The sequence below is a fragment of the Uloborus diversus genome, chromosome 5 (genome assembly GCF_026930045.1).
Source record: "Uloborus diversus isolate 005 chromosome 5, Udiv.v.3.1, whole genome shotgun sequence".
Lineage (NCBI taxonomy): Eukaryota > Metazoa > Arthropoda > Arachnida > Araneae > Uloboridae > Uloborus > Uloborus diversus.
Window position 1 is genome coordinate 162083829 of NC_072735.1, and position 72089 is coordinate 162155917.

At 35.1% G+C, this 72089-nt stretch overlaps 1 protein-coding gene across 1 annotated transcript; it reads left to right on the forward strand.

Moving 5' to 3' along the window:
- The first annotated feature begins 46730 nt into the window (after window positions 1-46730).
- LOC129222645 (glutathione-specific gamma-glutamylcyclotransferase 1-like) lies at window positions 46731-55958 on the forward strand. The gene is made up of 2 exons (XM_054857176.1): window positions 46731-46988; window positions 55324-55958. The coding sequence occupies exons 1-2, from the start codon at window positions 46854-46856 to the stop codon at window positions 55897-55899; spliced, it is 711 nt and encodes a 236-aa protein (XP_054713151.1). The 5' UTR covers window positions 46731-46853; the 3' UTR covers window positions 55900-55958.
- The last annotated feature ends 16131 nt before the right edge of the window (window positions 55959-72089 follow it).

Consider the following 72089-nt stretch of genomic DNA (forward strand, 5'->3'; position numbering starts at 1 on the left):
TTCCTAATTTTACTGTTAGGAAAAAAAGAAGAAGAAACGAGACGAGGAAGCGATAATGATTCTCTTCAACTGCACAATAAAGTTTTAACGGTGAGCCAACAATTCAATTCTTTCATTTGATGCTGTTGAAAATTTCCAACATCTCTTTTCGCATACCCCAAATAGCCCTAGCGTAAGGCATGGCACCCCAAAGTACCCCGCACCTACCGTTTGCACGGTTCATCGGTTTTAGATATCGGGGGTTCCCTCGATAAATGAGACTTCAGGCACTGGCAACTAGCGCAGGGGTGCCCATTCTCGCCAAGATCAATAGCGCCCCCCTCCCAAACACAACGAAGACACCTCCAAGAACGAAAACACCTCTTAAAAGAAAAAAATACTCCTGAACCCCCCTCCCCCCCACCAAAAAAAAAAACAAAAAAAAAAACAATAATTAAATTAAACAAAATTCAAGGAAAAAAAACAGCAACAACAACAAACTCAATGGGAGGTGCAGGTACCAGAAGTTTTGTTCCCACAGTTTCATAGAGTCAGGTGGCATTACGTCATTTTCCCCCAAAACTTAAGGCGACATTTTAACGTGAATAATCTCTTTGGTAACCGAAGCTTCAATTGCATTAGGAAATATTTATACCCATTCGAAGCATCAAGAAAGTTAGGATGAGATTAGAAAGAATCCATAGAAATGGTTAAAAAAAACATGTGAAGTTCAGAACACGTGTCTCAGAAAAGAATCGTTTCCTGATTCATTGCTCTAAAATGGGTGAATAGATTTGCCCCATAAGGTTCGGTAAGCATAGAATTTTTTTCCTGCTATTTTTTTTGTGAGTGTGCAGGCTCGTCATTTAGTGAGTCAATTGCTCTCCCATGTTTTTTGAAAGAATTTTCTCATATATAAGTGGTCGTGATTTTTGATGTTTTCCGATGAAATTTGCATTGAGTATACACCTTCCCAGGGGCGGCAAATAGGGGGAGCGAGAAGGGGCAGTTGCACCCCCAAATTTTTGGCTCCGAATGATTAGAAACGGGCAAATGTAATTCATGTAAATCGGAAATCACTGATCATATGCAAAAGGAAATTACAACAAAAAAAGAAAAAACGCCAGCTGATTCTCCATAATAGTTGATCAATCTTGAAACATTTCCGGACACAAGCAAGTATTATTCACTACTAGCCGCCTTCGGCGACCAGCTGGTTCGCCTTCTTACGCCATTCGCCTTTCTGCGCAAGCAGCCACCTACGGCGGCTGTTAGGCTAACTTGTCATTTACCTTTTTACTTCACGTTTGCCGCCTTCGGCGGCTGTTTAAATAATTTTGGCAGCAGTATTAATCAATCCATCTCTATCTTTTTTTTGAGCCATTCACATTTTTACGGCGGCTATCTACCTTTACGATCTATCTCTAAATTTTCTTATGCATCTCTATTTATTTTAACCTTCCCGTCCATTTCCTAATAGAAACAAAGATCACTCAAAAAAACACTTTTTTTTACTTAAGGGGGTCCGGGACACATTTTGAAAAATTTTTTATTATGTACTTTAGAGTTTTGAAATTTTTTGAACTGATTCATCATTTATTTAATAAGCAAAATCATAACATAAATATGAAAAAAAATTATTTTCTTATTTAAATTTAATTAGTTTTTTTCAAAAAAATGGGGTTGCTTTAAATTGCTATAACTCAAAATATTGTTGGTCAATTTTCAATTTTTTTTCAAAAAAGTATGCACAAATATCTAAGCTTTAATTTTTATTCGGCGATTTTAAAAATATTGATTCAATAAAAAATAAAAAATATTTGAAGAAAAATTTCGAAAAATTCGAAGATACTTTTTTTTAAAAAAATCATAATTTTTGCAGTAAACGTTTCTTTCAAATTCGCCGAATAAAAATTAAAGTAAATTGCTTGAAAAAGATATGCTCCAAGTTTCATTACTTTATCTCTATCGGTTCCTGACTTATAAGAGTTTGAATGCAGGAAATCGGGAAAAATTGCATCATGGAGAAAAACGCGCTTAAAGTTTTAAAGTTATGTACACATTCGTTAGATGCATGCAACAAAAATAACTATAACTTTCGTTCTATTTAAGGTAGAAACAAGATTCAAACGTCCTCTTAAGCAGAAAAAAACGGAGCAATTTTTCAAATTATAAAAAAAATTTGCAAAATTTGAGGATTTTTGTGTCCCGGACCCCCTTAAGTAGAGCAAAAAAAAAAAAAAAAAAACTCAATTTCCCGTTAGTGTGCAAAAAGTAGCGTTTGACAAAGATAAAAAAAAATCTCGCAGTTTTTATTGAATTAAATGCGCACAACTATGAAATGTAACGTAATATAGATACAGCAAAAGGTCCAGTTTGGGGGGGGGGGAGAAATAAATGCAATCCCTAAATAAAACAAAAAAAAAAAAAAAGAAAGAAAAAAAAAGCAAACGCTGCCGGAAAAACACGTTTTAATCACGTCATAAAATGTAGAAGTAAGCTATATAGTAAAAAAAAAAAAAAGATTAACATTGCTTGCGATTAAGATTCAAGTAGTGACGTCACAGGCATAAAAGATTGAAGAACGTTTTTTTCGACCGATGCGTGAAAAGACATGATGTGTTCAGCATTAAAAAAAATGTAAAAAAAAAACTATTGCGTATTTTTAAGAACTTTTTTCTTTTGAAGAGGACGAAATGTTTTTACTATTACCAACTTAAATTTTAGAAATGAGGCTTTGATACCTCTCGCATGATGATATTAGAAAAAAATAAAACCCTGGAAAAAATGCAAATTAAAGGTTTTTTCAAAAATTCATAAAAAATACAAAAACTGCTCTATTTTCAAAATTTTTTCATTCATCATATTTAAAATTGAATTTCCTGCACTATAAAAAAAAATATTTGTGTGGTGCAATTGGTTCGGGGTCTGTGAGGTAAAACGTACTAAAAAGTGCAGAAAACCACGTAAAACATTAAATAACTTTTTTTCTAATTAAAATTTCAAAACTCGAAGTCCGAGGTGCACATCTTCGGCAAAAACTGCAACTGTATACCAAATTTCATCTTTCTAGGCCTTACCGTTTTCTCGGGAAGCGCGCCACACACACACACACAAACATCTTATTTTATTATATGTATAGATTTGAATGATAACTTGGAAAATCTTGAATCATTTGTAGTCATTTTCGAAAAACTGGTGGAGGATCCAAGTTTTTTTCAACTAAAGAGGTACTCTCCTCATGCAGGCAGAATATTTCATACTTGTGTGCCCAGTGCTATGATAACGCATCCAGAGAGGGCTGCACGATTTTACTGGAATTTTGCATAAGTTGTTACGTTCATATTTCGAATGTATGTCAAGTTAGTGAGTGAACACCAATTTCTTCTATTAGAAACACATTTCACCAACTCAATACATTGTATACTTTCATAGAAAACTCTTTCAAAAGACATGCTTTTTTTGAAAAAAGTCGCACATCAACAAATTCATTTTCTGGGTGCTCTTTAACTTGGTCATCTCTGAGTGACACAAGATGGTCTCTAGAGTTAAAGCTGTAAAAGCCCTCCTTGTTATATCTGAACATTTAAAAGCGGTTCTTTCAATGGTGGTAAACCTGATGCCCTTTTAGATGTATATGCATGACTTTGTTTGAGTTTTTATTCGATTTGTTTGTACTGTGAAGATTTTTTGAAAAATGCTTTACTCTATCAAAACATCTTTAATCCTCTAGCCTGAATTTTCGGACTGTCCAAGCAATTTGGAATTTTTGCGCTGATGTATATTTTAACCAAAAGTGAAATGAAAAAAAAATCTTACTGCGGCCCAATCTTTAAAAAAAATCCAAATGAATTTAGATGAGGTGTCAAAAATCTACATGATGATATAAAGTCATAAAAGTGAATTAATATCTTAATATATAAAAATCAATGTCCTGAGATAACATATATATATACATATATACATATATATATATATCAACGCACAGCCGAAACCGCTGATACCTCAGACTTGAAATTTGGCAGGCATGTCCGCATGATTACGAAAGTAACCACTAAGAAAGGATTTTTCGAAATCTCAATTAGTTCGGGAGAAATTAATTAAAACCCCTTAATTTCTGCGAAATTAAAACCTGTCATTGAAATTTAAATCCCTTATTTTCGAAGGCTTTCCTCCATTCAAATCATTATTCAGTACTTCATCTCAACTTTTGGTCGATAGTGAATTTTAAATTTGATATTGGTTTTGTTTCTCACGTGGTTCGAGGCTTTTCTCAAGTCAAATAATAATGTTTCTGGCTTTTGCTTTCATTTTTTCAAAACTAGAAACGAAATTTTTAAGAACATCATCACAGGCGGACTATCCTTTTGAAATTAGAAGAGTGCAGTTTCCTGTAAAAGTTTGCTTTGCAATAACCGTTAATAAGTCACAAGAGGACAGACATTAAAAATAGCAGGGATCGATTTAAGAGAAGACTTTTTTTCACACGGCCAATTTTATGTAGCTTGCTCCAAAGTCAGTTAATCAAGCAGCTTAATAATTTTAGCACTAGAATAAAAAAAATAAATAAAAATGTTCTGTACAAAGAAGTTTTTGCTTAAACATAGGTATAACAATAAAATGTGGATGGCCTGTGTTTGCAAACATAATCAATACTTTATTAGGATCGTTAATGACAGTTAAAGATCGGTTAAGGACAAGGGCATATATAAGGAGTCCAGGGGCCCCGGGATCCTCCCAAAATTAGAAAAAGATATAGGTAATAAGTAATTCTTATAGGGGATTTTCGAAACCAGGTGCACCAAGCATTGTTAACACCTGCTAATTCCATTACCCGAGCAATGCCGGGTACGGGAATGCTAGTTTTGTATAAGATAATAGATTCAGTTTCTGACGAAATTAAAACAAGATCTTATGATAAATTTTATATCTGTGTTGCTGTCCAATAAGTTCAATATTTATATTGATATTTTATTGAAAAAGAGAAATAAAATATTACAATTATAAGTAAAAGTTATAGCACAAAAGCAAGAGGAATTGTTTTGCAAATAGCGACTATACTATTCAATGATGAAAAACGAAGACTAGCATAATTTTCAAAGTGGCTGGCGTTGTTTTAAGGAGAAAAATCTTGGCGATGTGTTTTCTATCATAACTTTGTTGCTTGAACTGTGCTTGAACTTGTTTTTTGTGTGTTAGGAGGTTAGAAAATTACCTTCCGAGCACAATGGAATAAAAAAAACTTTCATCTTCAATTGTATGGGCAAAAAAGTACCACACTGCACATTAATGGAATCAAGTAACAAGATTTCCAGATTCTGAAAACCATACATTATAACTTTCTCAAAGGTAAAAACTCTAGTATTAAAATATTTTGTGATATAATTTATTACAAAATAAGTTAAAACTGTAGTAATTTAAATTTGAATTCTTTGAATAACCTTCTATTTTATCCTGTACACCAATATGCATTTTATTTCATTCTCAAGGGAACTCAGATTCAAAAAAACTCGACCCCCCAAATGAAATGTTGAAATGCCGCCCCTGCACCTTCCTCCCCCCCCCCCTCTCTGGCCCTCTAAACATAGAAAAATCGAAATGACGGTACAGATAATGGATTGATGCAAGGCCCGATTAACTGAAAGTGAGGTCCTAGGCCCACATTAATTAGGAGGCCCCCTGAAGACTCTGTAGTTGTTGATTTACAGGTATAGGGCCCGTCGGAATGCACTTTTGGATTTCTCTTTGTCTGTCACAGAACAAAGTATAAATCATTTATCATGTGCATTTATGAATCCCCTTTGAGGCCCCCCATAATTGTGACAAAGTATATTCGTTACTGGCAGAATGAATAAAAATTCCCCTTTAAGGAATTTTTTTTTTCCAGTTAACAAGTCATCATTTTTATTTATTTTTTTAAACATGTATTTTTATATGGTTGTATTGCTATGCATATAGTTCTTGAAGTAATTTGGGGCTCCTTAGGAAAATGGGGCCCCAGGTCCAGGCCTAGTAGGCTTGTGCGATAATCAGGCTCTGGATTGATGTATTAACATATAACCCCCTTCGCCCTAAATTAGTAGCTACATTTGAATACTTTTGTACTGATTTTTAAACTCAGGGCCGGATTTAGGGGAGGGCAGGCGGGGATACTGTCCCAGGGCCTCCACAACAAAGGGGCCCCCACAGTAAAATTTATACAAAATATCCTAAATAAAAAATAAATAGCAGTAACTTCAGGATGTATTTGCTATTAAAGTGTTGATCGAAAATATCGGATATATACATATATATCAAAATATTCGGATACATATCAAAGTATCGGATATTTTCGAAAATATGATGATCTTTTCGAATCCTGATTAGGGGCCTCCACTCCTTCGTTGCCCCGGGGCCTCCACACTTCCAAATCCGACCCTGTTTAAACTGATGATTTTGTGACTTTGAACATTTTTTAGAGAGTTCAGACAGAGGGGCACTCCGAAGTTAAGTTTTTAGTTCTGGAGGAAATTCTCAATTTTACGAATGGACTTTTGCCGAATGGAACTCCAATTTCAGCAGAATGACGATAATTTTGCCGAATAAGGAACTTTTTGGAAGGTTACAATGACCTCCCGTCGGGCGCCCCTGAATTCAGGGTGTTATGCTATCATCATCATTTACTGACCAAGCATTCCCTTTTACCTCAGGACCGAAGAATGGCCATGTCAGCCTCCCTAGTCAGAAAGACAACCGGAATCGATAAGTTTTATTCAGAGGGGGGACTCGGTGGACCAAACTGACAAGGGCCCGCCTTGGCTCTCGGCAGCCCTGATGTATCCTCCTTAAATCAGTTCCAAGTTAATTTTAAAAAATCTAGGGCACAGCTTTAAACCATGCCCTATTTTGTATGGACACTACCACCAGTAATCGCTTAAAAGTAATAATCTTTACTAATAATAAAGCTGAAAGTCTCTCTGTCCGGAGGATGTCTGGATGTCTGGATGTCTGTAGGATGTCTGTAGGATATCTGTAGGATGTCTGTGACGCGCATATCGCCTACACCGCTCGGCCGATTTTCATGAAATTTGGCACAAAGTTAGTATGTAGCATGGGGGTGTGCACCTCGAAGCGATTTTTCGAAAATTCGATGTGGTTCTTTTTCTATTCCAATTTTAAGAAAAAAAAATATCATAAGATGGACGAGTAAATTACGAAATTATCATAACGTGGAACCGTAACATGGGCACAAGCGAATTGGCGAGATACGAAATTATCACAACGTGGAACCGTAAGATGGGTACAAGCCAACTGGCGAGAAAATTCACCATACATTATTTGTAAATATACAGGTGAACCAAAAGACCTTTTGATTTTACTATTACAGGCAAAGCCGTGCGGGTATCACTAGTAACTAATAAAAACCGAGTATCAAATGTAACTTTAAAAACGGACTAAAGAGATGACAGAACGTAGCATAAAAGTAGCTAAGAAACAGATTAAATCCTGAAGACATAGCTGAAACAATGACAGCTTGACCACAGAGAGCTGGCGCGTGAACTGGAAGCGGAAACGGACCACTTCATGTCGTAATAGGTAGGATCAGCGAGATCGCGTAAGTATAATAAAAACTTCACTTCGTTCTTGCTGATCCTATGTATTACGAAATAAAAAGTTCTGTTTCCTCTTTTAGTTCATCTGCCAGCATTATGAAGGCTACGCAGATCCTAATCACAACAATACGACGCTGCCAAGTTAGTTTTGCCCCAACTACAGATATTTCATTTTCTTTTTATATTTTCAAATTTAGATAAGTCAACGTTCTTTAAAATTTATCTTTTACACCTGGAAAAAAGAAGGAAAAAAAAGTTCAAAGATATCAAAAAACTCGATATGCATTTTTAATTGATAATGGAATGACGTTATGCGACTTAAACATCTGTCACGTTGCTTTTGTAAAAGATAATTTACTTCTTTTTTTCAGATGTGTGTTTTAATAGAACAAAATATCTTTCTTAAATCAATGCTGAGCGCACTAAACGAAAATGAAAGGGGGGAAAATCATGTGATAAGGACAGTGAAGTTAATGAAAGTGTCTCTTTTCGTTTACTGGTTATGCCACGGGTGCCCCCCTTAAGAGCAAGGGCGCACCCCCTAAATATCGTGAAACGCCCTAAAGCAAAAGCCCCCCCCCCAAAAAAAAAGAAAAAAAAATACCCGTCAAAACAATTCCCCCTAAAAATTTTAATGGCAGGGCCCGACTAACTAAAAGTGAGGCCCTAAGCCCACAATAATTTCGAGGCCCCCTGAAGACTCTACAGCCGATCAGAATGCATTTTTGGGGGCTACTTTATCTATTACAGAACTATGTAAATCATTTGTCATGTACATTCATGAATCACCCTTTGGGGCACCTCATAATTGTGACATGGTAAATTCACTACTGGCAGAATTAATAAAAATTCTCTTTTAAGAAAATTCTTTTCCATCTAAAAAGTCATTATTTTTAAAAGAAATAACTTTAAAAATACATGCATTTTTCGTATAGTTGTATCACAGTTCTTTAAGTAAGTTGAGGACCCTTAGGAAGATTGGGCCCCAAGCCCAGGCCTAGTTGGCCTGTGCAATAATTAGGTCCTGTTCAATGGCGCAATCTGCGCCATCACCCCCCCTCCCCCCAGGAGGGCACCCCTGGTTTTGCAGTACTTTTCTGTTGACCAAAAACAAAACCAGGGAAAGTGGGAGGAGGGTTACGATTCATAATTATCAATCCAAATACTATGTTTATACTATTTAACAAGGGTTCCTGAAGGTGGTCTCTCGGCAGCCTAGGCAGGCCAGTCATTTAGGGGGGTTAGGAAGGGCAGGCCCGGCTCCTGGGGTAAGTGGCCTGTGCCCCCGCCAAGGGTGGCAGATTTTAGGGGCGGCAAATTTCATGATGGCAAAATGTAAGGAGGCAAGGGGAAAAAAAATAAGAATTCATATTTGTTCCTTTGTTTTTTTTCTTCGCAGCTTAAATTGTAGCAATACGTGAGAGTAATGCTCTATGATTAAGAAAAGATATATATATATTATAAAGACCAGGGCAGGGTTGGGTTTTGGACTGTCCAAAACCAATTTTGGACAAGACAGGTGGTTTTTACCGTTTAAAACTGTATAAAACTGTCCAAAAGTGTCCGAAACTGTCTTAAACTGTCCAAAACTAATGATAAAGTTAAAGGGGTGTAATCTAATCAAGTCGTATTGACTGCAATATTCGTAATGCATAAATATAGATATAACCGAGGTTTAATTAAAGAGTTTTTTTATAATATTTTTTTCCTTAAATGCTATTTTAAAAAATATTTTACTTGAAAAAATTGGCAATAACTACTACATAAAAACTTCCTTATATAACAGTTGGTAAAGTTATGAGAGGAAATTCACAACACTACCAAGACAACCAATTTCAGTTCCATTTATAATTGAAAGGAATGTTATTAAATGTGTGCAATATTTAAGTGAAAAAAAAAAGCTAATTTTTTTAAAGGATTTTTGCAAATAAGTTTTACATGATGTTTTAACTAAAATTATTTTTTAAATCTTAGATTAAAGAACAAGAAATTGATGATTAAACACTTATATTGTAAAACTTGAGTTATTCCCTTTTTTAGTTCATATTTTTTAATACATTCTGACACGACAAAAAATTGTAACTTATTGCATTTAAGTCAATTATTGCACTGTATTTTGAACACTTTCTTTTGCACACATGCATACATGTGAAAAATTTGGTTTATGGAAGAAAAAAAAAAAAAACTCCTGCATACAAATTGAAATTTTTAATGAAGAATTTAATTTCTACATAATTAGATTAAAGTCAGCTGCATAAATAAACTACATATATATTTATACTTGAATGTTCACATTGAATAAATATATTAAATAGTCAAAAAAAAATTTTTTTTGACGCATTTTGTTTTCTGTTTTTGATATTTTCTCATAAAACATAGTTTCTCAAGAAATAAGTTTTGGACACTTTCGGACACAAGGGCATTGAACAGAATGATAAAAAACTTGCCAACCCTGCTTTAATTTGCACACATGCATAAACATAGGGAAATTTGGTTGCTATTATCAAAAAAAAAAAAAAAAAAAAAACGATGAGAAGAAATTGAAATTTTGATCAAGAATTCAACTTCTATGCAACTAGATTCAAATCAGCTGCATAAATAAGTTGAATGTTCTCTATTGAGTAAATGTTCAATGTAAAAAATAGTTCGATACATTTTATTCTGTTTTTGATGCTTTCTCACAGAATGCAATTTTTCTGAAAATATAGTTTTGGACACTTTCGGACAGTTTTGGACACAAGGGTTTTGGACAGGACGGTAAAAACCAGGGTTTTTACCCTGGTTTTTACCGTAGTGTCCAAAACCTTGCCAACCCTGGACCAGGGGCAGCAAAACTACTAGAGCCGACCCTGAAAGAGGTTCAATCAAGAATGGATCAAGGAATCCTTCAAGGGAAGGGCAAAATTGCGTTTTTAGAACTTCAATTTTGGAAAAATTGCCAAGTTTCCATACCATCTACCCTAACATAATGCATAATCCAATATCATTTAAAATTGTATTTTTGGAACTGCAGTTTTGAAAAATTACCGGTAGAAAGAGAGCTTGAACCTCATTCCTTCCTCTAACGTTACCAAAGATGGTTTAAAACCGCATTTTTAAGACCTTGAAATATTCCGAAACTTTTCCGGTTGAGAGGTCCCTTAAATTATTTTCAGATTGACTGAAAAATGTTTTCGGAACTTTAATGTCGAAAAATTGCCTGAAGAGTCCCTTCGATATTAATTTTACAAGTCAATGTTTCAAATGACAAAGTAATTTTCCTAAACAAACTTTCACAGTTAATTATTTTAAGACTTTTGGTTACCTGTTATCAAATTTATCTTTTACCGGAATGTGAAGTAAACCGGTCGGGACACTGGGATTTTATTTGAAATCCGGTACTGTCTCGGTCAAACCGGGACGTCTCGCAAGCAAGATTAGGGATGAATATTGTTACAAATTCTGTAAATAGTAATTATTTTTATGATTAATTTGTTGTAATTTGGCTAAATTTGGCGTTTTTTGCGATTACCTTTCACCTAAAATTATCTTAGTAATGTAACCTGTAAATAGTTTCTTGTAATGAATATACAACCCCCTTACATTCGAATAAGGTATATGGTCCCTCCATTTCTGAATGATAGGATTTGTGAATGAATAAAAAGGAAAGGAAACTTCGGAAACCACCTGGAATATTTGAGAGCTCTCTTTTGAGGTTTATAAATAGCCATGCCGCGTGTTCAAAGTCAGACTGGTTTGAGCCGTAGGCTGGAAAGTGTGTAGTGTGTATTTGCCTTAGCGCTGTGTTTTTGCGTATTTCGATGTAAATACGTGTGTGACCGTTGAGTTTACGGTGTTAATTGATATTTGCCTAATTGCTGTGGTTAATTTAGCAGTAGCCAACGATATTTCTTGTACATAAGTGTAAATAAATCTGTTTTCTCAGGAACTGTGTTGTCATTTAAGAATTTCTTGAAGTGGCTGGACTCGTAACAATATTGAGATTTTTCAAAGTTTCACTAAGAATGGGGCAACGACACGCAAAGAAAACAAGATATGTATTTTTTTCACGAGTGAGCAGTTCTCATCAAACATATATGATTTAGCAGCGAAGGTTAAATTCAAAAATTAACAAAATATCGCTGAAAACGAAACTACGAAATCTGATTGAAATCTCAATGAAAACAGTAGTTTCTGATTCCCAGGCAATAAATCACAAGTTTAAAGCCTATTGTCTCAGCAAAATTGACGCGAAATATTGGATTTTAGCAAAGCAAGTGTTTCAGCAGAATATCCTTAACAAGAAAGTCGGTTGTTAAGTTGATTTCTTTTTTCCTTTTTTTTAAATCTTTCAATTTCTAAATGTTTTCTTCATTTTCTGACTCCCAAAAGTCAAATATATCTCAGAATATTAATAAACGTCATAAATCGGGGCTACCTTTCAATTTGTTTCTTGACTTGGTGGCATTAAAAAAGGAAATTAATTTTCGTTATGTTTTGGCGTCTGTGAGCAAAAGAGTTAAAAATATAAATAAATAAATAAAAATTAATATTCATTTTCACATTAATGGAGATTATTTCAGAATTTAGTTATTTATTTACACAGAAGATAAGAAAATTGCGCATGGGTGCGCATATGTGTAATTTTTGAGGGGGGTTAAAAAATTTTTAGTGTTTTATTAATTGAAAAAAAAAACTTTTTTCAATATCCTCTAATAACCTGCTTATAAAATATAAAAAACAATGTTATTTTTTTCAATTTTTGGACATAATGGCTTGTAACCTGAACTAAGGGGATTCACATTCTTGTTTTTTTTAGAAAAAAGTGGAAATCTGTCACCTAAAATGCATTGTCATAATTTATTCTGAAAGTAAATTTAATGCAAATTAAAATCATTAATAGCTTTTAAAGAGCAGAAATTTCAGATAAGTTATTTATTTATGGCTTGTGTTTAAATATTTGATATTTATGCTCAATTTATTATTATGTTGTTTCTTTTGTCCCTTGGAGCACCCAAGATGATGAATGACGAAGGCGCTAATCCGTTTTTGAGGCTAATATAAACGGCTTCCGTTTGACTGAGCCCCATTTAGGTGGAAGTCCGATTTTTGCTTTGACACATAAGACAGCACAATTCAGATTTATTACAACACAGGGAAATCAGAAGAACACTCAGGGCAGTAGACGGGAATCGAACCCGCGCCTCTCTGCTTGCAAGAAGTTGCTGAGCAATACCGGTGGCCACCAAGACCCTTTATTTATTCATTTATTATATTATTATTATTACTATTACTATTATCACTATTATTATTATTTTTATTATTATTATTATTATTATTATAACTACTACTATTGTTATTATTATTATTATTACTATTACTACTATTAACTACTACTACTTCTACTATTATTATTATTATTGCTATTATTATTATTATTACTATTACTATTACTACTGTTATTATTACTATTATTATTACTATTATTACTATTACTACTACTATTGTTATTATTACTATTATTACTATTACTACTACAACTATTATTATTATCATCATCATCATCCTCGTCGTCATCATCATCATCATCATCATCATCATTATTACTGAAGTGCTAATGCCTAGAGGGGGCTCGACCCCACCCCCCTGGCCTCTTTAATGGGTGCCCATAGGACTGCGTACAAAGCGTCATGCCTCCGGGCACACACAGAAAAGATTTACAACACAAGAGATGCATCACTAGAACATAAGTTTAATAGCACTAAACATAACTTTATTTTGAGCACATTATTATTAGGACACATGGAATCAAAGAACTAAATGCAAACTAATTTAAGATAAGTAACGAATTAATACCTTTGTGCATGAAAATTAAATGAATGAATTACCACGTTTAAAAGCACAAAAAATGCAATGTTGGTAATTCATTCATTTAATCTAAGTTAAGCCAGGATCTAAGTGAGGTTGGTATGTTTTGCCAGTCAGTTTCACGACATCAATGGTAGAGCTGACCAGTCTTTAACAAGTTTTTGAATATGAAATGGTAATAATGGGGTTGTTTCCTTTCGTCAAAAGTAGTACTTTTAGTCCCTGAAATTGATAGAATAAGCAAAAAAAAAAAAAAAAAAAAAAAACATTGACCCAGAAAATACTTTCATTTTCCCAACAGTTATTTTTTAATTAATTTTTTTAAAATGTCCAATTTTTCAAACAAAGCGCGGTCTTGATGACGTCACAAATGATGTTATTTGGCGCATCTTTCTAACGCGTTTCCACGTTATGATGATCAAGAAGCGAATTATTGCGCTCTACGCTTGCTATCGACCATATTTCATCATTTGTGATGTCATCGGCAGAAACATAAACATTGAAAGCGCGCCGATTTAAGTATTTTTTAAAAAATATTAAACTTAAACAATTTATTTAAAAAATGGTCAGATCCTATGTTTTTAAGCTTGCTCTTTCAGAAAAAAATACTTTTAAAATTTTGGAAACGACCCCATTGTGAGAAGGGGCACATCAGTCACTTTCAGTGCCTTACTCGGTATTTTGATTATGTATTAACGTTTTAGATGTTATTTATAGGCTAATGCTGAAAATACAGATTCACAGTGATAAGTGAACGAAAACTGCACTTAAAACCACAAAAAGAAAAGAAAGAAAGAAAAGAAAAAAAAATTTAAAAATTAATTTGAATTTTGACATCTTGAATTCAAATTATGTTTTTCGCAATCACGAGTGTGTGGGGGGGGGGATATGTGTGTATGGGATATGTGTGTGTAGGCATGTGTGTTTGTGTCTGTGTGCAGGCATGAAAGTGTGGGTAGTTTTGTGTGTGTGTGTGTAGGTTTTTGTGTGTGTATATGTGTAAGTGTCTGTATGTATGTAAATGTGTGTGTGTGTGTGTGTGTGTGTGTAGTTGTGTATGTCGTGAGGAGCCCGCCTGTCCACGGTGATGGTGCAGAGGGTGGCGGTGGGAAAAATCAAAGGACCTCAAGAACAGTCAAATGAAAGCAATAAGCAATCGTGATTGCTCAAAAAAGCGTAAAGGGAAAATAACGCCGAAAATATTCGCGTATGCGGTTATAAAATTGAGCTAATTATAATTAATTTTACTTTTTTGCTATTTATTATCTTTTTTCAACATTCATGATTCAACTCCCCACCCTCCTCCCACCTAACAGGGGGCACGATTACCAGGCGAATAACAGTTGATTTTAATTTTTTTTACAAGTTCCGCCAACTGCCTTAAAAAATACAAGACAATATAATTGATGTTACACACAAACTCCCATATGGGGAGGGAGAAGCGGGTCTCAACCCCCCCCCCCTTCCTTAGAAAGTTAGAGCTTTGATGCTTTTAGTACGTTTTCTACGCAAAAAGGCAAAACCATTTCTTCTCCAGCCGTTAATGAAGAAGTTATTAAAAATGTCAAATATCAATAACTCCAATCTGTACTGAAATCGGTTTCCATGGGGAAAATATCCAGTGTTGCCAGATGGTCAAACCCAGATTTCCCCAATTCCCTTTCAATTTTTCCCCAAAAAGTGATGTTTTCTACCAAAATTCAAAAATTATTTTTCCACTAATATTTTCAGAAAATGAATCGACTTCCTCTAATATTTTTGTCTCTTGAAAAAATTTTTTTCCCCAAATAGCTAAATTTTCTTTAAAAATTCCCTAACTTTTTTTTTCTCCCCATTTTCGCCCCCCCCCTTTTTTTTTTGTCTTCTTTATCAATATCTTTCTTTATCTGTACTAATAATAAAGCTGAAAGTCTCTCAGTCTGTCAGGATCTCTGTTACGCGCATAGCACCTAGATCGTTCGGCTGATTTTCATGAAATTTGGCAAAGAATTAGTTTGTAGCATGGGGGTGTGCATCTTTAGGCGATTTTTCGAAAATCCAATTTAGCTCTTTTTCTATTCCAATTTAAAGAAAATTTTCCCGAACAAAATTATCATAAGATGGACGAGTAAATCACCAAGCTATCATAACGTGGAACCGTAACGTGGGCAAGCCAATTGGCGAGAAATTCATCATGCATTATTTGTAAATATACAGGGGAACCAAAAGACCTTTTAATTTTCTACTATGGGCAAAACCATGCGGGTGCCACAAGTCATAAATACAAGCACCTGACCGAGAGATAAGAAATAGCCAAATGTTTTTTTTTCTACTAGCATTTACTAGTCTGCTTCTGTATGTACATTTAAACTATGATTTTTATATATATTTATCCAAGAACATTCTTCATCACACTTATTTTTACCCGTTTCACGTATCAACTAGTTACTCACGCAGAACATTAATGCGAATTCTGTAGCATAATATTCCACATAATGCGAAATGCGAATTCAGTAGCATAATATTCCACATAATGCGAAATACGAATTCCATAAAGTTCAGTAAAGCTAAACCAACGCTGTTTGATACAATGTAACTACTACTTCCTGACGCGAATCTAAATACGAAAAAAAATTCTTTTTTTCTTGAGGGTTTTTTTCCCCAGGTTTTCCCCCAAGAAAAAAATTTTTCCCCAAAGAATTCCCCTCAAAACCCATTTCCCCAAAATTTCCCCAGAGAGCACCAGATTTCCCCAAAATGGGGAAATTTCCCCCAATCTGGCAATACTGAAAATATCGTGCTAAACCATGGGGAAAATATCTGAACCCCCCTTAAAATTTTGTATATGGGCGCCCACGATGCTACAAATAGAAAACATTTTTAAACAGATTATTTTTCTGATACTCTAAATAGCTGGTAGTTAAAAGAGTTTCGTGAAGAAAAGCCCCAATTTTTTCTACCATATTTTCGCGTTAAACACAGTGAATAGTAAACAAATACGAAAGCAAAAATAAATATTGCGTCAGTGTTGTTGTAAGTTAGCGAGCTTTCCTGCATCTAGGTTTGGCGATTTCTCGCTTTTTTAATGTTTCAAACAACCACCTGTATATTCTCCCACAAATATCTCTTCGAATTACATGCTGCCTCCTACGCTATCTTTGCTGACGTTTGAATCCAATTTATCGTTACCTTACTTGGAAAAAAACTATACAAGGGGGGGGGGAGAGATAAGACTAGGAAAAAACGTCAAGAAAATTATGATTGTACGGCAAAGAAAAAAAAAAACGATGAAGACAATTGGAAGTAAAGAGTTGCAATAAGTAAGCAAGGGCGCTCATATGCAAAATTGTTGGAGGGGGGGGGGGGGGTTAGATATTTTCCCCATGGTTTAGCAGGATATTTTCCCCGTGGAAATTGATTTCAGTGCAGATTAGAGTTCTTAAAATTTGACATTTTTAATAATTTATTAATTAATAGCTGGAGAAGAAATATTTTTACATTTTTGCAAAGAAAAAGTACTAAAAACAAGGAAGTTCGAATTTCAAAGGGTGGGGGAGTTGAGTCCCCATGCCCCCCCCCATATGGGGGCCTTTGTAAGTAAGTAATATAATGTAACACATTTCTGAATGAATTTATTTATTTCTGGGCTTAAAAATTAATAAGAAAATAAATAACGAAGCGAAAAAAAAAATGAATGTTGGGGGGGGGGGGGGGGGTTGTAGGAAAGTCTTACTAGTAAAGGAATATTTTTAACCAGTCAAGACTACACGATTTTTAATCGATGATCTGAAAAATCCTCATATATATATAATAGCCGATGATCGAGTAACGCACGTGTTTCAACAATGAAACTCGCGCCACGACATGATAATTTGATAATATGATTTGGTAATGTTTAACATGCAGGGAAAGGCTTTATCGTGACAAGGCTGAACTCGATCCGGTAACTTAACTGTTTTGATGGTAAGACTGTCATTTCAGGGGAATGAAGAAACAAAAAAATGGTCAACAATGAACGCTACCTACTGGAGTTAGGGTTAAAATTTCAACTCTCAAAATAGTATCACCAAACACGCAATGGCTTCGTTTAAATGTAGAAGCAATTTTCACGCGTCATACGTTCTTTTCCAGTAAATAAATAAATTGAAACTTGGCACTGGAACCCATATGTTGATGGCTTAAAAATCAGTGCAAATGCCCAAAGCAAAGAATGCTTTTAAAAATAAAAATAAAAATGAAGTCGGGGAAAAAAAGTTAAAAAAGGGGAAAAAACCCTTATTGTTAAACAAATATAATAATCAAAACGTTATTAATTCCAAAACTCGTTTAAAGTAGGTATATTGAGAGAAATTTAGATGTAATTAATATTAAAATTTAAAATGCTCAAGTTGAATTTTATAAATGTAAAAATATTAGAAAAGTCTCCTATAAAAAGACCTAACATCGAATAAATCCCAAAATGTAAAATAAATCTTTACTAATAATAAAGCTGAAAGTCTCTCTGTCGGGAGGATGTCTGTAGGATGTCTGGATCTCTGTGACACGCATAGCGCCTAGACCATTCGGCCGCTTTTCATGAAATTTGGCACAAAGTTAGTTTGTAGCATGGGGGTGTGCACCTCGAAGCGATTTTTCGAAAATTCGATTTTGTTCTTTTTCTATTCCAATTTTAAGCTCATTTTTCAAAGAAATTTAATAAAATGCGAAAGAATTTGTTCTGAAAATTATCTTTCTTTATCTTTCTTTTCTTTACTTCTTTATATTTCTTCTTTTCTTTTCTTTTCTTTTTAAATAACAAACCTGAAAGTCTCTCTGTATGGATGTTTGGATCTCTGTGACGTGCATAGCGCCTAGACCGTTCAGCCGATTTTCATGAAATTTGACACACAATTAGTTTGAAGCATGTGGGTGTGCACCTCGAAGCGATTTTTCGAAAATTCGATTTTATTAATTTTCTATTAAAATTTTAAGCCCTTTTTCACATAATCTTTACTAATAATAAAGCTGAAAGTCTCTCTATCCGGAGGATGTCTGTAGGATGTCTGGATCTCTGTGACGCGCATAGCGTCTAGACTGTTCGGCCGATTTTCATGAAATTTGGCACAAAGTTAGTTTGTATCATGGGGGTGTGCACCTCAAAGCGATTTTTCGAAAATTCGATGTGGTTCTTTTTCTATTGCGATTTTAAGAACAAAATTACCATAAGATGGACGAGTAAATTACGAAATTACCATAACGTGGAACCATAACAGGGGCATAAGCCAATTGGCGATAAAATTCACCATACATTATTTGTAAATATACAGGCGAACCAAAAAACCTTTTAATTTTCTATTACGGGCGAAGCCGTGCGGGTACCACTAGTAAATGAATATAGTAAAAGCGCTCTAAAATGCAAGAAAAAAAATTGCTTTAAAATGGGGGAGGGGAGTCCAAAACCTCAAAATCTGGTCTGAGAGAGAAAAATTACTCAAGCCTGAAAATCAGAGCTACACGCTTTGTAGAGTACTTACGTTTTTATTGAGTACTTATGAAATGAAATTTTTAGGTTTTCGAATTAAAAACGTCAATAGTTTTTCTTCTGTTGAGTGTAACTTATTTATATTGTTTTCCTTTATTTATTATCTTTGTTTAAACACCGCTGTTCATGCCCGTTATTTATTTTTTTTGTGGGGGGGGGGGTCAGTCGCCTCCCCCCAGCATGGCTTTGAAAAATTAATGTTTTTACATAAAGTAGACTTGAGTTTTGTTCATTTCCTATGAAATTTGCATAAAGTACACACCCTTTGACACTTTTCAGGAAATATTCGAAATGACGAGCCTATCTATGCTAAATATATGCAAAAAAAAGAAAAGAAAAAACCTGATAAACTTAAAACACGCTCGCCAGTGCTATTCCGTAACCTTGGTAACGTATCGTTTCTTCCGAAACGTACACTTTATGTTGTTGTTGTTGCTTCTAATCCTCTGATTGTCTGACGAAATGATGTTGCTTATCTTGCTTATTTGTAAATATCACTCGAGGATATTAAAAATAAAATGTTATAATGTTTAACGGAACATTCTGGCAACGATCAACATTCCTGACACTTCATGATGACAAAATTAACGTTAAGACAATTAGTTGTATAAAAATACGAAATTGTGGTGAGCAATCGCCACAGAAATTATTAGAAAAACGTGGTTCGGGAAATGAAGAATGGCCGGAAATTCAATAGAAAAGCCGCATACAGTTTGATTGGAAAAGTATGAATCGCAAAATGAGTTCATATATATAAAAAAAGGAGAAAAGTGAGAAAGAAAACCCGCAGGTTACCAATACCAATGCTAAGAAAAAAGAGCATATAATACTACAGTGGTCGCCGCTTATATGAATCACGTTTGTTCTAAACAGTTTTGATTCCATTTCTAAAGCAGCTAATGGGGTAGTTTCCTAAAATTTAAAAGTATTTTTTGCTGAAAGAGCATGTTTAAAAACGTAGGATCTGACCATTTTTAACACGCTTTTATTAGCTTAACCTGTATGTATGTATGTATCTTGTAACGGAATCTTGCAGCTCAAATTTCGCCCACTTCCTGCGATCGGATTCTTTTGAAATTTGGCACGCGACCTCCCGATGAATATGCAATATTCTATAGTCAAATTAATTAATTAACTCTTTTAATTGTTAGTTTCCTCTAATTTTAATCAATATTTTTGGCATAAATCCAACAATGTGAAAAAGGAAAAATTAAAAAAAAAATACATTAAAAAATGCTCGCAAAAATTATTTAAAAATACCTATAAAAACCTTTAATTTTTCTGCATCAGACAAAATTTGTTCCAATGTTCCAAGGTAATTAGAACATGAAATATAATTTTTTTTAACTAATTTCATGCCAAAATTTAGGTGAGCCTTCAATTGGAAATTCATTGCTGATCAGACCATTCTTGAACAAAACCTTTATTCAAATGCATCTCAAATTTTCAAAGTAATGTAGATATGATTTCCGCAAACATACATCGATATTTTTTCGTAAAACAAGTTTAAACTAAAAAGGACAAAATAAAATAATCGTTAAAAAAACTAAAAAAACACGCTTTCGTAACAAAATGAACTAAAAAGTGAAAAATAATCTTTGGATGATAGTAATTGACCAATCACTTAATTTTAATGTAATACAAAAAAGCGTGGGAGGCTTCTTATCAGTTGTCTTGAATTTCTTAGATTTGTTGTCCAAGCAAAAATGTAAATAGACAGCACCCCACGGTTTTTTGTATTACATTAAAATTAAGTGATTGGTCAACTACTATCACCCAAAGATTATTTTTCACTTTTTAGTTCATTTTGCTACGAAAGCGTGTTTTTTTAGTTTTTTAAACGATTATTTTACACTGGTGTGCAAAAATTAAGGACGAGACGGTTTTTTCAATATAACTTTGTACAAAAGCTTTCCAAATCAGCACATTTAATACCGTAAGATCTCCAATACGTAAGGACATGTGTAATGTAAGCAACACTTACTAAAAGAGAAATCAGAGGGATAAAAAGAAGCTTTATTGAAAAAATAGCATGGAGCGCAATGCGACTGAAGGCCGAAACATCCCTGTGATGGGTGTCCAGCAAGAAACATCTGGTCTTTAGTTGGGGATAGGATCTCCTCGACTGCTAGGCAGGTTTCACAGTGTCTGCCCATGCTGAGAATGAGGGTCTCAATGATTTGTTGAGGCATTGCTGCCCATTCGTCTTGCAGCGCCAATCAAAGCTCCCGAATCGTTACTGGTGGTAAGGTACGAGCTGCCAAGCGTCTGCCTAGAAAATCCCATACATGCTCGATGGGATTGAGATCCGGAAATCGTGCCGGCCAATCCATACGTTCAATATCCTCACTCTCTAAGAGTTGTTCGGCAGCTACTGTGCGATGACACGGTGCATTGTCGTCCATGAAAAGGAACTGCGGACCCATAGTGCCTCTAAAAAGACTTACATATGGAAGAAGAATCTCGTTACAATAACGAGACCCGTTGACTGAACCTGCGTAGAAGATATGAAGGTCTGTACGACTACCAAGCATGATGCATCCCCAAACGAGAACACCGCGACCTCCATACCTGCCCCTTTCAATGATGTTCGAGGGATGATTGCGGCTTCCCCGCTCTCTCCAGATGAGTTTGCGATGATAATCGCTACTCAGACTGAATCTGCTCTCATCTGTAAAGAGTACTCGTCCCCATTCATTGTCTCTCCAATTCCGATGTTCCCTGCACCACAGAGAACGCCTTCTCCGATGGGCAGGCGTTAGAGGTACACACCGTATAGGGCGTCGTGCAAACAGACCACTACCGTGCAGTCTTCTGGCCACGGTAAAACGCGATATCGGTCGTCCAGTCGCCTGTGTCGTGTGTCTAGCGATTTCTCCCGCTGTCTGCCGCCTGTTTCTTCTGGCCTGTAAGACAATATACCGGTCATCTGCGGGTGTGGTTCCTCGTGGACGACCACTATTGAACCCCCGGATAGGTGTTCCTGTAGTTTGAAATTGTCTCCAAAGTCTTGAAACGATGCTGTGAGCAATTCCGAACTCTGCAGCCACACTTGTCACACTGCGGCCTTCCTCCAACTTCCCAATGATTTGACCTCGGATAAAAGCATCCAGATGTCGTCTAACAGATCGATTATTCGCCATTTCTCGCTGAGGCAGCAACTCGGTGTGATTTTAACTGCTATACGGCGTGCAATCTCTTTGCCAGAAATACTGATCTTACACCGACAACATGCTTTATACTACTCAGACACTCCCCCATTACGTCTGCCTGCATATCTGCGCATGTGCTACCGTACATCACCTTACTTAATCTCCTGATTGGTCTTTCTGTCCGCTCTGCCTCTTCTTTCAGCTGATATGCTAATTTTTTTGACTTCGTCCTTAATTTTTGCACACCAGTGTATTTAAATAATTTGCTTAAGTTTAATATTTTTTAAAAAATACTTAAATCGGTGCGTTTTCATTGTTTTTATTTCTGCCGATGATTGACAGACGATTCGACCAATGAAGAGCGAGTGTTATTCACATGTCCAAATTCGAGTACCGTATGCTTAAATGCAGCGGGGCCCTGTGCAGGCACAGTTAGCACATTAGGGTTGTGAAGTCGAAGTAGATTTGATTTTGGGGTAAAGGAGACGAAGTCGGAGTAGGTAAAGCCCTGGATATTAGAGACGGATCGAGGGCTTTAGGAGTAGGGAGTCGAAGCAGTCGAATGACGGGATATCGAGTGATTCTAACGCTCAAAGGATCAGCAATTGGATAATTCTGTCAAATGAGTTGATCAAGTGATTCTTTCACATGATTAGTGCTTTGTAACTAGTATCTCTTTCTCATATTTATCAGAATTTTTTTTTTTTTACTAACTGAACAAAATTAATCAAAAATTCAAAGATTTTGAGAAAAGTCTTCAGATTTGTAGATGTATCTTGAACAGTTTTATTTGCGGAATTCAAAAACTTCCATACTGTATAACACAGTGCTTCTCAACCTTTTTTACTTTGCGGCACACCTGAGAAATTTTTAGATTAACGGAGCACACTGAACTTAATTTCGCAAGGTTAATATAGAAATGTTTATCATTCTTTGGTAAAAAGACGGGAAGGGGGGGGGGGGACTTTTTGCGTATGAATAAAACAATTATAACTAACGTAATGTATTTAAATTTATTTAGAAATTAGAAATATTTCGAATGTTTGAGGTTGATAATGAACAACAAAACTACCTATATCAGACATTACAACAAGAAGTTCCGTGTAGAAGTAAACGAGCCTACTTTCCCGTATATCCATACTACTTTCTAGTACCTCATCAATATTCTCAAAAATAGCTAAAATCGCAAAAAACATATTTTTTAAATATTTTAAGCTGATTTCTAGGAATAAAATATTCCTTACTCTTCAAAAAAATTAGATGTGTAAAAAAAATAAATAAATCAATAACGAACAAATAAAATAGCAACACTTTTTTAAGCAAAGCAGCTAATACACTTTTTTCCATTAAAAAAAATCTTTAACAGCTTTCAAAACGAAAAAATAATAATTAAAATTAATAAGCTCATTAAAATAAAGAAATCATATAAAAAAATCGCTTCTTTTTAACCTCTTTCCAAAAATAATATTTTAAATGAATTGATGCACTTACCAAAATAAATAAAAACAACAAAATGTCAACTTAAAGAAATACGTTTCATTGCCAAAAAAAAAAAAAAAAAAAAAAAAAAATCGCTGCGCATATCTTTATGTAGAATCATAGATTACTTCGAGTTTATCCGCCGAAAACTGAATACCTAAATTAAAACTTTAGTGTGAAAATAAAAACAAGTCATATTGTAACGGATTCGGTGCGACTTCCACTTTCTTGAAATGAAAACACAGTTCTTGATAAAAACACAGGAAATTTATTTACACTATGTACAGGAAAGATCGCCAACAACTGCTAAATTATTCATCAGCAATAAATCAATTATCACACAACACCGTAAACTCAACGTTTACACACGTATTTACTTCCAAATACGAAAACAACACAGCGAAATGCCTCGCTATAAACAGAGCTAACAGTTCGAAATCTGAATCGAAACTGACTGTTTATCCATCGCTAACGGCTTAAATACACCGAAAAGAAATTTCTCAAATATTCCACACGCTTCTGTAAAGTAGTAGACCGTTATCAATGAAAAGAAAGAAAATAGGGGTCGTATACTTTAGCCGAATGAAAAAGGGGTTGTATATTCATTACGGGAAACTATTTACAGGTTACGTTCCTACAATAATTACTATTTACAGAATTTGTAACATTGCCCCCTTCCTAAGGACTGCACGTCCCGGGCAGTACAATCCCCAGAAAGGGTGCCAAACTTCTATCACAAGTTCACAATTACACACATTAAATAATAACCAATAGTGCAAAGGAAACACAATAATAACAAGAAATATTACTAAACATTAAAAGCAAAAATTAATTATCTGCAACTTTTATGTTATCAACCATGGTTGTTTACGTAATACTCATGAACTATGGCCATAGTATGGGGCTAACCGATCATAATGTACAACCCTAGGTTTTGCATTAGGTGATTTTTGGATCCTCACTACGACGTCATTCAGTCGGTTAAGGACTTTGTAGGGTCCATCCCAATGCGACTGCAATTTGGGTGAAAGACCTTTCCGTCGGATGGGATTCCATAACCAAACCTTGTCGCCTTCGTTGAATTCATGTCCAGTAGATCTTGTGTCGTATCGGGTCTTCATCTTCTCCGCCGCGATGTTGATTCGCTCTCGTGCGAAGTTATGAACGTCTTCCAACCGGGCCTGGAGATCCTGGATGTACTCCTCAGGCGATGAAGGCGCATCCGGAGGACGACCGAAGACGAGATCACAAGGTAGCCGAAGCTCTCGTCCGAAGAGCATCTGAGATGGGGCGTATCCGGTAGTCTCGTGGACAGCACTGCGGTAGGCCAGCAGGAACAAAGGTAGCTTCTTGTCCCAATCCTGTTGATTTCTGGATACCATAAGCGAGAGATTATTCAGGATTGTCTCTCAGGATAAATCTCTCCACCATGCCGTCCGATTGTGGGTGTAGTGGTGTTGTCCTAGTTTTCTCAATTCCGAAAATTTGACATAGGCCCTTAAACACAGCAGAGATGAAATTCCTCCCTTGATCGGAATGAATCTGCAAAGGGGTTCCATATCTCGAGATCCAATGTTGGACTAGAGTCTCTGCTACGGTGGTAGCCTCTTGATCTGGAATGGGAAATGCTTCCGGCCATTTGGTGAAGTAGTCGATGGAAACAAGAATGTATTTGTTCCCATCAGCAGTTCTTGGTAGAGGACCCAGGATGTCGATCCCAATTCGTTCGAAAGGAGCTCCAACGTTGTACAGATGTAGCTTCCCTCTGCTTCTCTTCTTCGGTCCTTTACGAGCAGCACAGGCGTCACAAGAATGGCACCACTTCTCCACGTCATCCTTCGCCTTGCTCCAGAAGAAGCGCTCCCGAACTTTATTGAGGGTTTTCAAGACACCAAAATGTCCTCCAGTTGCACTACTATGTATTTCTTTCAGAACATCTGAAATCCTTGATCGGGGAAGTAGTAACTGCCACCTAGATGTTTTGCCGTCGTCAGATTCCCATTTTCGGTGTAGCACGCCGTTCCGTAAATGGAGCGAGTTCCATAAAGCCCAGTATCTTTTTGTTGCAAGACTGAAGATGGAAACGTCCTGCCAGCTAGGTCGCAGACTGTCACTTTCCATGAACTCCAAAATTGGTTTTATGTCGGGGTCTTCAAGTTGATCTTTTCGAACTTATCGTCACTCCATGGATCAGGTTCTGATGATATTGGAGTCACTGTCACCTGATAGGCGGTAGGGCTAGTCGTTCCATACTGTTTCTCGATTCGGGAACAATAGTGGCAGTTCTCAGGACAGGGTCTCCTTGATAAAGCGTCAGCATTACCGTGAGATAACCCTTTTCGATGCTTGATCTCCATGTCATATTCCTGGAGCCGCTGTATCCATCTGGCTATCTGGCCTTCTGGATTCTTGAAGTTCAAAAGCCAAGTTAACGAGGCATGATCTGTCCGAAGCAGAAATTTTCGGCCGTAGAGGTAATGATGGAAGTGTTCTACAGCTTTCACTATGGCCAGTAACTCCTTTCTGGTGACGCAGTAATTTCGCTCCGACTTTGATAAGCATTTGCTCCAGTAAGCGATGACATGTTCATTTCCGTCAATTTCTTGGGATAAAACAGCTCCAATTCCCTCGTTGCTCGCATCAGTGTCCAGGATGAAGGATTTTTCAGGCTGAGGATAGGTGAGGATAGGCGTTGATGTTAAAGCCTCCTTCAGTCGTAGAAATGCATCTTCGCATTCTTTGGACCATTCAAACTTTTGCTTGCTCTCCGTCAGCTTATGCAAAGGTCGTGCAATGTTGGAAAAACCCTTCACAAACTTCCTGTAGTACGTGCAGAGCCCCAGGAAACTTCGCAACTGATGGATGTTGTCGGGACGACTCCAACTCTTGACAGCAGACACCTTTTCTGGATCGGTTTGTACACCTTCAGAAGAGATGATGTGACCAAGGTAGTTCACTTCCCGGCGGAACAAATTACATTTGGACGGGCTTAACTTCAGATTGGCTTCCTTAAGCCTTTGCAGCACCTTCCTAAGATTTGCCAGATGTTCTTCAAAGCTGCGTCCCACGATGATGATATCGTCTAAGTAGACCAGACAGGATTCGTAAGAGAGTCCTTTTAACACTGTCTCCATAAGACGCTCGAACGTAGCTGGTGCATTGCAGAGGCCGAAGGGCATCACTTTAAACTGCCATAAGCCTTGTCCAGTTGTAAACGCTGTCTTCTCTCGGTCATCAGGGTGTATCTCAACCTGCCAGTAGCCGCTCTTCAAGTCCAGGGTCGAAAACCACTTGTGTCCGGAAAGAGTGTCCAAGGTGTCGTCTATCCGTGGAAGAGGGTAACTGTCTTTCTTGGTGATTTCATTCAGCCGTCGGTAATCGACACAAAATCTGGTGGAGCCATCTTTCTTTCGGACTAAGACGATGGGAGAAGCCCAAGGACTGGATGACGGTTCGATAACATCATTCTCCTTCATCTCTTTCAGGAGGGTCTCAACCTCTTCCTTCTTGGCGAACGGTAGTCGTCTTGGATGCTGTTTAACAGGGGGGTGTTCTCCAGTGTAGATCCTATGCTGCGTTAAATTCGTACGGCCAACATCCTCCGATGTAGATGAAAACAGATGCTTGAAGTCATCCACCAATTGTTCCGCAGCAGTTCTTTGATCTTTCGATAAGGGTGCACTCCCAATTAACTTCGATGTCAAGGACTCAGAAGACACAGTCTCGGGGGAATTGATTCTTCTAATGATGCAGTTTACTGGAGTACAAGTTGCTAACACTTCACCTTTCCGGATATTCCTTGGCCTTTCACTCACGTTGGCGACTCTCACAGGAATTACATCCTTAGAAAGGTCCACAAGCGTAGATGCTACCAGCACTCCTTTTAGGCTATTGCTTAGGTTAGGGTATTCAATGAGTCCAAATCGAAAACTATTGGTTTCTTCAATGGAGCCAGGTATTAATGATTCTGACCTTGAGGGAATCGATAAATCTGTTTGGGCTATTATTTGATGAGCGGATTTTACATCACTTTCTGCAGGGAAAACGGCTATGTCTTCTCTCATCGAGTGCAGCTCATTAGTCTTGAAGTCGAGAGTGAAGTCATATTTCTTCAAAAAGTCCAATCCGAGAATGAAGGGGTCTGTGATAGCAGCAACGAATGCCGTATGATGGTAAGTGGCATTTCCAAACACAATTTCTAAGTTTACTTTACCTTCAATCTCGATCTTGTCACCTGTCACAGTTTGGAGGGTAACACAGGGCGGCGTCCATAGAATGTTGAGTCCAAATTGACGAGCCACATCTGTTCTAATGATTGTAACATTGGCTCCAGTGTCAATAATCAGTTCGCAGGGAAACCCGTTTACATAAGCGTAAACAAACAGTCCATTACTGCCGCCACTCGTCGATGAAATCTGGAAAACTTTAAGATGGGGCTCATTCCAATTTGGCGATCTCCGCCCCGCGAGATTGCCACGGCTTAGTTTTCCTGGACCTGCGAGGGAGAGGTGCTCTTCCCTCTGGTTTCTTGGCGAGCTTCACAATTTCTTCGTAAGTGACCCTCGCCGCCACATTTCCAGCACTTAAGTGATTGTCCATTTTGGTACTTGGGAGCCGAAGTCCTTTTGAGGATTCCTGCAATTTCTTTTATTTGCTTTTCCAGTTCAGCAAAGCGTGACGAAACCGGATCAGGCTCATCAGTTTTCACGCCGCGGATTGAATGGCGATCCTTGCGGGTTGCTTGCTGGGCGGCCTCCAACTTCATCGCATACACAACAGCAGAACTCAGGTCTTTGACATCCGCCATCCGTAGAGCTTTCTGGATTTCCGGATCTCGAACCCCGTCGATGTAGTAGTTGAGTGCCAGGTTGTCTCGAACATCCGCAGGACAGTCGCAAAAAGCAAGATGAGACAGTCTCTCGACGTCCGCCGCTAGCTCTTGCAGGGTTTCCCCGGTTTTCTGGAAACGGGACTTCAACTGGAGTCGGCTGAAATCTTTCTGGCACTTCTCACCGAAGCGAAGCTCCAACGCAGATGTGAGGGCGGCGAAATCCAGGCGCTGGCTGTCCGGAAGGGTCTGGAGAATGTCCGCTGCGTCACCTCTCAGGGATGCTGCAAGATGGCAGGCCTTGGTAGCAGAGTCCCATCCGTTCGCTTCCGCCACTATCATGAATTGGGTTTTGTACACCTGCCACGAACTTTTCCCATCAAATGTGGCCAGTTTAATGGACGGTCGAGCAACAGATGTGGGAGCGCAAAACTGTACAGAGCTGCTTTCCGCGGTCGCCAGTCTCCTTTCCATGTCTTTAATTTTCTCATCCACATGATTCTCAACTGTTGCGATACGGTTTTCTACTGTTTCAAATTTTTCATCAAAAGCATCAACTCGATGCTCTATCTCATTAAATTTATTTTCCATCACAGTCTTTACCGAAGTAAGGTCGTTTTTAATTTCCTCTTGGTTAGAAGCTAAATCCTTTTTCAGCACCATTAAATCACTTTTCCATTGTTTTTGACTAGCCGCCATATCATTTTTTAATTGTTCTTGATTAGCCGCCATATCATTTTTTAATTGTTCTTGATTAGCCGCCATATCATTTTTTAATTGTTCTTGATTAGCCGCCATATCACTCTTCACAGAGTTGATTGCATCAAGCAGTTGTTTTAATTGTTCATCCATTGCGCGAGTAATCACCATAAAATTAAAGTCCAAATTTAAAAAGTCTTTATGAAAAAATGTCCAAAGTCACACTTACTGCAAGAAAGTCCTGAAGTAGCCCCACGTTGGGCGCCAAATTGTAACGGATTCGGTGCGACTTCCACTTTCTTGAAATGAAAACACAGTTCTTGATAAAAACACAGGAAATTTATTTACACTATGTACAGGAAAGATCGCCAACAACTGCTAAATTATTCATCAGCAATAAATCAATTATCACACAACACCGTAAACTCAACGTTTACACACGTATTTACTTCCAAATACGAAAACAACACAGCGAAATGCCTCGCTATAAACAGAGCTAACAGTTCGAAATCTGAATCGAAACTGACTGTTTATCCATTGCTAACGGCTTAAATACACCGAAAAGAAATTTCTCAAATATTCCACACGCTTCTGTAAAGTAGTAGACCGTTATCAATGAAAAGAAAGAAAATAGGGGTCGTATACTTTAGCCGAATGAAAAAGGGGTTGTATATTCATTACGGGAAACTATTTACAGGTTACGTTCCTACAATAATTACTATTTACAGAATTTGTAACAATATCAACAATAATTATTTCACAGTTAAAACCATAGCAGCGGAATGGGAGTCGGAGTCAATATCATTTTGGGATAAAGGAGGCGGAGTCGAATATTCAAGAATCGGAGTCAGTCATTTGTCCTCCGTGTATAAAGTTTTGCCAAAGCTACCAAATCAGAGTCAGATTAATTGTCGGGCACAGGAGTAGGAGTCGGAATCAGGTGCCCCTAAATTCTCGGAGTCTGGAGTTTGGAGTCAAGAGCTATTCCCAACAAAACTTGTTTGAAGTAAATCCGCTTTCAAGTACGGAATCTGCATCGACTTTCAGTTTCCCCCTTAGGCGCTAACGTTAAGGGATTTGAATTGTTCAAAATTGAACGGAAAATTGTTCAAATCAAAAAGATATTATATATACAAATTTTTCAGCAAAAGCTTTTTCCTACAAAGTTTGAAGAAAATACGTGTAACAGTTCGGAATGGCCTTGTATTTCCCCGTAGGCGCTAATGTTAAGTTTTTTTGAACTGTTCAAAATTGACCAAAAAATAGTTCAAATCAAAAAATGAAATAATGTTCGAATCGGACTATTCACTCAAAAGTTATTAGGGGGAGGGGGAGACAGACCGACAGACATTTTTCCCCATCTCAATACTCTACTTTCCAATTTTAATTTTTTCAATATTTATTTAAGTATTATTTTTATTTTTGACTTTTTTTTATTGTTTTTTGTAATATTTTCAAGATGCATTAAGCCTTCTTTCTCTGACTTTTACTGGGAAAGTAGGCTAAAAAATTATACTTGATATGTCCTCCGTTTGCGAAATATTTAGAAAAAATTCTCTATAATTAGTTGACTTCGTGGAAATCAGAATGCGTTTTCGTAACCTGAAAGTAATAGGATCACAAGAAGTTTAAAAGAGGTGAGGCAGCAAATCCCGCCTCTCCCCTTGTTGGGTATGTCTTATTCACATGATCAACAGGTTGAATTGAGAAGTTACAGAACTAGACAAAGGCAATTCAATCGTAACTTTAAAATAAAATAAATCTAGTCCCTTTTATATATATATATAATTACGAAACTACTGCGGCACACCGGATTCCTTGTCACGGCGCACCAGTGTGCCCCGGCACACCGGTTGCGAAGCCCTGAACATACCATCAGATTTATTACTGCTTCAAGTTGATTTATCTCATCATAGAATGATTTTGACTCACAAGCAAGTTCACTTTTATTTTAAGTTTTATTTATATACAGTAGACCCTCGTTTTACGCGGTTTCGATTATACGCGGTTTAATATTTGGCACCTTTATTTTATTTTACGCGGATGAGTTTCGGTTTTACGTGGCTGCGGCAAAGATCCAGAGAAAATTTTCCCCTTTTTCGAAATTCAAACTCCTAAAGATTTCAATTTACGCGTAATCAACTGCATTTTGTCGAGCTAATAATTGAGCTTGGGACACTGGAATACTAATATTACAAAAAAGAGGACTTTCCCTGGAATTTTTTTCCGAATCGTAGTCTTAAAAACACAATTGGGGCGCATTTACTGACACTTAAGTGATATAGGGATCGAAACTTTGTACAGGAAGTGTTTCGAAATTCCAAAAGCTCAAATTTTAGAAGATCTTAGATGACATTAGAGGAAGTTCGAGGGAATCTCCCCTGGAAAGTTTTTTTGATTTGAAGTCCCAGAAAAGAAAAAAAAAAAAGGCAATTATAGGACACCGATGACGTTTAGGTAAAAGAAGGGATTCACTCCTCCGGAATTTCGTAAAAATAGAAGTTCCAAAAAAAAAAAACTGAGCTTGAGACAATCTTCCATGATGTTAGGAGGCGGAGGTTTGGAAATTTGCAAAAGGGTAAGTACAGTGAAACCTGTGTAAGTTGACCACTTGCAGTGCACCACTTTAGTGGTCAACTTAAGCAGGTGGTCAACTTATAGAGGTTGAATTATATGATAAGATCTGATTCTGTGCCTGAAAATAGCGGTCAACTTAAACAGGTGGTCAACTTACAAGGGTAGTCAACTTTACAGGTTTTACTGGTATCTAAAATACATTGCCCCCTCCTTGAATACTTTCTGGATCCGTCCTTGCGTCGTACTTCAATGACGTTTTAATGTGAATTCGCAAAAATACAAATTTTCCAACATTTACAGAAAAAAAGGGGGGAGGGAGTTTTAATTTGCCTCCTCAAAATTTCCGGGAATTTTACATCTCCAGTTATGATACACTTAAAAGAGAAATTCCACAAAGTCATTGTATTGGAAGAACTGTAAAATGTGTTTGGAAAAGGACACGCTTTCTACCTTTAACAAAAAAGTTTATGGATAGCTTCGTTATTTAGAAACACTTTTAGTGTGTGAACAGCTTTTGAGTACCATAATAAATCACATCAAATCACAGTTGAGAACACGAATTACTGACGTTCATTTGGAAAACTTTGCGTGTAGCGACAGACTCAGTCAAAATCAATATTGATGCACGAAGTTTTTTTTTTAAAAAAGTTAGACGCCTCCCTAGACTTAGACAAGCGCATTTGATTCTCAGTTGTGTTAAGTTTTCTTCAAAAAGTAAATTCACCAATTCTTGCTTTCTTCTGTATTTGATCAGGCAAAAAAGATTGGATCACGATCTCACCGCTGCATACATACATACATACATACATACATACATACATACATACATACCGTATTACCCCGCATTATCCGGCAGGACGCAAAATTCGGGGATCACCAGATTTTTTCATAACCCTTACCTGGTCCTTTTCGGCATGCTGGAAAAATCGAAGTTAGGAAAACAAAACAATTAATACTGTAAAAAATATATGTTCAGCTTAAAAATGAATATATAAGTTCTATACATCTTAATAGTATTAATAAACATTTTAATTTTGTAAAAATATTGACCAGCAATGCCATTTGTTATTTTAACAAGAAAAATATTGTTCAACAACGAATAATTTTGTAAAAATTAAACTAAAACTAAATAAACAAACATTTAAGCAGTAAGTTACCGCTCCTAAACTAGTGCTGAAGAATTTACCATAGCTGTCCAATAAATAAAAATTAAACTTACCTCTCTAAAAGGAATCTAAATAATTTATTAAAAATAATTATGAACAAATCGCAGTAACGGTGGTTGTTCCTGAATTGATTACTTTATTGGCATATAATTAAATCCATTAATAATGACCAACCATAAATAAAAAGCAAATATTATATGCAATACATATTTTATTTCTTTTTTTAATATTTCGGGATTTATTTAGTTTTTTCCGAACAGTGATTTACTTTCTGGTTGGAACGAGGTTGTTTCCTTCAGTTAAAAGTAGTACTTTTTGTCACGGAAATTGATAGAATAAGCAAGAAAAAAAAAAAAAAAACGTGGACCCAGAAAATACTTTTATTTTCCCAACAGTTATTTTTCAATTAATTTTTTAAACTGTCCGATTTTTCAAACAAGGCGTGGTCTTGATGACGTCCCAAATGATGCTCTTTGACGCATCTTTCTATCACGAACCCACGTTATGATAATCAAGAAGCGAATTAAAATTGCGCTCTACGTTTGCTATCAACCGTATCGTTGCCAATACACGTGAGTAAAGATGCGAATTAAATATTTTGTTTTGTGAATGGCAACACTGAATGGCATTTCATCATTTGTGATGTCATCGGCAGAAGCATAAAGAATGAAAGCGCACCGAATAAAGTAATTTTTTAAAAATATTAAACTTAAATAAATTATTTAAAAAATGGTCAGATCCTATGTTTTTAATCATGCTCTTTCAGAAAAAAATACTTTTTAAATTTTAGAAATGATCCCACTGAATGGGGAAATTTACTTTTGTTTTGTTGCAAAATAAACCTCAAATTATCCGGCATGCCGGAAAATTCGAATTTTTCAGTATTTTAAAATATCTGACAAACGTATTTGATTCCTAGTTGTGTTAAATTTTCTTCAAAAAGTAAATTCGCCAATTCCTGCTTTCTTCTGTATTTGATCAGGCAAAAAAGATTGGACCACGATTTCACCGCTGCATACATGCATACATACATACATACCGCTTTAAACTAGAATTTTTCAGGCTCGTTAAAATAGAACTCACTCCTACACCCTTAAGAAGATAAAAAAAATTAGTTAAGAAAATTAATTTCAAAAAATAAATAAATAAATGAATTAAATAAAACTTAAGGTATCTTTTCTGACGAATTTCATGTTAATTTCTCTTAATTTTTTTTTTTGGGGGGGGGGGAATAGTTTTTTTTTTTCAATGATTTCATGTTGTACATAACTTGTAACTCATATTTTACTCAAAAGCATGAAATGGTGTTGTTTCCTTCAGTCAAAAGTAGTACTTTTAGTCACTGAAGATAAAATAAGCAAAAAAAATAACATGGACCCAGAAAATTCTTTTATTTTCCCAACAAATATTTTTTGATTAATTTTTTAAAATGTCCGATTTTTCAAAAAAGGCGTAGTCTAGATGACGTCACAAAATATGCTTTTCGGCGCATTTTTGTACCGCGTTTCCACGTTATGATGATCAAGAAGCGAATTAAAATTGCGCTTTACGTTTGCTATCAACCATATTGTAACCAATACACGTGAGTAAAAATGCGAATTAAATATTTTGCTCCGTGAATAGCAACTCAGAATGGCATTTCACCATTTGTGATGTCATCGGCAAGAAATGTTAACAATAAAAGATCACCGATTTAAGTAATTTTTTAAAAATATAAAACTTAAACAAATTATTTAAAAAATGGTTAAATCCTATGTTTTTAAGCATGGTCTTTAAGAAAAAAAAAATACTTTTAAAATATTGGAAACGACCCCATTCTAATTTTGAGCGAAAATTAATGGAAAAGTAAAGGTATAATAAATTTTGAATTGCAATAATTGAGAAAAAGAAAATCGCAAATGTTTTTCTAATAGTGAAACACTGTATCGTATATTTTCCCCGAAAATAGTTATAATTGTTTTTGGAATTTTGTATGACTTTCGTCTGTAACAATTTCCAGCAAATCATTCAAAAAAAAAAAAAAAAAAAAAAAAAAAAAAAAAATCCAGTACATATATTGGCATTCTATCAAATATCATAAAAGCTAAATCGAACGCAAATATTACAGAGAATATTTATTTGATGTAATTTAAGCCAAAATCAAAATTCACAAGCTTACATTGTGAGATCTCTGCGTCAATCAAGAACAGTTTTATCTATAATTGGTTTCATTCTTCTTTGCTAAGCGAAGAAAGTTTTATCTACTTATCATTTGACGATAAAAGATTTTCGATAAAGTTTTCGATGTAAAACTGAATTTCATGAGAACAAACACAAAGCGCAAAAAAGTGTGATGATAATTGGTCTTAAGATAGAGATAAGCGCATTCTGAGGATATTTCATTCGAAAATTCATATCTCTTTCTTTATAAAATACCTTTTAAACCTTCTTATAACACCGATTTGAAAGTAGAAAATCGATTAAATTTTGCTTTACTCCACAGTATTTTTCTTCTTTCTTTTTAAAAATTTGTCTAATTCGTCCACAAAAAATATTTTTTCGTCATAAAAGCCTGTACATATATATAATTATCATTTTATTAACATTTTTCCGAAATATTTCTTCAAGAAATAATTAAAAAATAATAATAAAACGAGGACGATCCAATAAATTATTCGGAATATAATAAGTCTTCCGTGGAGCAAAAGGTGCTAACAGCTAACGGGAACTTGGAAAACGGAAGACGCAAAGAAACGTGCGGCTTGCATCATTCTCCGGGTCCCAATGCTATTGGATGCTGTCAGCGAGCTACATTTGGCTCTCTCTCGCCTTATTTATAGAGCGTAAACGACCGCTGAGCTGTCATTCTTCGCTGAGTGCGCTGTCTATTCATAAAACCAGGATTAGCTCCCTTAATTTTTGCGTAACGATAATATCAGTGAATGAAAGCACCGAAGCGGTATTTTTTACGCTATTCGAGTCTTGGATACCCAAGTTTCTCTCTCTCTGTTTTTTTTTTTTGTTTGAGAAAATAAGGTTTGCCTTTCGCTGAGGCACTCCGATGGGAGGATGCAGACAAACTAAGAGCTTTATTATTAGTTAAGATAAAGATCAATTAGAACTCTAAATTTTGCCGAATGATAAAAGATTCACACATTCTATGAAAAGGGACATTCGGACATTTAAAATTGCAATGTTGAAATTTTGTCCCCAAATTTGCCGAATCGTTAGAAAAAAAAAATGCCGAATAAGGACATTTTTGGGCGCATATCTGTCCGGATCTCTGTCGAGATCTTTCTCTGTGATGCGCATACCGATTAAACCGTTCGGCCGATTTTCACGAAACTTGGCACAGAATTAATTTGTAGCATGAGGTGTGCACCTCGCAACGATTTTTCGAGAATTCGATTTAGTTCTTTATCTATTCCAATTTTAAGAACATTTTACCGAGCAAATTATCATAACGTGGACGAGTAAATTACCAAATTATCATAACGTGGACGAGTAAATTACCAAATTATCATAACGTGGAACTGTAACATGGGCGAGCAAATTAACATAGCAAATTGGTGAGAAATTCATCATCCATTATTTGTAAATATACAGACGAGCTAAATGACCTTTTAATTTTCTACTACGGGCAAAGCCGTGCGGTTACCGCTAGTTTGAAATAATCCGTAGAAGAAAAAGGAGGAGAAATTGCTTTTATAATAAATTTTACAAACCATCCAATTGAGTCAAAAAAAAAAAAAAAAAGAAAAGCACAATTATTGCAGCAATGAAATTTTCTATTCTCTCCATATTGATGCAAGCAAAATGCTAGTGGTAGTGTCGGGTCGTTTGATTTCAGTTTTAATGTATACGTTTTCCATTACGAAACTCAACTGGGCGAGTGAAGTTTAGCAGCAGATGATCGGGTTTCTGCTTTTGTTTTGGCGAGCTTTGGGAATTTTTCTAGTTAATTGCTATTCTCGGTGCTTTCAAAGATAAAACCTCAGCAAAAAATACTTCATTAATAAAGTTTCCTTCTTTTTAGTTATCAGAGCAGTTTTCTTTACAAAATAGGGGGAAATGATTTTGAATATATTTCTGCACTAATGAAATATTTTGCCCTCAAGCTTCAACGAAAGTCTTTTTTTTTTCTTCTAATGTTCCCGTCCTATTGCATTTGCATGAAGGAAGGTTTATAGTTTTTGAGTCTAATGCAATATTGTTTTCATATTTCAACTTCATCTTTAAATTTCGAACAATTTTTATTATTACAGTGACACTCTGATTTTACGTAAAAGACTGGGTTGAAGAAAAAAACAATATGGGAAACACATAGAAACCAAAAACTAAATAGAAAAAACTAAAGGTAGCAAAGGTGATTCATTTAAAAAGTATAATCTATATCTAAATCTTAAAGTACATCTATGTTTACAAAATCTATATTTAACGAAAATAACATTACACATTTTAGTTCATTTTTAACATATTTATTTGCGAGTTCGGAGTCTGGAGGAGAGGGGGGGGGGGTGTCAGCGCCCCTTATTTTATACAAACTCATGTATAAGTATAGAGAGCTAGTGTGTTTTCAGCTCCTGTTTTAGGACGGAGATGGAATTGCTAGATCTAGATCTAAGTATTAGCAATATAACCAAATCGCAAGTAAAATATTCAGTCAGTCCAGGGGTTCCTCTCCCGTAAGATTTTCGAAATATGTAGTTTTAAAACCGTAATTTTAGACAATCTTTGGTAATGTTAAGTGTCGGGGGGAGGAGGAGGAGACGTTCGTTGGTCTTCACCCGGTAATTTTTCGAAATTCAAACTCTAAAAGAGCACTTGTAGATCTTCGATAATTTTAGGGAGAGGAGGCAGCGGGGCTTCTCCCCCCGAAAATGTTTAGAAATTTTAGTTTGAAAAATTCTGTCTTCGACGATTTTAGATGATATTAGGGAAACTTACTTCAGAAGCTTTTCAAAATTGAAGTTTTCTTTCTTTCTTTCTTTCTTTCTTTTTCTTTTTTTCTTTTTTTTTTTTTTTTTTTTTGAGCATTAGGGGTTGTTTCTTTTTTTCCTCCTTGCTCTATTCTTCTTACCTTTTCAACGAAAAATTCATTAAAGTATTTTACTTGAAAATCATAATATTTTTTTGACATAATCTTGGCAAATTTCCGTCCCTCTTGCTCTTACACCCCTGGTGAGAGCCGCTCTTGCCAATCCCCAGAAACGCCACTGGGGGAGGAGGAATATGTATATTGTTGTTAAATATAATGCAAATGATTTTTTACTGCCAAATCAAATGAATAAGCATCCTCCATAGTTTGATAGTACAAAACTGCTAATTTAATAGTATAAAAGTGCACAAGAAAAATAAATGTTATTATATTGAGCATAGAATTGCAACAAGATTGGACTCTGTCTACCCATGGGCGGACTGGTTCGCCGGCCCATCAGCCCGCGGGCCGATCAGCCCTCCCGCCTATGCGCCTCAAGCCTGAACACCTTTTGTTATTATTATTTTTTAAATTACTTTTTTTTAAAGTTTTTGGTGCAACTTCCTTTTTTCCCTTGCGCTCTCAAACCTGTGCGACTTTTCTTTGCTTTTTTTTTCTTTCTTTAAACTCGGAAACTTGTGTACCATCGTTTTTTATTTTATTTATTTTTTTTTTGCACCTTTTTTTTCCTTATAGCACTTTTTTTGCACCTTTTTTGCGCACTTTGGAGGCCAAGGTTGGCGCCTTTTTTCGAGACCCAGTCCGCCCCTGCACCTAGCTCATAGTACTCCTACCTCCATGGTGTAACCATGTAGAAAAGTGAAGGAATCGCACGGCATCCTTCACATGACAGTAAATCATCAGGCACATGTGCCGCTGCCATTCCCAAGAGTTGAATCAAGTTGATTCAACTCATGGGGACATTGACAAGCGTTCGTTTTACACACGGGTAAGCTAGTTGAGTCGACTCGATTCAGTTTTAACAGCATTGCAAAGCAGCTGTTTGAATAAGTTCGGCTTGTGGAAAAACTTTTATGTTTTTTAAAATGGCAACAGTATTAGCCAAGCAGTTTGTATATATACTCAGTGAATTCATGTTCAAGTGCTTATGTTGCTTCTGTTAGTTCTGTTATGATTTTAATTTATGCTCGTTCATTTAGTTCATAATTTTTCTTCAATAAAATGTTTTAAGTTAATTGGTTTCATGTATCTGTTATAACCGCGTGGCAGAAGAGAGTTTGAAGTTGTTTCGCGACATCAATTTTGGTGCATCAGGCCGCGAAGTCGTGAAAGGTGGAAATTGTGAGAGTTGTGTTTGAAGTTGCTTGTGGGAAGTTGTTGGAAATTTTGTGGGACGTGCAAAGGTTGTGAGTGGTTTTTCATTTCTATTTTGACTGAAGTTTGTGTTATTTCTACTGTGTTGTTGTGAACTGAACTGTTGTTGAATATTAGGAATTTTGGCTCGTGAATTGAGAACTATAGAAATTGTGCTTTTATATACGTTAGTTGGTAATTGAAGTAAATAAGGATTGAAATGGGAGATATTGAAAAGTTAAAAGTTAAAAGAGCAGCTATTAGAATGACGACAACTAAATTAATTAAAAAAATAGATGACTTTTTGGTGAAGATTGAAACTTGCAGCGAGGATAATGATACTAAGTCGAGTATTTTGAAAGAGTTTCATGAGCAATTACTTGAGAAAGAAAAAAGTCTGAAATTTGTGAATTTGGATATTGAAGCGTATTTACCGCTAGATGAAATTGAAAAAGATTGTACTACTTCCGAAGAATATTCGGAAAATATAGTACTTTGGAAGCAACGGATAAAAAATAAAATTGAACTTTTAGAGACTAAAACTAACAATTCCAGTTCAGTTAATTCCTCAGAATTAAATGTTCAGAATGTTAGGACTGTAAAATTGCCTCGATTAAACATTAAAACTTACTATGGGGATCCAGTGGGATATTTGGAGTTTATGAATCAGTTTAATAATGCAATTGATAAAAATACAAATTTAAGCAAAATTGACAAGTTTAATTATTTAAAGACATTTTTGGGAGGTGCTGCGGCAAATTGCATTAAAGGTTTTACTTTATCAGAAGAAAATTACGATTCGGCTATTGAATTACTAAAAAAGCGTTTTGGTAATACACATACTTTGATTCAGTTACACATGAATAATTTATTGAAAATTCCTGCTGTGTATAATTCAAGGGATTTAAATAGGTTGCGAATTTTTTTTGATAAAGTGGAAGTTCAAATTAGGAATTTGAAAAGTTTAGGCATTGAAATCGATTCATACTGTAATTTGTTAACACCAATCATACTTGATCGTGTTCCTAGAGATCTTGTTTTGGAATTCAATAGAAAATATTCGGAAGGGTATAAATTTCAGGACGTTCTTACTTTCTTAGAAAGTGAAATTCAATCGCGTGAACGTGCATTACTTGTGCAATTAAGGTCGGAATCGTTTAAATCTGGTTCAGAAAATTCGGATAAGAATGATTGTAAAAATGGGTCAAGTAACAGTAAGAGTTATAAAAACTATGCTGCAACAGCAAACTATGTGGCTAGTACAAAAAAGCATTGTGTATTTTGTAATAGTCCAGATCATGAGTTTTGTGAGTATAAAACTATCGAAGATCGTAGAAATAAGTTACAAAATGAAAACCGTTGCTTTAAATGTTTCTCGAAAAATCATTACAGTCGCATGTGCAGGTTAAAAGTTGAATGCAAATTTTGTAAAAGTAAATTTCACAGTTACGTTTTATGTGAAAATGCTAAGAATAAACTTTTAAGTAATGACAAAGTTAATGAACAAAATAACTCTGTTGTGACGCAATGCAATTCGTCGACTTTAAAATCAAATATTTTATTGCTTACATGTTCAGTGATTGCAAGTGCAGGTAAAGATTCAAATTCTGTAGAAATTGCTAGAGTACTTTTAGATAACGGTTCTGAAAGATCTTGGATCACAAAATCTTTAGCAAGTCGTTTAAAATTAAATATAGTTAGAAGGGAAAGGCTTTCAGTTTATTCTTTCGGTTCGGTAAAAACATCGGAAAGAATTTATGAGGTTGCAAAACTTAAACTATCAAATAGAAATAATTCTGAATCATCAATTGAAATTGAAGTTTTAGTAACGCAAACAATAACTTCAGCATCCTTAGCAGTACCTAATGTCAACGTTCAAAATGCATTGCAAAAGAAAGGCTTGTTCCTTGCAGATATGTGTAATAGTGAAAATGAAATTGAAGTTTTAATTGGAGGGGATGTGTTTTGGGGTATAATTTGCGATTCAAAAGTGTTCAAAATAAATGAAACATTAAGTTGCGTACCAACGATGTTTGGGTTAGCTATTCAGGGGGTCCAACAAAATTGCAATTCAAGCTTCGTAGGAGTTTTGGCTACGGATTGCGTAATTGCAAAGGATGTTCAGGTTCTTTGGGATCTTGATGTTTTAGGTATCACAGATAAGGAAGAATTAACTTTAACAGATAAGCGTATAATAGAAAGATTTCAATCAAATTTAAAATTCATTCAGGGTAGATATGAAACACGATTGCTATGGAAATTTTCCCCGATTGAGTTAGGGAATAACTTTTGTAATGCAAAGAAAAGATTTGATGAATTGCAAATAATTCTTCGGAAGGATGAATGGTTGGCTAAAGAATATAATAAAATTATTGAGGAACAAGAACGGCTAGGTATAGTTCAGGAATGTATTAGAACTGAAAACGAATACTTTATGCCACATCGTCCTGTTGTTAGGATTGATAAGGATACGACTAAAGTGAGACTCGTTTTTAATTGTAGTTCAAAATTAAAGCAAAATATTTCGTTAAATAATGCGTTAGAATGTGGTCCAAATTTAAACGCTAACATTCTTGATATTATGTTAAACTTCAGGAAGTTTAAAATTGCATTCAATGCAGACATTGAAAAGGCTTTCCTTATGATTAGTATTGCAAAAAATGATCGTAACTATTTGAAATTTATTTGGGCTTCAAATAACTCTGAGGGATATAAAATTATGCAAATGAATCGATTACCATTCGGTTGTACAATGTCAAATTTTGTTCTCAGTGCTACAATTAAAACTCACATAAAAAAATATGAAGATAATAGGCGTACAACTGTTGAAATGTTGAGAAGTTCATTGTACGTCGATGATTTGTATTTTGGAGCTGAAAGCGTGGAAGAAGCATTTCAGTTGTCGTCTGATGCCGTATCAGTTTTGAAAGATGGGGGTTTCAACTTAAGAAAGCTCAGATCTAATTCAGTTGAATTGGAATCTTTATGGGTTGACCAGGGTCTGAGTTCTAGTGAGTGTTTGGAAAATTGTCAGTTAAAGGTGTTGGGGTTGAATTGGAATACTAAAGAGGACAGTTTGTCATTAGATGTAAAATCTTTGTTGAGTAATTTATCTTCGTTGAAAAATACTAAGCGTTGTGTGCTGCAGACAGCCGCAATGATATTTGATCCAATGGGTTTTTTGTCTCCTTTTGTTGTAAGAATTAGATGTTTAATGCAAGATATTTGGAAAATAGGTGCAGATTGGGATGATGAATTGCCAGAGAATTTGACTTTGAAGTGGAGGAAGTGGTATGGGGAGATTAAAGATTTAGATTCCATAACGGTAGAAAGATATTTCTTTTTAAATGTGAGTGACCTTAGGGATTCTGTTGAAATACACATATTTTCGGACGCGTCATTAGTGGCTTATGGTGCGGTTGCATACTTTAGGTATAGTAATAAGAAGGGGGAAGTTTCGACGTCCTTTATAATGTCAAAAGTCAGAGTGGCACCGTTGAAAAAATTAACGCTTCCGAGACTGGAATTGTTAGGAGTGTTAGTGGCTGCAAAATTGTGTAAATATTTGTCTGGTTTATTTAATAATTTGTCTGATAGAGTAATATTATGGACGGATTCAGAAATCTGTTTGTGTTGGATTAGAGGTTCATTTAGGGAGTGGAAACAATTTGTTGCAAATCGTATTTGTCTTATTCAAGATTTGACTTCGCCTAGTATGTGGAAATTTTGTCCAGGTTTAATGAATCCAGCAGATAAACTGACAAGAGGTGAATCATTGAGTTTGTTGAAAAATGACAGCGTGTGGTGGCGCGGACCAAAGTGGTTGACTAGTCCTAGAGATGAGTGGCCGTTGCAGAAACAATACTGTTCGAATGACGCGGCGAAAGTTGAACTTTTGAAAGTTAGTGTTAACACGGTTGTTTCATCGTACAGTCCTGTATTAAAAGTTAACGACTTTAGTAATTTCAAAAAATTACTGAGAGTGACTGCATGGGTGTTGAGATTTATTTCGAAGTCCAGAAAATTATCAATTGAAAAGGGTCCACTGAGTGCTATAGAATTACAAGAAGCTGAAGAGATGTGGATAAAAACTGTGCAGTGGGAAGTGTTCCGCGAGGAAATTCAAAGGCTTCAAAAGAATCAGCAGATTAGTAAATCTTCTAAGATTTATTCCTTATCTCCATATCTGGACGAGACTGGTGTTCTTAGGGTAAGAGGACGTCTAAAGGAGGCTCCATTGACTGAAAATGAAAAACATCCAGTTTTACTTCCGAAATCGAAATTTGCGGAATTGGTGATTTTTCATGAACATCTTCGTGTCTTTCATTCGGGTGTATCATCAACTTTAGCTCAAGTGCGTAAGAAATTCTGGATACCGAAAGGAAGACAAACTGTGAAAAGAGTTATTTCTACTTGTTTAATCTGCAAAAAATATTCTTTAAAACCAGCTAAGCAGTTAACTGGTCAATTACCCTTGGAACGTATTGCTGAAAGTCCACCGTTTACTAATGTGGGAACTGACTTTAGTGGTGCAATAACTGTTAAATCTAAATTAAACAGTTGTGAGAAAGTGTACATTGTATTATTTACATGTGCCGTAACTAGAGCGGTTCATATTGAAGTAGTGCAAGATATGTCCGTAAAAAGTTTTATCTTAGCTTTGAGACGTTTCCTAGCAAGAAGAGGAAATACAAAAATAATATTTTCTGATAATGCAAAGACTTTCCGTTCATCTTGTGAAATACTGAAATCTTTTCGTAAAATAATAAAGCATCCAGAGCTGCAGAATTTTGTAGCGTCGGAAAACATCATTTGGAAATTTATTCCAGAACGTTCTCCATGGTGGGGAGGTTTCTGGGAACGATTGATGAAAAGTATTAAAGACCCGCTGAGAAAAATACTCGGTAGAGCTCTATTGACATTAGAAGAGCTTGCTACCATTCTTACAGAAATTGAGTTTATTTTGAATAATAGACCAATTACCTATGAGTTCAATGATTTAAATGAACCAATTGCATTAACACCTTCATGTTTTTTATTTCCAGGAAAGGACAAGATTAACTTTCCAAATTATTTCCTTGAGGTATTTGACAAAAACTCTAACCAAAAGACTTTACAGAAACGTAAATTGTTCCAGACTCGTTTAATCAAGCAAATTTGGTCTCAATGGAAAGAACAGTATTTATTGCAATTGAGAAGTGCTCATAATTTTTTAGATCCTCACTCCCAACAGAACTTAAAAATTGGAGATGTAGTGCTTGTTGAAGGACCTTTGAAAAATAAGTTACTGTGGGACATGGGTGTGATCGATAAAGTTCTCATAGGAAGAGATGGCAATGTACGTGCATGCATAGTCCGCACGTCTAAAGGTTGCTTAAGAAGAGCAATTCAACTACTCTATCCATTCGAAGTGACTGTTTTGTAATGAAATGTATTGTTTATTGAATGTTTAAATTAGTTTAATTTCAGACTGAAGTAAGTTGATTGTTAATTTAAGTGATGATTGAAATGTCTAATTTAGTTTAAATTGATAGATCTGTTTAATTTATATTCTTAAGTTTTAGTGTACTCATTAAAGAGTACAGGTGGGGAGTATGTGGAAAAACTTTTATGTTTTTTAAAATGGCAACAGTATTAGCCAAGCAGTTTGTATATATACTCAGTGAATTCATGTTCAAGTGCTTATGTTGCTTCTGTTAGTTCTGTTATGATTTTAATTTATGCTCGTTCATTTAGTTCATAATTTTTCTTCAATAAAATGTTTTAAGTTAATTGGTTTCATGTATCTGTTATAACCGCGTGGCTGAAGAGAGTTAGAAGTTGTTTCGCGACACGGCTTACTAGAAGAAAAGTTAATTCAACTAAGTTGCCTCGTGTGAAGACAACGAAAATGGCCAGTCAACTATAGTTGAGGCAAACCTAACCTGTCAGCGTCGTATTGCTGTGATTAGGATTTCTGTAACCTTCACAATGGTACCAGGTTAGGTTTGCGCCAGGGTTGCCAACTTAGAGTTTTCCCCCTAAATTTAGGGGGGAAATTTTAGAATGGGATTTTTTTAGGGGGATAAAATTTTTAGGGGTAAATGTAGGGGTTTTAATTTTAGGGTTTTATCAGGTAAAAATGTTTTTCTTTTACCTTTGAAAACGTAATTTTTCGATTGTTTCTTTTATTTTTTTACTTACATAGTCTTTTTTTGAGTCTTTATAGTCTATGGTTTTGATCAGAAATCACATAAAAATGATAAAAATGCCTTTACTCACTCAGCAGCGAAAAATAGCAATGGTCACGTGACCTTTTAATCCCATGTGTGACGTCACAGTCAAAGGATCACGTGACTTTCTGACGTCATTTAGGGGTTTTTAGGGATTTTATGAATTCAGTTTAGGGGGAAAAATTTTTACTATTTGGCAACTCTGGGTTTGCCTCAACTATATTTGACAAGCAACTTTTTGGAAAAATTGATTCAACTAACCGCCTCGTGTGTAGGAGGCCTTTATACCTTAATTTAAAAAATATATATATATTTTAAATATTTGTTGTTGTTAACTTTTTTGCATATTATAACTTTATTTTTAAATATATATAGTAACTAGCGGTACCCACACGGCTTTGCCCATAACAGAAAATTAAAAGGTCATTAGTTTGGATGATGAATTTCTCGCCAATTTGTTATGTACAATTGCTCACCCATGTTACGGTTCCATGATAATTTGGTAATTTATGTCTATGTTAATCGTCTATGTTACGATAATTTGCTTGGTAAAATGCTCTTAAACTTGGAATAGAAAAAGAACAGAATCTAACTTTGGAAAAATCGCTTCGATGTGCACACCCCCATGCTACAAACTAATTTTGTACTAAATTCCATGAAAATCGGCCGAACGATTTAGGCGCTATGCTCGTCACAAAGATCCAGACAGATATCCCAACAGAGATCCAGACAGATCTCTCGACTGAGTTCCAGATATCCAGACAAGCTTTGAGCTTTATTATTAGTAAAGATAATATGCAAAAATATTTTATTTTTAAGCATAGTTTTTTTTTTTTAAACAAGTATATCAATGTTGTTGAGTTAAATTTGCTTATGTGACGTTTTTAATTATTAAAAAGTTTAAATTGTGGTGGAAAGCCTCAGAAATCCCTTTGCTTTGTTATAGCATTTGTTTTATTTCCATGTGCTATCTTAGTTAAATATCAGTTTTTAAAGTCAAAACGTTTTATCTATGCAAAAGTTTTCAACAAAAACTGCAACAAAACTGGTGTAAACAAATTGTGTATGATAATATACGAATGGGGGGGGGGGTATGAAGATGAAACATTTGTAGAACGATTTCAATGCATACTTTTTCCGACGGGAAAATCAACATAATTTATATATTTGCCAATGTTTGGAGCAAGTAATGTTTCCAGAGCGACAAAACATTACACGTGACATCAAAGTTAAGAACTATACGTCACAACTTCGTAATTCTTTAATCAATTCAATTCCATCGCATTAATTCGTCTTTCCAGATGTTTTCTTTTGACGTATTTCGAGCCTTGGCGATGTTGGCGAAAACGCTTTGGCGCGACTTCTCCTATCCCAGTAACCTCTCCACGCACCTGAAAACGCTTGTATCTTCCACCGCTTCCTCGCAAATTGTGATAATGACACGTGCTCGGATATAAAGAGAGGGATACCGCCTGAGCACCCCATAGGTCCAGCCTTGGTAGCTAGAGTATAAACATAATATTGAGAAGTGAAGCTTTTGTAAACAAAGCCATGTGGGTTTTTGGTTACGGATCCTTGATTTGGAATCCTGGTTTCGAGTACTTGGACAGCAAAGTCGGTTACATCAAAGGTTACGTCCGTAGATTTTGGCAGGGCAATGACTTTCACCGAGGAAATAAAGAAAAGGTAACGTTTTCTTGAATTCATGTTTCTTTTTCTTATTGATACAGTGGATTTCCGATTAACTGGGATCGGTTTATCCGGGCTGCGGACTGTCCGGAAAGGTTGCTAAATTATTTAGAATAAGAGGGAAGTAGCCCACCTGTAGAAAAATTTTTAAGAAATTTATGGAGCAGAATTTGTCTTGAAGCAAACAAAAAACAGATCTTAAATTTCATTTGTCACAAAAAAATAAAGTGAACTGAAAACTTCTATTAATGGGTAGTTTTAAGCCTAGACAAATTTTAAATTTTCTCTCATCAGAATTTTTTTTTTTGAACTTTTCTTTTGTATTAGTTAATGTTTTGTGTACAGTTTTACATTAAAAAATATCTCATCAAAGATTGCATAAATTGGATTATCCGGTATATTTGTTTATCCGGCTGAGGCATTTCCCGATCATCCCAGTTAATCGGAGGTCTGCTGTAACAATCTAGAGCTAGACTGCTAGGCAATCATCAAGTTTCATTATATGCTATCATCGACCATGAAATATATGCACTTAAAAGTCGTATATGTTAAATCTAAAATATAATTTAAAATTAGAATGATATTATCTTCAAGGAAAAAAACGATTATTCAAGGTTTAGAATTTAATTTGTACTTACGTTCGTTCGAAAAAGAAATGTTTATAATGGTCCAAAACTATTTAATTATCAATGTGAGGAAAATAGCTCTAGAATAAATGCTTTTTCTCAATTTTTTAAGTAGGTAGACTTTTTAAAAATTTAAACGCAACAGGGAAAAGTATCTGAAATTGTTCAACGAAACGAATATTGTAATATACGTACAAGTAAATGCGTTTCTGAATTTTCAACTGTAATTACGTTTCTAACAATATAAATGCGTCTCTAAATGGTCCAGTCCGCAAATGCATATAAATCATGCGTGATCCGTACAGATCTTTTTTTTTTTTTTTTTATTTCAGTTCGGTGTTTCCTTTCCCCTTTTTCTGTAGAAATATACTAAATATTCACCTGTTTTGCAAACGTAAAATATTTTCTACTAACCGTTGTGAGTAGGAACCTTTTTAAACTTCCCGCGTTGAAGTACCGGGAAGCTCCATCTTAATTCATAACTTCTTCCTTGTGTCACATTCTTAGAGATTCTTATTTATTTATTTATTTCACATTTCATTATTTATTTATACACATAGTTGGAACCCTCCCTCCCTAAATTATAGATATATATTTTTCTCACAATGTCATCTTAAGATTTGACAAGGTTTTTTCTTTCTTTTTTTTTAAAACTTTTATTTGAAAAAAAAAAAAAAAGTACAACATGAGTGATTAATTTAAGTTTATCCTTTTATCCTCGTTCGATCCCTCCACTGATTGATTGGATGGGGGCCGTTGATCCCAAAACTTTTTTGAATCAAGAGGTCTCTAGAATTGCGATTGTCCCTCGGCGCCCTTCTTTGAGTAAAATCATGTCTGATAATCTGTCATTATTTAGAAGAAGCGGGGTGGGGAATCAAGAGAGGCCATTGTCCCCCTCTGACTTTGGGATATTAAGGCACATGTATGTGAATACATGTAAGTGGGCGTGGTCTTGTTGTTTTTCGATAAAATTAGCATCGAATTATATGCAAATTTTATCGTAATTTATTTCCCCTCTTGAAATATTCGCAATAACCAATCACAACAATCCATAGCTCATACTTTTTTTATGAGGTTGCCACGAAATACCGTAAAAGTTTCATAATTAATTAATCTTTAATTTTATTTGTGAAGGTAATGCAAAATTACGCGACGCCCCTGTGACTTCACGGCTATTCGATTAAACGCACTGCACAGTTTCGGAATCAATGCTTTATGTTGCTTTTTCCTACGAAGCCACTCTTTTTCTCGTTATTGTTCGCTAAAAAGAAAAAAAAAAGAATTATAAGCAAAAATATTTTTAAAGACATTCATCAATGTGTAAAAATTATTACCTAGACAGACTTGATTGATTTGTTAGGTTAATTTTCAAAGTCTTGGCGTTTCCGCTTGTATACTCATACAAATCTGCATATTCGGCAATGCAATGTATTATGTTTTTCTATCTCCAGATACCATACATTTGTTGATTTTTGATTGCTTTAGAACTAGTATATCGTACGCGCATCGTAAAATGAAAAAAAAAAAAAAAGATTACAACACGTTGAACTGGAATATTCGAATATTGCTCCGAAAACATCAAGTCGTATTGATTTATGTTTATGTTTTCACACTGACTACAAAACGGAAAGAGGTTCAAAACTATGACTGACCTAAGAAGCATTTAGTAAACTAAAAATTGTAAACAAAACCATACATTATCATTTAGGTTTTGCGCATGTTTTCGTTGCCGGAAGATTCTCGAAAAACAAGGGAAGAACATTGCGAACTTGGCAGAGTAGCTTTATTTGCTTGAATATTTTGTTCGTACGTATTGCTAATCTTCTTTCACTGTGTATGCGGATTTTTTACTTCTTTATTCTATGTTAGCCAATCGTAACCAATTTAATACAGTTTGTTATTATTTCGGGTAGATGTTAGTAGTAACCGGGAAATTTATTTGTAAAACATCTGCTTAAGAAAAAAACAATAAACCGGGGCTCAAGTTCGTTCCTTATTTATTTATTTATTTATTTACTTATTCAAACCACTACAGTAAAACCTGTAAAGTTGACCACCCTTGTAAGTTGACCACCTGTCTATGTTGACCACTTTTGTCAGGAACGGAATTAGCCCTATCTCATATAATGAAGGAAAACCTCTGTAACTTGACCACCTCTCTATCTTGACCACAAATGTAAGCCAAGTTTGGTCTGGAGTATTGTAAAAAACCCTTTGTAAGTTGACCACTTGGTTTATTTTCTTTAAACTTTCTTCAGCATATTATTTTATTTTATTATTTATTTATTTATAAGAATAATAATAATAATATTTTCGACAGCTTTCAAAGAATGTTTTTAATGCTTTGATGACATACTAGCATTTTACTAACTAAACAGCAGCATAAAGCTTATGCTTCTTTTTACTCTCCAAATTTGTTTTTTATTTGTTGTTCTATTTGAGATAGCTTTTTTTACTCTGTTTAATGAAAATAGATGTCAGTAGAAAAGTTCAAAGTCCTTTCTTTCAGTTGCAATACGTTGTGGCAACACAGGAATTCTGATAAAAAGAGCTGGCCCGGATCTATACATTTTGGGCCCCCTGCAACAAAATATATAGGGCCTCTCCCTAGTAGCCAGCAGTGTTTATTTGAAAAGCGAATAAGCCTTAGTACTAGTTTTTTTTCTATTTTTTCAACAATTTCTAGGGCCGTTAGCCCCTTTAAGGACGCGGACCCCTCGCACTGCAGGTACGCAGATCTGGGCCTGCTAATGAGTAATGAGTAAAGTTACATGTTTCTGGCGCAAGGGATTAAGAGATAGGACATTTTAATTTTGCCTTTATGAACTGGGAGAGTCGAGCTTGTTGCTCTTTGTGCTATAAGTTTTACATAAAAAGGCTTCAAAAAGAAAGTTAGTGGAACTTGAGATTAATAAAAAGTATGAAATATTAAAAGTAATTAAAAATGGAGAAAGCAAGAGAAAATTAGCTGGAATTTATGGAATTTCTAAAACTGCAGTGTCTAATATAGTTAAAAACAAGGGAAAAATAACAAAAGTATTTGAATAGTATTTTTAATTATTGTTTCACTTTCAATAATTTTAAACAATGAAAGTGGAGCTGAACAGAAAAAGTAAGGGTGAATTCCTCAAAAAATGAATACATGGTGCAAGAAATGACAAAAAAAAAACATTACCGCCCTTTATAAGTTGACCACCTGTCTAAGTTGACCGCCAAAGTACTGCACCACGAGTGGTCAACTTACACAGGTTTCACTGTACTAGACTAAACTACACCTCTTACTCGTACTAAGCCAAAGTTCACTCGTTTTAATACATCTTTTGGGAAAAAAAAGATAAAAGGTAATTAAAGTTAAACTTTTTCTGAAATAACTTTTAAATATTTTCCAAGCAGAAAATCCTTTTTTTTTTCATTTTTATTTATTTATTAGTTTTTTTTTTAATTTTTTTTATTGCACGAGTTTATAAATGCTGCATCATAGTTTTTTTTTGTCTACGTGAGTTTAGAATTGTTCAAACAAAATAAAGTTTGAATGCAGGTTTTTTTTTAAATTTATTTTCATAAATATAAAATATGGTAAAATTTTCACGCTTACATCATTATTACCACTAATATGTGAGTAGCCCTAGCAATAGCAATCTGGCGTTTCACAAACAGTTTTCATCCTGAGTAAGGCAAAGGTGCGATTTTCGAATGGGGTGGTTTCCTTCAGTCGAAAGTACTTCTTTTAGTCATAGAAATGGATAGAATTAGCAAAAAAAAAAAAAAAAAAAAGAAAAAAAAAAGACATGGACCAGGAAATTACTTTCATTTTCCCAACAGTTTTTTTTAAATTAATTTTTTTAATGTCTGATTTTTCAAACAAGGCGTGCTCTTGATGACGTCACAAATGATGCACTTTGTCGCATCTTTCTACTACGTTTCCACGTTATGATAATCAAGCAGCGAATTGCATGCTCTTTGAGAAAAAAATATTTTTAAAATTTTGGAAACGATCCCATTATGGAAAGAGTTCTCATCCTTGGTAAGGTATACATCCCTCGCTTATCACTTTAAAAATTTGTACAAAAGCTCTCTAGGTGTTTAAAAACTACAGACGTATTAGTAAAACTTAAATCTAACGTAAGCAAGAAAAAAAAATGCATTATAACCAGGGCCCGATTAAGATATTAGGGGGCTCAAGGCCAAAATAATTTTTTGGGACCCCTTAAATTTAAACTTTACAGTTTAACTATTAGATAGAACAATTTCAGCCATTGACTAAAACGACTTTTGCCATTTGGGGGCTCCTAAATAGTAGGGGCTTTAGGGCACGGCCTATTTAGTAATAAGGCCCTGATTATAACATCCCATTGAAAGGTGGAAAAGTATTTATCAATTTGAAATGAAAATCTCAACTAATTTTTACTTTTCATTTTGTAACAACGTTTTGTTTCAACAATGCAATACTGGTGAGTTGTTATTACGTGATATTTTACAGTAAGTCAATGATCTTATAAGTGATGAAAAGGGGGAGAAAATCCCACGGTTATTGTTTTAGGCGTGAGAAGATTTCGAATTCTGATAAAACTTCTAAATGCGGCGGTTTTTTTTTATCAATCCTCAAGTGGTCTCTCCACACACCTCTCTCTTTTGTATCGTTTGTGTTGATAAAATAAAATTCTATTAACAACTTATCAACCATAAAAGAAAATTACATAATCACTCCAATCTTAACTAGTCAACTTCAGTTGAGTCATCCATAAATATTTGAAATTGTATCTGTCATGAGTCTCCAAAATCGCCAAAAGATTAGATAGCCCCACGATTAAAAAATGCATTTTTTCCCTTTCTATTTTTAAAACTGTAGATGATTATAGTTTAATTTTAGAAAATATTAAGTTTCAATTTGGTTTTATTAGTGAATTTGGTTGAAGGGTTTCAAATTTTGAAATCGTTTTTGTCACTAGTTTGTGAAATAACTTATTTTTATACTGTTTGGCACAGAAAAAAATAATTTTATGACTGAAGACCATCATCGTTTCAATTTAGAAAACACATATCAAAGTTTAAAGTTGTTATTTACGCAAAGTTAAAAAAAACTTGACTCTAAATGCAAACATAACAACGATGTTTTTAAAGTTATATTCAATTAAATTTAATATTTTAAAACAATGTTCGTAAATTATCTAATAGATTTTTTTAATGCATTCAGCAAAGCACGAGAATGACATTTGTCTGAATTTGAAGTTTTTAGTACTTATTATTCAAATTTAAACATTAGTTTGCCTCTTGAGTGCGAACCGATACAAAATAAATAAAATAATATTGTTTTATAAACATTGTCGATAAAACTCTTGACACTAGTTTAACAAAGTTCTATGGGAATCTCGCCAAGCTGAAACTAGACTTGGCATCTCATTTTCAGTGCCACCACTAAGTTGTCGCCAAGTAATTGCTAAGCTATGACAGGGATGCCTACTTAGGGGGGGGGTGGGGATGTCATGGAGCGGACTGCGCCATTAAAAGTTTTAAGCAGGTGTTTTGATGGGTATTTTCTTGTTTGGGGGGGGGAGGTCTTCGCGATATTTAGAGGGGTGCGTCCTTGCTCTTAGGGGGTGGGCACCATTAGCAATGATGTCACTTCCATTTGTGTTCAGTTTTGTTAAAATTCTATCTTCACAGTGAAAGAAAAGAATTTTACGATCAAACTTCTCTGAACAATTTATCAAAATTTTCGAAAAAACAAAAAAAGATGCAGGGAGAAACTGAAAGGATAATAATACTTTTGAAGAATTCCAATAACAATCATTAATGTTCTAGTTTTAGTCAACTCTTTAATAATGGAATCCATTGAACAGATGCACAAATAAGTACACAATATAAAATAGTTTTATTTACGCTCCATTAATATATTTATCATTTAAAATGAAGGTTTAAATATTCTTCAGTGGAGAAAAAGATCCAGTGCTACTGTTATTAACTTGTTTGAATAGAATAATAGCCCTTTTAAAAATTTGTTCTTTCAAACAATCGGTTCGAAGAACAAGCAAGGTTGTATTTGGTTTTGCATGCTGCCTAAGAAATCGTTTATCTTCTCGAGCAAAGAAAACCGCTGCCATTCTGGAAAATTCGAACAAACGATTTATAAATAAGAGTTTCCCATGCCATTGAGCTTATGAATCTAAGAACGCGAATCCTTCATTTGTATGAATAAACAACCCTGACATAATATTATAGATTAATGACCCGAGCGACTTTATTCACGTTTTTCTTTTATCTCGCGTTGAAAGTGTTCGCTCGGAACAGTGCCAGACGAAGTCTAGGAACCGTTTCAAAGTCAACAGCGTTTACTATTTTTGCTTGCCTTGCTTCACTTTTTCGTGAATAATAACAATAAAAAGAAGGCTCTTATACCCAGTTTCTCGGACAAGATAAGATAAGATATGTGAGGTTCTGACGGCTCTAAAAAGCTCAAAGTACATAGGCATTCAAATGAGGGAAAGGAGTCCTTCTCAAGGGCGCCCATATGGGGGGGGGCAAGTGGAGGCTCAAGCCCCCCTTTGAAATTAGAACTCCTTTGCTTTTAGTATTTTTTTCTTTGCAAAAATGCAAAAACATTGCTTCTCCAGCAATTTATGAATAAATAATTAAAAATGTCAAATTTTAATAACTCTAATCTGTACCGAAACCGGTTTTCATGGGGAAAATATCCTGCTAAACCATGGGGAAAATATCTGAGCCCCCCCCCTTAAAATTTCGCATATGAGCGCCCTTTCCTTCTTGTTACGTGTTTCACAGGGGTGTCTCCCCTAAGAGCAAGGGCGCACCCCTAAATATCGCAAAAACTCCCCAAAAAGTAAGAGCCCCTCCCAAAAGTGAAAAATACCCCCAAACTCCCCTAAAAATTTCAATGGCGCCATGACCCACCTCCTCACTAGGTGGGCACCCTCGTGTTTCAATTAGGACTGCGGAGTCGGAGGGAAAATGACAGACTCCGAAATGTTTGAGTCTTCAACTCCGACTCCTTTACTTTAAAATCAGTTCGACTCCGCAGCCCTAGTTTCAACTATGCTTGAATATAGAGAGCCTAAAAACTGAACCATGTCATTTTGGACACGGCAATAACCAGAATTCTCTCAAGGAAGAGGGAGTCACAACAAGCAGAAATTCCTTTCCAGGTCATGCAGTCCTTAGAATTTGCAATTTGACTTAAAAGAAGAACCCGTTTATGACAGTACTAAGTCTGGGGCAGACACGAAATTAAAGAAAATTTTATGCAAACATTGGGTTGATGTATACTAGTTAAAACAGCATAGTAGTTATCTAATGAGTAGGTCTTTTTTCCTAGCCCAAACACACGTACAATTTTTTTAATTAAAATGTTGTCCAAGAAAAGTAATCTTAGCCAACGAAAAGTAATATTGATCCCATTCAATAATACAGACAAGTAGCTTCGATTTAAAAAAAAAAACATCTAAAACTAAAAATGTAGTGTAGAAACATAATGCAGAAAAAACTAGAAATTACAAAATGAAAAGATAAAAGACGGAAATTTATAAAGAATTGTAAATATAATCCCTTTCTTTTGATTTTTAAAATCTTTTACAAAGATAAATGTATATATTTGTTTACGTAAGTTACGAGTTTATATAATGCACTGAAAAAAATACTAACTTTTTAATGCTGTGATGCATATTTTTAAAATTGCCTTTTCATTGCAGCCAGGAAGAGTGGCAACTCTCGTTGAGGACAACCAAGGCGTGACCTGGGGTCGAGCTTTCCTGCTGGGACCGGCTGCTGAGGCTTCCTTAAACTACTTGGACAGTCGCGAGAACAAAATCGGCGGTTACACAACAACAGTGGTCACCTTCCACCCCAGGGATTCCAAAGACGAGCCCTTTCCTGTGCTTCTATACGTAGCCCTTCCGTCTAGTCACCTATACCTGGGTCCAGTGCCACTTCCACAGCTGGCCACAGAGATATCTGAGGCATCTGGCCACTGCGGCCACAATGCGGAATACCTCTTGAGGTTGGCGAACTTCATGAAAGAACAATTGCCTGATGTTTACGACGAACATATTTACCTCTTGGACCATCTAGTCCGTTCTCGACTCAAGGAGCAGAATCTCTCGGTGGAAGACGTCATGGGCGAGGACAGACAGTGGGCGATAGCTGCAATTGCTGGTGGTCTCACCAAGGACATGGACCGAGAAGTTGAACGTCCAGTAACTCCTCCTCGATCTCCAGACTTTGCTTCACGCGTACCTTCTCGCAAACTCAGGTGCTTGGACTTATAAAAATATACTACAGAACTTTCCACGAAAGTTTATGCCTTGTTAACTTTTTCCATGCTGTCTTCTTCACAAGTTTTCTGAAATGTCCTTGTAGAAGACAGCAAGGTCAAAAAGATGACAGACGTGTAATTCCAGCAGTCGTTGATGGATTCATTGTAAAAAGTCATCAATCATGGAATGATACATGTTGTGACAAACTAACTGAAGTGGTCTGGACGGTAACTTACGGAGATAAAAATCTCGACACAGAACGTTTCATGCAAATCTATGCCTTATATTTCCTTATCAGACTTTTCATGTGCTGATTCACTTTCATCTTCATCTCTTGAAATTCCTGTACTGAAAGTTCTTGGACACAGCAAACTTCACAGAAATTATGCCTTATTTTCCGTATCAGACTTTTCATATGCAGATTAAAAGTTTCATCTCTTGAAATTTCTATATTGAAGGGCCCTTGGTGGAATTGAAGCAAAGCTATCTATCCGTAATGGGTCTTTTTCAGTTTCTCCTGTTTCCAGACTTCACTTTTCCTGTGTCTCTCAACAAACTCAGATGTTTTTGAAATGCTGATACAAAATCCTCGCCAATGTTCCTTTATGTGCTGTTACTGCATTGGAATCTTCTTCTAAAGAATATTCCATTTTATTTCAACTGCTCGACTTTGCAGAAAGCTATTTTAATTGCTTCCATTTTTTGAGACCAATGTCACCTCGCAAATATTTATTTATAAAGGATTGTGGATGCTTTTTATTATTTTTTTAAATCACTGTCCGTCATATTTATTTAATAGCTATTATTTATATTGTACGTTTACTTCGCTGTATATTTGTTAAAGATATAGGTTTGTTTGTCACTAGCAGAAATTTCTTTTCCATGAAACCAATCGATTTGCTAAAATTACTTTTATGAATGCAAAAATTTTAATTTTGAAGCTGCTACCAGCACTTAGTTTAACAAATCTGATCTATAACCGTTGTACGGCTCTATGACATTCAGAAGTTAAAAAAAAATTGTGGTCATACTGAACTAGATTTTTTTTTTTTTTTAAATACGAGTGTGCATTGAAAACTGCACTTAATATTCAGTTTGAAAAAAAACATGTCGAATAGTCTGATGTTTAAAGAGAATTTAATATTTTTTAAAGAGTAATTAATACCAACCTGCCTGTTACTATAATACTTAATGCATCTTTCTATCTAAACTATGTTCACACTCGACATAGACTAATGATAAATAAACAAATACGCCATTTGGCAGTATTAATCACGTATTTGGCGTGGAAAATAACAAATCAGAGCCAGCCAACTGCGAATATCGGTTTACATTTTTTACTGCAGAGAAAATCTCCACACGTGGCAAACCTTATGGCAACCGATTTGTTTACTTTCAGTCTACCTTTTCATTGAACAGAGTATAGTTTTAAGTATTTTAGCAGCAGTTGGTTGCATGAAAGAAGTTTTCAATTAATCAAAGATATTTCTGCGTCTCATGCTTTCCTTCGCTGAATTTTAAGTCAGTAAAATCTCTTCAAAAATACTTTTTGATATTATTTATACTTCTTTTTGGAGACCTTTTTTTATTTAATCATAAAATGTAAGAAAGACTATATAAAGATATATAATTTTTGAAATGCGCTTTTGACTTTTGTAATACAAATACAGCCCTCTTACTGTATTTATCTTCCCTCACATTGAGGTAGAAATTGTAAATAATATTTATTTTTATATTTTTTATAAAAAATTAAAAAAATCCTTTACATATGTGTCTTTTATTTGCGTGTAAATTTGAAGTAAAAAAAAAAGAACTTGGCAGTTTACCAAGTATTTTCTTCTAAATGTGTAAAATGCTTTTTTTCTCCCCTCGAAATACGATGCATTTTACGGAGCTACAAGCACACATACTGCATCAAAATGAAGAACTTACATAGTTCGTCTAAAGATTATGAAGCCATTTTTTAGCACTTTACCGTTAAAGTAGAAGAAAGAAAGAAAAATTAAAAAAAAAAGACAAAGCTTAATGCATCCCAACATATAGCACCAAAAAAATTTAAAAAAAAGTGAAAATCAAAGAAATATTGAAGAATTAAAAAGTGCGGGTTTTAAGATGGGGGAAAACGTGTGTTTGTCGGTCTGTCTGTCGGACCGTAGGTTGGGCACTACTGCAGTAAGAAATGTGTGCAGTTATGATATTATTTAAAAGATTATATTAAAGAATTTCAATGTCCTAAGAAAAAAAGGGGAAAAACATTCATTTTTAAAAACTTTTTTAAATGAACTCATTTAAACATCTTTGGTATGAGAAAGTGGCAAGTATATGATTTAGAAAATAATTAATCATGATTTCTGTGCCAAAAAAATTGTATATATTCTTGAAAAAATTGTAAAAAATACACAAAGATAATAAGTTTCAAAAATATCCAATCCGAAGGAAAATAAATTTAAAAAACAAACTTTTCATGTCAAAGAAGTACACGACACTATTTATTACAAAAGACTCTATTTTCCTACAATAATTTAGCTTTCATGAACTTCATTCGCCACGCAATAGCAGTGGATCATGTTATTCTTTACCAATTAATCACAAAGCGAATATGAGATGAGAAAATGAGCCGCGGCATAGAAAAAGTAATAAGTCCAAAAAATAATGAGCTCAAAAATGTCCAAATTAATCGATGCAAGAAATCGTGAAAAAAAGCTTGGGCCCTTGCTTCAAACGCTATTAGTTGATTAGTGTGTCAGTATTATTTTTCCAGTGCAAAAACTGGCTCGTAAGCGAATTTTTGCCACAGTTGTAAAAAAGAAAGATCTGGGAATGTATTAGTAATGTTGTCTATGGAATTTATATGAATTGGTATTTTAGGTTAAATAGAAAACACAAAGATACACAAGCAAATTTACTTGCAAACAGCGGAGTAACGAATTGAGGACAGGGGCGTGCATAGAAATTTTGGGGACCGTCACAAATTACTTTTGAGCTTCCCCTCCATATTGTTTACCCGCTACATTCCTACATATATTTACCCCTCATTTTAAAATCTCGGGCCCTCTTCAGGCTCGGGCCCGAGCCAACAGGTATCCCTTATCCCCCTCCCCCTGTGCATGCCCCCGATGGAGGAAAATGGGGTTAAAACCAAGACTGCGGAGTGACCGCCTTCGACTGCTGGAATTTCAGGCTCCGGCTCCCGACCCCAAAATTAATCCGACTCCACTACCCCTACTCCGAAGACATGGCAGAGCTGCAGACTCTGAGAGAAAATCACAGACTCCGACTCCTTTACCCAAAATTTCTAATTCAGCCTCCGCTGCCCCGGTTTAACCCTTTTTACGAAGGAACAAAATTTATAAAATAATTTATATTATATTTATAATTTCTATATATATGTATTTGTCTGCTTCTTTTTTTATTTCTATTCATGGCTTATCAATCTAATCTATCTGTCCATTTGCCTGCGAGTCAAAAATAAATAAATATATAAATGAAAATCCATGAAAAATGTCTCCCTACGCCATAGTTTGAAAATTTGTAAATCTTCCCATTTGCAAATGTCATAAGTTTACTAACAATATAGTGCGAATCACTACGCCACTGAAAAGAGGAGAGGGTGGGCGGTGGGGTGTCATAGCAGTTCTTACATGCATATACGCAGGGGCTTGCACAGAAATTTTGGGGCCCTCCCCTGTATTGTTTGCCTCTATGTCCCAACATATATTTAATATATTTAATCTGTCATTTAAAAAATCTCGGGCCCCCTTCTGACTCCAGCTAACAGGTGTCCCTTCTCCACCCCCCTGCACACGCCTCTGCATATACATATTAGAAAACAAGGATTATGAACTGTCGATAATTAAGTGCAGTATAGCCGTATTAAACGGTATCACTCATATTTAAATACAGTATACTTAAATGTCACATTCAAATGCAACCATTGCCATTTATTACTCGTAGATCGCTTAAATCATGGTACCCACCCCCTCTTCCCACGAGTGATGGTTCACCCCTCAAACGCTATGGAGCATTCCCAGGCAAGGGCGGACTGGGTCCCGCAAGAGGACGCCAACCTTGGCCTCCAAAAGGAGCAAAAAAAAACGAAGTGAAGTCGTACAGGTTTGTTAGCAGAAAATAAAAATAAAAATAAGGAAGCTGCACAAAAAAATTATATATATATATATATATATATATATATATATATATATATATATATATATATATATATATATATATATATATATATATATATATATATATATATATATATATAAGTATTTAGGCTTGAGAGCGCATCGGCAAGTGGGCCGATAGGTCAGTCCGCTCCTGTTCCACCAGTTCAGAAAATTCAGGAGTGCCCCCTCTAAAATTCGCGGAGCCCCCCCCCCAAAAAAGAGAGAAAAACACCCCTCAAAACACCCCCTTAAAAATTTCAATGGCGCAGTCTGCGCCATGATCCCTTCTAGGTGGGCACCCCTGGAAAGTTTCAAATAGAGAAGAAAGAAAATATGATTTTTACGTTACAAGCCTCATTTAATCATTTGGGTTTAATCCAATCGTAAGAGACTGGAGCCAAGTTCGAACGATCATCGACACTAAAGTTAAGTTGAAAAAAAAAAAAAAAAAGGTTAAGGCCACTTTTTTGATACATTGAGTCTGGTACCAACGCCAAGGTTGTTTTGACATTGTTTCAAGGGCAAGCATTTTTCTTCTTTAAATTCTACAGAAAGTGACTCCTTAGAATAGACAATTAATTTTGTTACGTTAAGTATCTGGCAACGATTTTTCTCCTAGCAACAACTCGCGCGTGTTTAGTATTCCTCGACATATTGTAATTTTTTTTTTAAATCACTGGAAAAATATCTTTTATTAAAAAAAAAATGCTATTAAGATCACAAGTAAAAGTTATTAATTTACGAGCATGTGATTCATAAAGCATAGAAATTACTGACAAAAAATATCACAGAACTGGTAAATTCGTTGGTTCCATCTTCTTTTTTTTTCTTAGATCGTAAAACACTTTGTCACGTGCTATAGCAATGTGTATGATTTTACTACGAGAACTACCCACGACGATTACTGAATACGAAATGCTGCCTTGAAAATTATTCAATAAAATTACATTACTATTTCAAGGTTATATCTCAAGGTATATCGACTCGGTATCTGAAGGAATTTCATTTTTCCTTAGGATATCATATCAGTTTACTTACGTTTTTCATTTGATATTCTGCAATGATTTTCCTCAGAAAACTGGGTAAAATATTTTAAATGTATATAATTAAAAAAGTTGCATTTCTCACAAAATCTTTTTTGCGTATTGACGAAGACGCTCCATGTAATGATTCTTATGAACATGTCCAATTGTTACGAAAAAATTTTGTTTCTTTACCGAAAAACCAGCAGAAAGTACTGTTCTAAATGTCCAAAAAAAAAAGTATAATAACATATGTTGATGGATGTTTTCATTAGTTTAGTTGTATTTTAATGGGGTCGTTTCCAAAATTTAAAAGTATTTTTTTTCTGAAAAAGCATGCTTAAAAACATAGGATCTGACCATTTTTTGATAAATTTGTTTACGTTTAATATTTTAAAAATATTACTTAAATCAGAGCGTTTTCATTGTTTACGGCTTCTGCCGATGACATCACAAAAGATGAAATGCCATTCAGTGTTGCCATTCACAGACCAAAATATTAAATACGCATCTTCACTCACGTGTATTGGCAACGATATGGTTGATAGCAAGCGTAGAGCGCAATTTTAATTTGCTGCTTGATTATCATAACGTGGAACCATAGTAGAAAGATGCGTCAAAGAGCATCATTTGTGACGTCATAAAGACCACGCCTTGTTTGAAAAATGGGACATCTTAAAATAATAATAATAATAAAAACTGTTGGGAAAATCAAAGTATTTTCTGGATTCATGTTTTTTTTTTTTTTTGCTCATTCTATCCATTTCAATGATTAAAAGTAGTACTTTTGACTGAAGGAAACCCCCCATTGATTTAAATTATTTTTGCTAATATTTTGTTAAACAGTAATACATTTTTAAAAAGTGCATTTTACGATTTGCCTAAAGCCTTATGTAACGAAAAGTGCATACTGAAAGAAAAACTTCTAATATTGTTGAATTAGTAATTCCGCACTTCATAATACGCTGCGTCCGCCGTTGTACTGGTTCGAAATACAATCCGTAAGAAGAAAAGAGAAAGACCTAAATGGTCTAAAACGTTTTAAAATGTTCTAAAATGGGAAAAATAAGCAAAGATAAGTTTTCCCACAAGAAAAAAAAATCTTTATATAGTTTTACTCATTTGAATTTTATTATTTTTCAGCAAACAATTTGTTAAATGACAATAAAATATTCCGATCGAAATCATATGGCAGTGAAAAGGAAAAAAAAAGACTTAACTTACAAACATTCAAATAAATCTTTACCAACCTAAATCAGAGTTTCCCAAACTGTGGTCCGCGAGTCTATGATAGGGGGTCCGTGGTGCTATCCAGCTAAAACGTTCAATAGAATTGAGATCGAAGGACAAGTAACAATATTTTAATTCAAAAAGAAGCAAATTCATAAGGAATAAAAAAGTTCTTGCTTTTGTACATGCAGGACGCGAAGTTCGTAATTTTTCTGGAGGAGGTCCGCAGAGGTCATAAGTTTGGGAACCTCCGACCTAAATAAAAGACAATCCCACAATGTGTGTCCGAGGTAGAGATGCAAAATTTCCGGAAATTTTGATTTTTTCGGGAAAAATTGGAAAAAATGGAAAAATTGATTTTTTTTATTAATAAAAATAGGGTTTCTTAATAGCTCTGTGCGTCTTAGAACATATAAAGGGTTAAGCATTAATGCATATGCAATCCACACATCTTCTTTTTCTGCTTGGCAGAATTACACATAAAAGTAAGTTTAATTAGAAAAAGAAACAAACAAACAACAAAAAAAACTTTTTGTTTCATAACTGACTGAGAGCTTTCTTGGTCAAACACCAGAAATAAGTCAAGTCACAAGTCGGCGTTCAACCAATAATATTGAGTAATATGTGTCTAATCATAACAATTACATTTTCTATTTTAGATCTCCTTTGAAACTTGAAATAATAATTGTAATTTTTGACTTTCAAACATGATTGATATTGTTTGAAAGAAAAATAAGTATGATAAGTATGATGTATTTACACTGTAACTTTACTGTCTGAAAATGAAAGCTATTAAGTTTTGATTTTTTTCAATCCAGTCTTAAGTCCAATTCAAAACTAAATTGGTCTTTCTTTTTCTTTCTAACAGAATCCCCGAACCAAAACTGCATAATGATTTCTAAAGCTGAACCAGAACTTAAACAGGGTTGCATTTATTCATACGGTCGTGCTAAGCATAGTAGTAAAAGAAGTCATACCTACACTTTTGAACAAAACTGAGTTATTGCAACCAAGATTTTCCCTGTTTCGTATTTTACTTAATAAATAAAATGTTTTTAGGAATCAGGAACTATTTTTTAATAAATTCTGAAAAAAAAAAGGCACCGGAATCAACTATATGGAAGAGCCAAACTTTAAAACACAATCTCCCTGCTTGAACTCAAATGCAAATTCCACTTTTGTGCTTAGTACGGCAGTATACAGGGTGCAGCAAAAAAAAAAAATATCGGACTAAGGTTGAATTATCGAATGGAAGTAAAATAATTTCATTTTAATGAGTGTCTTATTTATTTTTGTTTCTCACTTTATTAGAAAATAATTTACAATAAATCTCTTAGTTTATGAATTGTTTTTCGGTTTTCTTACAATTTTAAGCATAAGACCTGCTATTTTAAACTTGTTTAACCAAGTAGAATGACAGTTCGTTTGCTTGTTGTGCCTCGACAAAAAGTATTTGATGCGGCATGCCGCTTTAAGTGGCTTAGAAATTATAGTCGATGTCCGGAAAGTACAAAAACGAACAGTGAACATTTCAGGAAAACATGGTCAGAATCCGAATTCAGGCTTTGTCAGTGATGGAATAGGCACAAGCGACAAAAAATCTGTTTCTTTGTGGATGAGGGGACCATAAAAGGAATTAATCAAAAAGTGTACCAGAAGGACATTTTAGAAGCTGTTGTACTTCTGTGGACCTAAGAGCACTTCAATGTAGACTAGACATTTCAATTTGACTCCACACCAGTTCATACGGCCAAAAAGACAAGAGTGGTGCAAGGCGCATTGTTTTTGACTTGATATCATCTTTAGAGTGAACGCTCTACTCGCTAGACCTCGATCCCATCATTGTACAACATGTTCAAAGGTTTACTCTAAACTACACATAAGTTTGGACTCTCAAACCAACCTTTATAGGGAACAGATTGATTAAAGGACTTGCGGCCATTAAATGAAAATTTTCAATCAGTTGCACCTTTGTTTTACTTCAAAAGGCGGCTAGCTTGAAACCAATTAATTTATTCATTGCTAAAGGTTTTCTCATATTATTATTTTTTGTGTTTTGTTAATTAATTTATTTTTTATAAAATTATATGGTAGTTTTGCTTGCCCGTTTTTTTTTTTTTTTTTTTTTTTTTTTTTGCCCCATCCTGTACATTTGGTTCGCACAGTCAGCAGAAATATAGTTCTGTGATTAAAGTTATGCTTGTTTGTTTTTATGAAGAAAGAAAATAAAATCTTTACTAAGGATATTGGTTGATTTTTTTTTTTTTTTTTTTGCGAAAAGTATTAAATGTTTTTTGATCTATATGCAAATTATATTATCATACAACAACTTGCATTATCAAAGTTAGATAGTATTTTAACATACAAAGAGGGGGTGGGGGGAGGAAATTGCATCAGAATTTAAGTATAAGAAATTTCCAATCATTTTTGGCTGAAAATTTCAATTAAAACTTCCTAAAAAATTGAAAAAAAGTAATTTTTCAATTTTTCCGAAGTAAAAATAAACCCCTTCGGAAAAAACGTTTTTTTTTCAAAATTTTCCAGTTTTTTTCCGACTGTTTTCATTTTTAGTCCAAGGTAAACTCGAAAACTGCCTTACAAATTTCGCTTTTCTATTTACTAATCGCGTTTAAATTATTTGCATCCAGTGATTGCAATACTGGTTTACTAAATACCGGTATTTCGAGCTGTTTGGCAATTTCCAGTGCCAGTATTTGCTGAGGTAAAATACCGGTATTTTCGGTATTAGCTGAAAATAATAAACAATTTCAACTAAAGAGTTTTCAATTTAACTTATTAGAAATCTACTTTTATTTTATGTACATTCCATTTTCCATGATACAGAACCAAAATCAATCCATTGATGTAAAAATTAGGTTTCGAAAGCGGAAAGATTGCATCTGATATTTTCATTACTAGATGGTGAGATGAATCGCACTTTCGTGAGCTTATGTGCACAATGTTTTTATTTTTCCCATTTCTGTGATTACTCATTTTCCCTTTCGAAGTGCAATTTCGAATGTATTTGTCCAATGAATAATTTATTTCAACCATCTATTGCAGTAATACTTTTTCGAAAAAATGTTTTTCTCAATTGTACTGAAATTTGACAAAACTTTCTTAGTATAACAAATGGTAATTTGTTATGACCGGTTTTGGTTTGTTGTCCAGCCTTGCTATTTAGCTTTCTTTATACTTGGCAAGATAATATTTCGAAATTTTTTAGTGCCTTGAAAATATGCATAGAAGTAAGGCATAATCAATTAAGCATATTTTCAGATAATCACATAATTATAATTCGAAGGAATTAGGAAAAGAAACCGAAAACAAATGAAAGAAACTAACAAGATAAAATTTAGTTAAGTTCACGGTGAATTTCAAACCGAAGGTCAAATAAAAAGCAAACACAAACCTATCTAGAGGAAATCGTTGGTGATGATCTGAATATTGGAAAAGGTATCGTCTCTCAAATTACAACTAGCTATAAATTCAAATAATAATAATAACAAAACACATAATACAAGAGAAACATATTGGATTTACCCAAAGATAACATGCAAGACACGGAATCTTTTGAAGATGAAGACTTCGAGGTAATTAGAGGAGAGGTGTATCGCGCATTGTTGACAGGCCCGATGACGAGAGGTCATGTCAGCCTAGTTGGAGACTAGGGGCCCGGGCCTTGGGAAGGCCCGGCGACGAAAAAAAAAGAAGGAAAGAGAAAACGAAAGGAAGAAAGAAGGGGGAAAAAAACTCCGAATAAGAGAAAACGTAAAGAATACGTAAAATTTACTCTTTTGGTATTTACTGTTGTAACACTTTAAATAGAATTAATTGTTATCTAGTCCGCAGTCCCCCCCTCCCCTTTTTTTTCTTTTTCCCATTTAATTTCTTCCCCCTTATTTTCTTCTTTCTCCCCCCCCCTTTTTTTCTTTTTCTGGAAGGGGGGGGGCGACATAACTGGCAAGGGACCCGCCTTTGCTCTCTGCGGCCCTGATTATTGACAGAACCACCGATCAGCATGAATTGAGAAAAGAAATTTTCAACTGCAGGAAATTTGTGCACTGAAATCAGTTGCAGGCTTAGAGACAAATCAATAGATCCATATTACATGTTTCTTATTGCTAATGATTTTTCGTTATGACTTTTGTTCCTTTATTTTATATTTGTTCATAATACGTTTTCATAAATAATACAATTTTTGCACAAAACAATGAAACGCGTCAACGAAACAAAATGCTTTAGATCATTTTTTGAGAAATTTCAAATGCCGGTATTAATACTGGAATTCTGGTATCACGTTTTAAAAAATACCGATTATCGGTATTGCATTTTGGGTCCCGTATTGCAATCCCTAGTTGAATTCTTGTAGCTATATGGTAATTAAACAGGTTTAGACACTGGTTTGAACAACAAATTCAAGGCAAAATTTGGCATGAAATTTCCTAATATAAGGAAGAAAAAAATGATTTGAACTAGTGATGTGCCGGATCGTTAAAAAAGTAGATCCGCGGATCCGGATACGGATCCGGATCATTAGTTTCAAGATCCGCGGATACGGATACGGATCTCAAATTTTGTTTTACCCAATTCAGCTATCCAAGTGTAAAATTTGTTCCGAAAGGTATTCCCGTCAGAATGATGGCAGTTTCTTCAAAAAATGCGGCAAAAATATAATCAAGACTATGATTTACTCTTTAAAGAAATCTCCGTTAAAATTGAGGGAGAGTTGGAAGGAATGTGTCAGCGCTGCATTAATGCTTAGATGGAATATGAAAAATTATTTCTAGCTTACTCGACAGATGTAGGATACAGGAGCAGGAGTGTAAAGCTGCTACTGGACAGGCTAGAAATAATTTTTCCCATTTTATTTCAGCATAAACCTATTCCACCGAACTTCTCCGACCGACGAAATACAGAGCCGGGAACACCTTTACAAACAGTAAATAGAGAATTTAGTCTCACTTTTTTAAAGGATGCCGAGAAAAACAAAACTGAAGAATAACAGAAACCCCAAATCAATAACAATAACTAATATTAAATTAAAAATTAAAAAAACTAAACATGTCTCAGAGTGAGGACCTCATATTAAGAGGAATTTCGCGGGTCAGAACACACATTTGTTAACAAATATGAACTGACAGCAGGTAAAAATTTTAAATCATTGAGCTTTTTCTCCTTATCCTCCGACTATGAAATCGCTACCAATCACACGTCTGAAGGCTTAGCATTGCATTTAAAATTTACTTAACAAGATTATAGCTCCTACTGTATATAAGTTGGAAGTATCAAATAAATATCAAAAGCAGAAAACTTCGTTCTTTCGATTAGGACCAACATTTTTAACGTACAGGTAAATTTTTAGTACCAAAATTGTGAAAAACGTTAAATCGGTTTTTAATTGATATCTCCGGTAATTAAAGTTCTACAAAAACGAGGCCAAGCTAAGAGCACTTTCGATCAAGTCACCTTTTGAACGAAAAATGAACTATCAAAATCGGTTCATCTGCTAAGGAGCTACGGTGCCACAAAATGACACACTGATACACACTTTTAAAACTTACTTCCCCTTCAATTTTTCCAACGGGGGGGGGGGACAAATTGGCTTCTGAAATGATACCTTATAATTTAAATAGGGAATAAAACCTAAATTAAACGGAAAGTCTTTTATTCGAATATTTAAAAAATTTTAGAATAGAAATGATCAGTTTAAGATCCGCCGAAAAAGATAACGGGATACGGATACAGATCTTTATTTTCCCTCGGATATCCGCGGATACGGATACGGATATCCGGAACATCACTAATTTGAACAATAATAATTTATGCTATCGAACTTCAAATAAATTGGAATACGTGTACGTTACGCAGATAGTAGTTAAATTAACCATCGGTATAAAAAAAACCCTTGCACATACTAAAGTAGCATGTCAATATAAAGCCCCGACTTCGGTTTTCTGACCTTAAAATTGAGTAAATTATATTGAGTAAAGTTTTTTAGTTTATTTTTGAAACATATTCACGCCTCCCTTAAAATTCTTCTACGCCCCATATCCTCCCAGGCCGAGAACCCCTGTCCTATTCTAATGGAAGCAAATTATCTGGATCATCAGAAAGTTAAGACGCATGGCGGCTGTGAGCTGGTTTTAATCAATACTGGTGTGATATACTCACCAACTTACGTGAGCACCATCAGCAGTCATCAACATGTTGGGCTTGAATGAACTATAATAATTGGCGTAAAAAAGCACTATAAAATGTATAAACGCATGACCGTACGAAATGTAATGTAATAGCCGATTTGAATAAATTAAAATGTAATTCACTGAAAATAAAAATGTTTACTTACATATTTTTTACGTAACACACGCGTTTGATTGTGCACTCTTGTATAATGAACCTCAGTATTGGTCAGATCGCCGGTTATTAGAATCAGTGGTTATTTGAATGAGCCACTGTCATGAATCAAATCCTCAAAAACAGAACGAAATCCAACTACGAAAAACTGCCGGATATTTGCAGGGCCCGACTAACTATAAGTGAGGCCCTATAGGCCTACAATAATTTGGAGCCCCCCTGAAGGAAAATAGCGGAATGCAGTGGTTGATTTACAGGTTTACGGCCTGTCGGAAGGGATTTTGGGGGGCCTCTTTGTCTATCACAGGACTATGTATGTATTTTATCATGTGCATTTGAATCCCTTTAGGGGCTCTCACAATTGTGACAAGGTTAATTCGCTAGTGACGGAATGAATAAATTTATCCTATAAGGATTTTTTTCCATTTAACAATTCATTGTTATTATTATTATTTAAATGCATGTATTTTCTGTATAGTTGTAATGATATGTATATTTTTGTAAGAAATTTGGGGCCCCAGACCCAAACCTAGTTGGCCTGTGCGGTAATCAAGCCCCGGACATTTGAATCTAATACGCCGTTTAAATGAATCAAGAGTATGTGTCTAACTCTTTCCCAGAAATAAATGGTGCATCAGCTCCCTTTTTTCTTCTTTGCCTACTTATGGTGAAATGAGAATTTTTGAGCAATTACGATTGCTTATTGTTCTCACTTGACCGTTTTTGGCGTCCGTGCCTTTTTCAGCTTGGACCAGGCCTGCAGCACCACCATCCACCGGCGGCGGCGCGGCTGGTCCTGAGCACTGTCCCCCGAAATCCACTTTTGCTGGGCGGTAGCATCCATGTCCCACACACACGAACGCCTACACACACACACACACACACACACACGAACGCCTACACACACACACACACACACACGAACGCCTACACACACACACACACGAACGCCTACACACAGACACACACACGCGAACGCCTACACACAGACACACACACGCGAACGCCTACACACACTCACTCACACACATGCATACATACACTTACGCACCCACGCACCCACACACATGCGCCTACACAAACACACACGCTCGTGATTGCGAAAAACATAATTTGAACTCAAGATGCCAAAAATTCAAATTAATTTTTTTTTTTGTAAACAGTAAAAAGAGGGAAAGGCAGAGTGTTGCTAGACAGTTTTCTCAGGAAAAGTAAAAAAAAAAAACTGGTATGATGGATAGAGACACTGAGCCGATGAGACTAAGCTTTGTCATTGCCGCCGATAGCGTTAACGTAGGTGCATCGAGATGCGATTCTGATGCCTATACGTAGTTAGTTTCACGACTTTGAATAAAAAGGGCTTACATTAATTACAGTAGACTCCCGATTATCCGACTCGCGACTATCCGGACTCCGTACTATCCGGCTAGTAAAGAATGTTTTAAATCGATCATTTGTAAAACTGGTCATGGAAGTGCATGGGGAAAATAAAGAATACTAAAATGTTTTTCATTTTCTACCCCCTGCCCGCAACCTCCGTGTATTCTAATCCTCCAATAACACAGGTGGCACATTAGTTAGAAGCTGTCTCGCGGTCATTTTTGATCACGACACTTCACTTACCTATTAAATAAAACAGTAAGTACAACTTCTGCTCTTGTTAGTTATCTAAAAGGTGTAGTTACATGTGTTTTGAATTAAGTAGGGGATGGAGTTAGAAGATGGAACTCCGTCCTATACGGATTTTTTGCTATCCGGACTGCCAATCCGCCACATTAGTCCGGATAATCGAGAGTTTACTGTACTATCTATTTCCAGCAATCAAGCTTACAGTTTTAGTGGAGTACCACTGAAGTAATGGCAGAGATGTGATGTCATAAATTGGACAGCATTTGACGGCCACTTAGTGATATTTCGCCAAATTTGAAGCCGAAAATTATGTGCCAAATTCAGTGATAGACAATGAATACAGTGCAGCTCAAGGTTGTGGCACTCAGCCTTGGACGAGTCCAAATCGAAGCCAGTTGAAAATAAGAGAAGTGAGATCCGTGATCAAGCGTTGGTGAAGCATGTTTCTCTCGTGAAGCGGCGATGTACGCTTGCAATAAGAAATACATTTCAGTCGAAAACTGGCGCCTAACTCCCAGAAGAGATGCACATTGTGGAAAGTCTTACTTTTCTTATCTCGCTTACTGCCCTCCACATTTCGACCACATTTTTAGAGAGCACGAACAATATTAAGCCATACTTTACATGCAAACATGTTTTCGCTTTCTTTTGCATTTTTCTCGTAAGAAATATCCACTGTTGACGTAAAAGAGGCTCATCAACTTGTAGTCATACATAGGTGGAAAAGTTTCAAATCAACTGACAATATGTAGAGTTCTCGAAAAACAAAATTACTATACGCTTAACAGAAGTTACCTGTATATATATACTGGCAAACCAAAAGTCAAGGAAACTTTGACGACAGTCATGGAATAAAATTCGACTTATGGAATATTTCGACTTAACGAAATTCGGCTTATCGGAAATAAATAATTTGAATTCTTTATTCAGTTAAACGGGAATAAATATTCACTTCGCCTTATCAAAGTTTACGGCTCATTGAAGTTCGATTTACAGAAGTTTCACTGTATTTCTTCAGAATTCTGATTGTAATCTTATTTTTATGTTCTAATTTTACTCCTCCATCATTGATCAGCAAGAAAAAAAAAATTAAATGCTTCATGATCTGTAGAGAGTTATTTATTTATTTATTGATTGATTTTTTATGTGAGAGCATCAGAAGACATATTTTTCCATGCAGTTTGAGTGTAAAACTAGCATCAAAATATTTTAAACCTTTTTAGTTTCTGATCACGAATGGCCCTTTAAATTTCTACCGCGGGTAACGCCGGGCGGATGCCACTAGTAAATGAATAAATAAATAAAAATAAAAAAATAAAAATTTTAACAAATAATAATTTTAAAAATCTAAAAATAAATTAAAATAAAATTACAAAATAAAATGCAATTTAAAAATTAATAATAAAATACAAATTATAAATGTTAGTTCATTTTGGGAAATAACTGACATTAAAAAATCAAGTTTTTTAGATTCATATTTTTGAACAATATTAATTTATGCTATCGCACTTCAAATAAACTTAGAGTACGGGTCCGTTATGCACGAAAGTAATTCAATTATCAGTATAAGTTGCATCATCATATGAAAAGTTACAACGCTAACATAGTATTACTTTTTGTCAATAACAGCTACTGAACATGTGTTTTTGTGTCAACAGCTTTGTTTTCGATTAAAGAGAAAAATCAGAATAACCGCACACATTAAAGGAAACATGCGTCACATGAATAGAAAAGCAGCTGAGGGCGAAAATATTACGCAAAGTTCAAGACGGAAAATGCCCATATCAGATTCTTA

Excerpts from the sequence above, each read along its gene's own strand:
- LOC129222645 (XM_054857176.1), top strand. The coding sequence starts at position 46,854 with ATGTGGGTTTTTGGTTACGGATCCTTGATTTGGAATCCTGGTTTCGAG. Across the intron at positions 46,989-55,323 it reads ACCGAGGAAATAAAGAAAAG|CCAGGAAGAGTGGCAACTCT; the intron begins GTAACGTTTTCT and ends TTTTCATTGCAG.